Source organism: Arachis hypogaea, chromosome 18, assembly GCF_003086295.3.
Source record: "Arachis hypogaea cultivar Tifrunner chromosome 18, arahy.Tifrunner.gnm2.J5K5, whole genome shotgun sequence".
NCBI lineage: Eukaryota > Viridiplantae > Streptophyta > Magnoliopsida > Fabales > Fabaceae > Arachis > Arachis hypogaea.
In genome coordinates, this window is record NC_092053.1 from 125,711,835 (window position 1) to 125,783,923 (window position 72,089).

The window sequence follows — 72,089 nt, forward strand, 5'->3', positions numbered from 1 at the left end:
AATTTTAAATTTTTAATGATTATTCAGAGGTTCAATCAGGAATCATAACCATTAATACTGGTCAAGTGTAGGTTGTCATTGACACAATTGGTTTTTGACAAAGTTTCGCGCTAGATGGACGAGAAAGAAGAACATATATAGTCACTAGCAAAACTAGCCTATTGACACAGTTGAAAAGAATCATTTGTGTTGCGTATGGGCTTAGGCCCTGCGAATTATTTTGTATTTCAATTTATTCAAATTATTAATTTGTTGGAAAATAGTACCTACAAAATATTTTTTCAAATGCAACAAAAGTATTTAGCGGTAAAATATATATTTTTAAAAAGACTTTAATATTAAATTTTGATAAATTAAAAAAAAATTAATAAGATATTTTTAGTTTTAATATTTGATGATTTTATATTAAATAAATATGTTTTGCCTATGAAGTACGGACACTTGCTGAATTGTCGTGTCTGCGTGTCGGACACATTTTGGACACGACATTTACCGACACTCGTCCGACACGGCTGTATCCAATCTTGTCTTAATAAAAAATAAAAAATTCTTCTCCGAACACACTTGGACACACCTAAATACCATCACGTGTCAGCGTGTCCACTCTTATTCTTAATATATATTTTTGAAATAAATTTAGATATAGTATATATTATTATTTATTAAAATAAAAAGATATTTTAAATACTTGATATAATTAAAGTAAGATATTAAAAATTATTAAAAAATTAATTTATATTTTAATATCAATAAAATATTAAAATATCATTACGATTTATCTAAAAAAATACTTTATATTTTATATGTATGCGTGTCCCTGTGTCTTATAAAATTTTAAAATGTGCGTGTCGGCGTGTCTCGTGTCGTGTCATGTCCCGTGTGCGTGCGTGATAGTGTTTTGCATTTTTATGTAAATGACTAAAAATATTTTTAAAGATAAAATTTTGGCTTCAATTTTTGTGTTTATTTTGTAAATAGTTATTTAAATAATTCTACAAAATTTTATATTAAATATACAAATAACTTACTAAATATAAACATTATTTGTCATTTAGAATAACTAATTTTTTTAGTATTATTGTTATATTTTAAAGTATTTTTATCATTATAAAACACTTTTGGTGATTTACTCTCGAGTTAAATAAATATTCATACGAAAAGAAAATTAAAAATTGTAAAAGAATTCAACATACTTATCCTTTAAAGAATCCTTTTGAAAAGTAATAATTTGAAACGAGCCAATTGTGATTTTCGAAACTATGGCGGATTATTAAACATTTAAACTTTAGTCTACGGCTGTGCCTGTGTGAACGTGACACCAATTATTAAAAAAAAAAAGACTTTGGAATAAATGAAAGTCTTTCTTGAAAACTTTGACGGATCGGAGGAACACCTTTTCCCCATCTTCTTAGACTGCGACTTCATCAATATAAGGAAATTTCCCCGTCACATGTGAAAACTTTCTGAACCAAAATCATGGTGTAATAACTCACTTCTATTCAAAATTAATTTTACAAAATCAAATCCATTCAAATTTCAGTTTAACAAAACACCAATTTAAACACATACTAAATCATTAATATTCTTTTGTTGTGTATAGTAATGGCAAATCATGGCGTAGCATCCTTTGACTACACGTATGATGTTTTTCTGAGCTTTCGACGCGGAGTCCACCGCGCGTTCATTGATCATCTCTATAAAGCTTTGGACTGCATAGATATCAAAACCTTCAAAGACGACGACAAGGAAGAATCGACGACGGAAGAGGAAGAAACCAATCCGGATCTTATCGAGAAAATCGAAAGATCCAGAATATCAGTGATTGTGCTGTGTAAAGACTTTCCATTTTCCACAAGGTGCCTCGATGAAGTTGCGAAGATCATGGAGTGTTATGACAAAAAAACGATGCAGGTTGTGGGACTTTTCTATGACGGCGTGATAGCTGCAAATGTACGTTGGCAGAAGGAAGATACGGCATATGGCAAAGCCATTACTCAACATAAAGAGAGATTGCGATTGGGAGAAGAATCGGACAAGATCAAAACATGGCGGTCTGCTTTGTCTAGAGTATGCGACCTCATTGCATTAAATTGCGACAAAAAGTAAGTTTAATTTGCTTCTACCTTTCACCCGAAACCAACTAGTCAACTACCAATGGCTTTACTTCTTGTTAATTTATCAAAAATGTATGGGAGACTATACAAATTACTCTAAGTTTTTCTTATGTTTATTAATTACTGATGAAATAGTTGAATAATATTAGATGTAATAATTATAAATTATAAGCCAATCAACTCTAACTCAAAGGGTATAATTTTCCTATTTTTATTTAGAAGGTTTGGGTTCAAATCTAATTCCTAACTTAAAAAAAAAATTATGAATAATAAATACTATATATATGAAATTATAAATGCTAAATTAAATAAAGTGATTCTAGGTTATTATTTTTGCAATATTATTGGTCAATTTATTATCCTATTAATAATGTTTGTTTTGGTTAATTAAATGGATCAAATAAATTTTCGTAAATAAAAAACGTCACTTAAATTTGTGTTTATAATGTGAGTCAAAGTTTTCGAATTGGTGGAAAACTTTTTATTAAAAGACTATATACTAAATGATTGTGATTCTTAATTCATTTGCCTAACTAATTATTCTCTTAATACTTAAAAGAGTAAAGTGTTTAAATTTATATGTTAATTTAAAAAAAAAATACAAAATTCAAAACTTCTTTAATTTAAAAATTTGGAGGATAATTTAGGACTTGTAATTATTTTTCATATATTATTATGAAATTGCAGGTATGAAACTGAACTTATCAGTATGATTGTTAAAGGCGTCTCTGCTAGATTGCCTCCTTTGCGTTTACAAATGAAAGACGTAGTTGGATTAGATTCTCGTTTTGAGGAGGTGAAATCGCATCTAGATATAGGCAACAATGATGCGGTTCAAATGGTAGCAATTTGTGGACCTCCTGGCATAGGCAAAACCACATTTGCTGCGTATATTTATAACAACGTGATTAACAACCAATATATTGCTGCAAGTTTTATATCCAACATCAGAGATAAGCCAAAAGTGGAAGATCTCCAGTCGACGTTGTTGTCTGAGATGGGCGAGAATCGAGAGAGCAGGAAGGGCGATACAGATGGTGGAGGCAGAGAAATCAAACGCAAACTTAGTGTTAAAAAGGTTCTTTTAGTGTTGGATGGTGTTGATAAAATAGAACAGTTGAAATCCCTGGCTGGGGGGTGTGATTGGTTTGGTCCTGGCAGTAAAATTATTATAACAACAAGGGATGCAACTTTGTTGAATAGACATCGTGTTAAAATTAAGAGATATCAAATGACAGAGCTAAGTGATGATGACTCTCGCAAACTCTTTTGTTGGTATGCCTTCGATGATAGCGAACCGGCACAAAACTTTGCAAATCTTGTTCCTCAAGCACTAAGTATTGCAAAGGGTATTCCTTTGGCCTTAAAAAAACTGGGCTCTAGATTGAAGGACCGTAGCTTAGACGAATGGGAAATGGAATTGGACAGATATAACAAGGTTCCAGAAGCTTTCGAATTTCTGCTCAAATCTTTCGGAAACTGAACTACTTTTAGCCTTTTTTTTTTCCTTCCTAAATTTGTTTGTTTGGTTGAGAGTACATTTTTAGACTTATTGGTGTTTTTTTGTGTGGATGAGATTGTTCTTTGGTGTTTACTGCGTGAATTTTTTTTTGATGTCGTGGAACTAAAAGCAAGAAAAAAGAAGAAAGAGAAAAGACGCAAAGAAAATAGGGCAGGGATACAATCAGAGGCAATCCCATTGCATCTGCAATTCGATTGGCGTCCCGCTGAATTAGGGAGAACCGAATTACCGAAGTATTCTTCAGCCTCAAATAAAAAATCTTCTTAACTAAATCCCTCTCCTCATGCTCATCTGGGATTTTATAGTAGTTCACAAAATAAAATGCATCTGTTGACTGTTGAGTCAGTCTCACACTCAATGACCGTCATTCTCTGCTGATATGCCATGTGAAGATGATTGCATATGGAGCAAACGAATCTTACTCTAAGTTATTTTACAATTATTTATTTATTTTTGAATTAGAAAAGACAGTAAGACACAAAGTGGATTACTAAGGTAGGATATAAAATCACAAAGTATTAGTACCCTTATGATATGTATAGTAAACAAATTTTATGCGTTTCATTAATTAAAATTAATTGATTCTAGAGTTAAATTTTTTAATTTAAAACTTGAAAATAAAATTTTAATATTTATTTTAATAATTTTATATAATTAAAAAATAAATATAAAATAAAAATAAAAATTAAATAATTATATAATAATATTTAATTAAATATTTTAAATTATATATATTAATAAAAAATAGAATATATAATTACATAATATATTAAAAAAACATAATATATAACACTTCTAATAGTAACTGTTCCAATGGTTACTTGAAATTGGGTTGTTTTTGGGTCTAGACTCACGTCCAACTTGTATTGGTGTCGAGGTACCGCCGTCCGAGTTTCTCTGGAGGAGGTGGGGGGTGATACCTGCAAGAAACTTCAATTCTTAAGTTAGCAAGGGTTTTAAGCAGGTTTTAGTAGATTGAGATTTGAATATACTTGAGAATGTCATTATATTTATAGTAGAATAGATAACCACCTTTTAGAGTAGTCCCACCTTTGAGGGTAGATAACCGTTCCTTTTTGTTAGGGAGTTGTTGAGATCTCCCTTCTAGATTAGTAAGAGATATCTTAGAAGTTAGTTACTTATTTAAATAAGTGTGACTGAACTCATGTCACTGTCTTCGACCTCTATGAGGTCGGGTAGGGGTAGATCGGAACGATGTCTGTAGATTGGGTTTTATTCATTTTGGGCCTAACTAAATTGTGGGCCAGTACATGAACAGTGCCCTTTGCTCGAGGTCAAGCTTTACAAAGTCGAGCTTGAGCAATTAGATGACCAAGTCGAAATGTTGAGCTGTGGAGAAGTTGTTTAGTAGTTTGGAGGTCTGAAGCCAAGAAAGTCGGTCGACTTAACATGATTTAGATTATGTAGCGTTTTCATAACGTTACTTCATAACCATTTGTGTGCTATCATTTTGTTGTAGTGTAGTTGTTACTTTATCGTTTTGTAATATGATATTACAAGTTGTTTTTATGTTTGCTCTCTTTATACGACTTGTTTTTCGCCAAATCTTTTTTCTAGAACTAATTTGTACAACTCGTTCTATACCGAGTTATTTTGAAGATTGTAGATTTATTGCACGACTTTGTTTTTGGTACAAATCACTTATTTTGAGACATGATTATTTCTTAATCAGATTTTATGCAACGCGCTTAGTTCGAGTTGTTTTGCAGCTTAATGACTTGTTTTAATACAAATCATTTTTGAAACTTATAGTTTTGATTTTGTATGACTTATTTTGATACAAACTGTTTATTTCAAAACTCGTAATTATTTCTGAGTATAACCTCGTCTAGCTCGTTTAATATGAGTAGTTTTAAGGTTTTATGATTTGTTTCATTTCAAATCGTTTAATTAAAACGTGACTATTTCTTGATCTGATTTCATACAACTCGTTTAAATCCAAACTGTTTTTAGGACTTCATAACTTGTGTTAAGTACAACTTGTTTACTAGTATTAGATCATCTTTATAGCCATCAGATTTCGTTGCTTTATCAATTGTGCCCCTTCTCGAGGTCAAATTTTATGAAGTCAGCCTCAAGCAATCAAGCGGAATGTCACGGTCGAAAATGAACCATGACCGGTGCTCAGGAAAATAATCCCCAAGCAAGCCTAACCGACTCAAATATAAGTTGAATAAAAAAAATTACAAATATTTAAAATAAATTTACAGTTTCTAAAATGAATCATTACATATTTAAAAAAAAATAAATATGATTGCATCCTACCTGTGACATATGGAGCAGATAACGTCTAAGAACTCAACAAAGAACAGATACCCATTGCAGATCATTACTCTTGAATCGAAAGGCTCACATAATTAAATATTTACTCCTGAAAAATATTTTTAGAAAAATAGGGTGAGTTTTGCAACTCAGTGACTAGACAATACATCTATAATCGACATAAGACCATATAAATACTATTATCAAAGTAATTTTAATTAGAAAATAATAGTTGATAACAATAAGTGAATCAATAAGGGAGTTCTCATATAGAAATCAAATCAAAAGTTCACACCTGGGCGGCTCCACCTCTATGGGTAGCCATTTCCTCTTGTGTGTCCTAACAGAATAACAGATCTAACATGTAGCCTACACGTTAGGCTAGCAACACCCCTGCTAGCTAGAGTCTGAGTTAGATGCATCTAAGTTAACGTCATAACCGCCGTTAACTATGGTTTTCTAATACGAGCCTCCCAAACCAATTCAAAATATATAATTTCAAATACAACAAATCTTTGATATTTCTAATATATAAGATATCAAATCAAATCAAATCAGATAATTCTTTCTCATCAGAAATCTTTTCCAATCACACTTTCTCAATAAAAAAAATTTCAAATATATTTCACAATTTTAAAATAAGTGAGTACCAATAAATACTTTAATGTTTCAAAAAAAGATATTCAGCAAAATCAAACATTTTGGAATAATGTAAAACTTCTTCAAAAATATATATGGTCTCATGTAGAGTTCTTAAAGTATAAACTTTACAAAAACGAATTATTCAATTCTAATATGTTAGAAACAAGAGACTAAATTGGAGAAAGTGTTTTGTGTATTATTCAGGTTATGAAAAGTTCAATATACAAGGGGTATTTATAGGTGCTAAATGAATCAAAGTAATAAAGGCATAAAATCCTACAATTAATATACAGATATGCTATATGAATATAAACGATACTAATTGATCTAAATTGATTCTAATGATTCTCTAACATCCCCCCTCAAACTCAAGTGGGAGCTAAGGACACCAGCTTGAGTTTGGATAACAAAGTCCGGAAACGAGTCGGGTAATGAGCTTTTGTAAAGATATCAGCAGTTTGATCCAGTGTTTCAACAGCAATGAGACGAACAGCATCAATGAGGATACGTTGCCGAACAAAGTGACAGTCAATTTCAATGTGTTTGGTGCGTTCATGAAACACATCATTATGCACAATCTGAATAGCACTGCAGTTATCACAAAAGACATCAGTAGGAGACGACTGAGGAGCACCCAGATCTTCGAGAAGCCAACGAACCGAGATAACCTCAGCAGTGGCGTTAGCGAAGGCTCAATATTCAGCTTCTGTGCTTGAGCGAGTAGTGAACGTTTGCTTCTTAGCACGCCAAGAAATGAGAGCGTCGCCAAGAAACAAACAGTAACCAGTAGTAGAATGACGATCAGTGGGATCACCAGCCCAATCAGCATCGGAGTAAGCCTGAAGAGACAAAGAGGAATGGGCAGAAAAATAAAGGCCATGAAATAGAGTGCCTTTGATGTAGCGAAGAATGCGAAGAACTGCCGCATAGTGAGTAGTACAAGGAGCTGACAAGAACTGGCTAAGTACATGAACCGGATAGGCGATGTCTAGTCGGGTGACAGTCAAGTAGACCAGACCTCCAACTAACTGTCGATAGAGAGTTGAGTTATCCAAAATAGTGCCATCCATAGGGGTAAATCGAACATTAGGCTCAAGAGGAGTAGACTCAGTGCGACTATCTATAATCCCAGCGCGAGCAAGAAGATCTGAAGCATACTTAGCCTGAGAAAGATAGATGCCATCACCGATGGAGATGACCTCGAGACCAAGAAAATAGCTGAGAGAACCAAGATCTTTCATCTCAAAGGTACGGTAAAGTGAGGCCTTGAGATCAGAGATACCATCAACATCATCTCTAGTAATGATCATGTCATCAACATACAAAAGTAGAAGAACAACTCCACGTTTGCTTTTACGAATGAAGAGGGCATTCTCATGAGGGATAGAAGTGAAATCAAGACTGCATATGGTAGTGCTGAACTTGTCAAACCATTCACGAGGAGCTTGCTAAAGTCCATAAAGTGCCTTGCGAAGGAGACAAACCTTACTAGAAGGACAAGGATATCCCGGAGGTGGTTTCATATAGACTTTCTTTTTCAAATCCCCATTAAGAAATGCATTCTTCACATCCATCTGACTGAGAGACCATTTTTTAACCGCGACAATGGCAAGAAGAGCTCTAATAGATGTAAGACGAGCGACATGAGCAAAAGTCTCTTCATAATCAATACCATACTCTTGCGTACAACCTTGAGCAACCAAGCGGGCCTTATAACGGTCAATAGAACCATCAGAGTGAGTCTTGATCTTGTATACCCATCTACTGCCCACAACTTTCTGATCAGAAAAAGGATCAACCAAATCCCAAGTGTGTGCTTTTTCAAGTGCCTGTATTTCTTTCTGCATTGCTTGTTGTCAATTTGGGTTTGTGGAGGCTTCTCTGAATGACTTAGGTTCATGTTGATGAATGATAGTAGAAAAACAATGATAATCAAGAAGATGAGGAGGTAGATTCCTTACCCTAGAAGAACGAGCGGGAGGAGGAGGCATGACGGTAGGAGCAGAATCATCGTCCGGTCTGGAATCATCGGGAGATGGAGAAGGCGGAAGAACAGGAGGCTGTGGAGGGTCACTCGAGATAGAATCTGTAGAATCATCACTAGGGAAAAGATCAACATTGGGGTTAGTAAACAAAGGTGACTGAGTAGTAGGAATGGACTCAAAGGATGAGAACCGAGAAAACATGTGATGCTCTCAGAAGACAACATGACGAGATATACGAATACATTTAGAGAGAGGATCCCAACAACGATAACCCTTGTGTTCAGTGCCATAACCAAGAAAACAACACATAAGAGCCCGAGGTTCAAGTTTACTATGTTTATGAGGCTGAAGAAGAACAAAACATACACAACCGAAAACTCGAAGAGAATTATAATCTGGGGAGGTATGATAAAGACGCTCAAAGGGAGTAACATTACCAAGAACAGAAGAATGAAGTCTATTGATAACATGAACAGCAGTAAGAACAGCTTCACCCCAAGCACGCTCAGGACACGAAGAAGAAAGGAGCATTGCACGAACGGAGTCAAGAATGTGATGGTGTTTGCGTTCAGCTCTACCATTTTGCTGAGACGTACCAGGACAAGAAAACTTAAACAAAGTACCCTGTTCTGCAAGAAAGGTTAAGAGTTTTGAATCACGGTATTCCATAGCATTATCACGTCGGAAAATCTTAATGACTTTGGAAAACTGAGTTTTAATCATAGTAACAAAGTTGATATAGATCTGAGGTAACTCATGGCGATTAGTCATCAAATAAACCCAAGTAAAACAGGAGTAATCATCAATGAAAACGACAAAGTATCGAGCTCCACCCATGGAGGCAGTGGGAGCGGGGCCCCAAACATTAGAGTGAATGAGATCAAAAGGAGAGCAAGCAAGAGATGAATTATTGTGAAAAGATAAAGCAGGTTGTTTGGCAGTTTGGCAAGAAATGCAATCAAAAGATTCGTTTGGAACCTGACCTAAAACACCCTGAGACACAAGAGGACGTAGTTTTCCTAAGGAGGTGTGGGCAAGACGTTGATGCCATAAGTGAAGGGTAGAGGGAGAAGAAGCAGCACAGAGATTTGGTACAGGAGGAATATGAAGATTCTTGAGTTCAAACAACCTTCCGACCTTACGTCCAGTCCCGATGATTTGTCCCATTCGAGGATCCTGTACATGACAACCAGAAACGGAAAAAGTGACTTCAAAACCCAGATCAACAAGTTGACCAACAGAAATAAGATTAAAGTTTAATTTGGGAATATAAAAAGTATCAGGAAGATTAAGAGTTGACTGGGATATAGAATCCTTGTGTGTTGCGTGCAGGAGGGAGCCATTTGCAGTATTGACAGAAGGTCCATTTGTAGTGGTAGACAGGGATGAAAAAATATTACGCAACAGAGACATGTAATTAAAGCAACCCGAGTCAAAGTACCATTTAGAATTACCTGGAAGGGTCGAAAAAGCAGCAGGGGTATTACCAGAAACGGAGAGAAGACGCTGAAGAAGAGATGCAATATCAGATAGAGAGACAGGAGATGGGTTGAGTGGATCAGGACGTGGTGGGCGAGTGGGGCAGGCAGTAATTAAATGTCCCGAGAGCCTGCAGTAACGGCAGAACAGCTATGCACAATGGTAGCTAATGTGACCCTTTTTGTGGCATGTGCGACATTCAATAGAAGGACAGTCGGAGAAGAGGTGCCCGGAGCGGTTACAGTTTCGACAAAAAGTACCCTGCCTATCTGTGGCAGCAAAAACAGCTGATGTTTCCATAATAGTAGACACACAAATTAAGGAGAGGAGAGAAAAACTGCAATTTCAGAGCAGAAAATGAGAAATCCGAGGCCGGAATCGGAAAGAGCTCACCAAAAAACCTTAGAAAAGGTCCCACTGTCTGCCACGTCAGATGCCACGTCAACAGCAATGACACGTGGTACGGAGTGATTGGGGACGCAAGACACGTCAGCGGTTGATTGGGCGCGAGGTGGAACGCGGGTTGAAAATCAGGTCGGGTCGGGCGCGCGGGTCGATCACGGTCCGTCTCCCTTCTGGCTGACATGTGGCACGTTGCTGAGCCGTTGATCTAGGTCGCTGATCCAACGGCGACGGATGCTTCTGGAAGGAGAACGCCTGCAACCAGACAGGCAACTTTGAGTGGCGTATGGCGGCGCGTCTGGCGGCGTCTGGTGGCGATGTCAGCGGCGTTGGAAAGCGGACGAAGAGAATATCACAATGATGCCGAAGGTGACGAACAAAGCGTCAGAAACAGATCGAAAAATGAGAGCAAAGAGGCACGGGTGGAATCTGGAAGGAAGATCAACCTTTAAAGGTTCTTGATGGCCTAAAGGAAAATCATAATTAGGTCCAAAATAAAATAAAATAAATATAAAATAAATCTTTAAAGGTTCTTGATGGCCTAAAAAAAGAGAGGTTGAATTTAGGACCTTTCTTTAATTGTGATTAATTAATCTTCAAATCAGTAATATAAATATTGCTTCTGTTTAGTCTGCGAGATTAATTATGCAGGAGACAATTTTATTTTGTCTCATAAAGTTCGATAACAGAAACAGAACAGGAAAGAAGAAGATGACACAGCCATATATCCTGGTTTAGTTACCTTGTGCCATGTAACCTATATCCAGTTTGTGGTAGAAATTTCACTATCTTTTCAAATGTTACAAACACCAATTTCCAAGGATTCAACCTAATCCCATTAGGGACAAATCAAACTTCTACCTAAGTTTGACTTGGCTATGTTTACTCCCTAGACTCACAACACACTAAGTGCTCACCCAACTTAGTAAATAATTTATCTCAAATACAAGATACAAAACAGAAATACAATCAAAAGAAAAATGAAATAAATCTTGGCTTTTCTCTTCAAATACTTCTCTTTGCCTTTTTTTTCTCTTTTACTTTTTTAATGCCTCACATATATGCCTTTTACCTTACATATATGCCTTTTAGGCTATGTCTGTTAAGAATACTGAAAATAAGTCAAAGCAAACATGTCCACACCGAATGGGATCCACAAATTTTGCAATAGTGCGCAAGCAGCTGGTAACAACTTATTTTTTTGTGATTTCTTCTTTATATCCATGTTATATTGTCTAGTTAGTATGTTTCCTGTAAATTTTTCTCTTCATACTCTAGCGTGACTCTAAAGAGAACAATGAAGATCCATCAAGGGTTGAAGTTTTCGCAGCAACTCGCACCAGTAAAAATGGAAAAAAAAAATTTATGCTAAAACACAAACAACAATTGTGAGTTGTTTTGTATTTGTATTTGGATTTGTACAATATAAATGCTAGATAGATTTGTATTTATATTAAGTTAATGTGACTTTGTAATTTTTTTGTTGTTGTTACTTTTGGTAGAATGAACTTCAAAGCCGCATAGAGGCAGGAGAAAATTATGAGGATGCATTTGTAGCAGTGCTAGGAAAGGACCAACCAGATCGAGTTCGTTGTTATAGGACTTCAGTTACAAGAAGCTCTCTTAGAAAGGATGAGAAGATTCGCCAAGTGAAGGTTGAATACAATGATTAGATCTTATCATTAGAAAAGAAGATGGACGGTGTTTGTGGTCTATTAAAGGTGATGTTGCACCAACTTAATCCTGGAATGAGTGACGAAGAGGTAGCAGCCTTAGTACAAGCAGCCCAAAATTCTCCTTTGGATGCCTCAAGTAGTATTATTGTCCTAACCTCGTATTATTGTCACTCCTCCGAAGGAACTCACATTCTACCAACTGATGATGTAAGTAACTATCCCAACCTCGTATGATTGTCATTCCCTTGATTTAGATTATAGAATTTTATTTTTCATGTTGAATTTATGTTTCTGGCTGAATATGTACTGTTGATTTATGTTTAGCTATGAGTGGATGATTATAAAAATGTTGTGTCTTGCACCAGGCTGTTAAAGGTAGCTGATTTGAATTGCTACAACAACACTTGAGTTATTATAAAGACTACACAACCCATAAGTTGATAACTTCCACGTGATCATGTGATATTGTATGTATATTGAAGGAAGACCACCGCTTTTGTCTAGTTGAAGCTTGTGTTAATTGTTTGATTTGATCATTAGAAATTGGAAATAGAAAAAAGTGAAAAGCTACCAACTGTGATTTTGAAGCTTCTTCGTATATTGTCTTGTGGCTAGGCAATTACTATATATTACAATTTCACTTTTTCTGGACTTAAGAAACTAACACTAATATTTACTCGAGCTTCAGCCTGATCTTTAGAGTGACATATGCTCTAGTTCTACAGTCTTCATTTTTTTTAAGAGGATGACATGCATGGCTAACAATATGCTAATATGGATGTTACTCATTGATGGCCTTGGCAAGTTTCTATGCTTTATCTTCTCATCTATTTGTTGATGTGGTTTTCTATGCTTTATCTTCTCAGCTATTTGTTGGCCTTGGCATGTTTTCCACCTTATTTCTATTTCTTTCAATTTTCGTAGATAAATAGAATGAAATAAGTATATGTGTTCAATTCAATTTATTGCAGGAGTTGACCTTCTATTTTTCTTAGTTTCTATTCAAATAAAGTATCTGTTGAATTAGGATATAGGTATGTTATCAATGGTGCTAGATAAAAAAGTGCCAAGGGGAGCATATATGGTTGTGACCTTGTATAGGGACTATTTCTTTTGTATTTGATATGTGTTTTTTGTTCTAATGGCTGAATATGTAATATTGCGGGACCTAATTAAAGTTGTCTTGCCATTTTCATGTTTAATTAATTTGGATTTGGAATTGGATTTGTTGGACATAATTGAAGTCGCCTTTATAACATGCACTAACACAAGATTATTTAAAATTCTGCAGGGCAGTGATAAAAACAATGAAGCTTATAATGGATGATCACACTACTCATGAAATTTGATATTTTGTAACTAAGTATATAAAAGAGGTAGATATGTGACACTTGTTGGAATTGAAATTCTTATTTACTTGTTATGACTTTACTTTTTGGTACTTTGTCATCAAAGCCTACTTTTGTGGTGACAAGTTTTATATGTATGTCTTTTTTTTATGGAAAAGTTTATATATTTGTTGGATTAGTTCAATATAAATAATTTTATTTTGGTCAATGATTTTAAAATTATATATTTTGCACGAAATATTAAGAAGATTAATGAAAAAAAAATTATGACCAAACTTATGGGCACGCTTAAAAAGGGTGGCTATATCTTAATTTTGGGCTCAACAAGCACGCTTAATAAGCGTGGCCATAACTTGGCAACCGGCACGCTTTAAAAGCGTACACATATCCTCATCTATTGGCACGTTTTCTAAGCGTAGCCGTATCTTTTCGTATTTATAAATAGCCACACTTTTGGAGCATAGCCATATGTTTATCCTATTGGCACGTTTAAAAAGTGTAGCCATATCTTCTCCTATCGGCACGCTTTTAAAGAGTACCTAAAGTAAACATTCTGGGACGTTTTAAAAGCATGGCGATATGTGCACTTTTTGGTACGCTTTTTAAGCATACCTATAGGTTAAGACCTATGGCCACGCTTTTTAAGCGTGGCAAGAGATGAAAGCGTGCCAACAAAAAAGCGTGCCGATAGATCCACAAAAGCGTGGCGATAGAGCAACCGGCACGCTGGCAGATGTGACCCTTTCAAAAGCATGCCGATAGCTCAAAAAGCGTGGCGAAAAGCTATCGGCACGCTTTTTTGCACTTTTTGGCACGCTTTTAAAGCGTGGCAGAAAGCTTATTTTCTTGTAGTATATGTGAAGCTCTTTATTTTTGTAGAATATTCTTTTGATGTAGAAACACTGTCCAAAACGTTGAACTAGAACAGTAGAGAAGCTCTCAATAAAACTCAAATATTTTATTCACTCTCCTTTCCAAATTGAAGTTAATTTCTCCTTTTTGTATTGAGTACTGTTTCTACAGCTAGGGCTTATTTTTCAAAGTCAGCTCCTTGAATATTGAACCAGTTGAAGTCCCCCTTTCTTTTTCTTCAATCAGACCCGAAAATCAGGGATTAGATATCAAAGTTAAACACAATAGAGGAGAGATGAGCAGCAGCAACTTGCTTCCTTAATGAGTTTGCCAAATTCAAATCCTTAATCTTATGCTTTAGTCCCAAGTTTTATTATTATCCATTGATTTATAAAAGAAGAAAGTAAACTCTATTTTCCTTTTGTTACCAAAATTGCATGTGCAGAAAAAAATAGGATTCACCAAGAAATTGACTTGTATGTTAATAGAAAATCTCATTGTAAACCCCGTTAAATTAGTAAATAATTAGTCAATAGATAAGTCTTTAATAAAGAAGACTAGAAATATGAATATTATATTAAATTAGGATAGAACTCATCAAAACGAGAATTTTGACACTAATTTCGAAGAAAACGGACCAAGATTGGACCGAACGGACATAACCGATTGAACCGGATCCAAACTGGGCCCGTGGGCCCAACTGGCTCATCTCATTTAAGTGAGCACAATCCTTTCTTTTCCCCATTTCAGCAAAATGCTGAAAGCCATCAGCAGGGGAGAAGAAGGAAGAAACCCCAACGCTACGGCAAAATTCAAGTCGCCGTAACTCCTCCGTTCGAGCTCCGATCACCGCACCGTTTATGTAATAGCCCAGACCACCCGCTAGCACGATATTGTCTGCTTTGGCACACAAGGCCTCACGGTTTTGCCTTTGACGATAGGGATGATGGCCAAAGCCCCCACACTTACTCGTCAAAACGCGTCATGCTAGGGAGAGGTATCCACACCCTTATAAGGCATGCTTCGTTCCCCTCCCCAACCGATGTGGGCCTTACAATCCACCCCCCTAAGGGAGTCCAGCGCCCTCGCTGGCACATCGATCTGGGTTCTGGCTCTGATACCATCTGTAACAGCCCAGACCACCCGCTAGCACGATATTGTCCGCTTTGGCACACAAGGCCTCACGGTTTTGCCTTTGACGATAGGGATGATGGCCAAAGCCCCCCACACTCACTCGTCAAAATGCGTCATGCTAGGGAGAGGTATCCACACCCTTATAAGGCATGCTTCGTTCCCCCTCCCCAACCGATGTGGGCCTTACAGTTTACGGCCACGCGACCACCGCGTCGAGTTCTATGTTTCTACTGGAACAATTTCATAGGTAGCCTGCTATTTCACCTCAGCCTCTTCTTCCCCAATTTTTGGAAAATTAAGTGGAGATATTGAATTTCTTTACTCTTTGATGTTTTAGGATCCAATTAGCTTGAGAAAAACGTTTACTCTTGCTTATGTGAAGCTTGGGTAATGTGAGGATACCATAATTCTATTTTAATTTTACTGAATTTGAGTTTTGGATATTAAATTGGGTATATATGTGTTTTGAATGTGTATTTGGTTGTGAATAAATAATTGGAGCTTAAAATTGTGAATATTAGAACTTGGAGGAAGCCGAGCCTAGTGTTTATTAGATTTCGAGGGGCTGTGTTTGTTTTAATTAAATTGCCTTGATCGTTACGTGGGAATCGACCAAGGTATGGTTTAGGTTTCTTGCATTTAATATATAATGTTCTGTGAAAACTTAGGCTAGATGACCATAGGATAGGTTGGAACGAATGTGTATATGATTATTGCTTAGCATCTTGTAAATTAGTTAGTTTGGTTTGGTGTAAGTGTGAATTGAATAGCTTGTTGATTATGGATTTGAGAATGTAAGTTTATAGTTGATGATGCTTGATGAATTAGTGGTGATTTGGTGAATTTGTTGATGATTTGAAACATGATTATTGTGGTCATTGTCATGGTAATAAGGAAAGGTATATGGTGTTGAAGTGGAAGGTTTGAAAGTGTTTAAAATGAAACTTTGAATTGAAAATGAGTTTTGGAAGAGAATTGCAAAATTTTGGTTTTGTGCCGAACTTCGGCGGGCTATAACTTGGTTTCTGAAACCCCAGATTGATTTTAACTTGTTTTAAATGAAAATTGAATTCGTGAAGTTTATGCCGTTCGAAGAACGGAAGAAAAAATGTTTTAAAATGATTGAGTTATGCCCGTCGAAAGTTTGGATGTGGAATATGTAACTTTGCTGCTAATTTACCATGGATTTGTAGCTTTCTAGTTGATCTGTCAATTTTTTTTTTAAAGAAACGTACGTCCACGCGTACGCATGGGATAAAATTTTGGCTGCGCGAGCGCGAGGAACCCTACGCGTACGCGTGATGGACCAATAAGCATGTTCACGCGTATGCGTGACAAGAGGATGCACGCGCGAGTTGCAATTCTTACACTTCCACGCGTACGCGTGGCACCTATTTCAGCAAACATGATTTTTAACATTTTAAACTGTATTTCAAACATCTAAATCTCTATTTTCATTCCTTTAGTCATAAATAATAGTGTTAAACCTGATAATCAGATGAAGTTAGGAAATGGGAATAACTTGGAGATGAAGTAAAGCTGAAAAGTGATGATTTGATTATGAAATATTATGAATAATCATGTATGATACTTGGCTGGATAATTAAATGAATGATCATGTATGATACTTGGCTTGAATGATTAAATGATCTGAGATACGAGATTTCCTGGGTAAAGTACCGTGGCTTGCCACCATGTGTACCAGGTTGAAAACTTGATACTCTGTTGACCCTATGACGTAAGGGTGACCGAGCACTTATAAATTCCTGGGAATGTTAACCCCCATTGAGCAATATTTATTATTTGAGAAAAAGCTATGCATAGACTCTTTGGGATGCATGTCGAGGGACAGTCTAAGGTTTTCGGACTTGTCGGGTTGGCTGGATAACCGACAGATGAGCTTCATCAGCCATAGGACAAGCGTGCATCATATGTATACTACTTGAATTACTTGTTTGTGCATTAACTGGGTGTGCCTATGTGTACTTGCCATGCTAAATGTATATTTGTTACCTACAGTATTTGTAACCTTCTTGTGCTTGCCTTTATATGTTTATTTGTCTGTGAAATGCTGACGGAGATGGAGGTATGGAGGAATGGCAGAATGAGACTTAGATTTAAGGTTAAGTTAGGTTAGGCTTAGATACTCTTAGAAAACCACCTCTTATGACTTCTTTTTAATACTTTAAGCTCTATAATCTGAGTGTCGGTATTCTAGGATTGCCTCTGGCATTTCCAGGACCTTATATATTATGTGTGCGGCACCTTTACCATACTGAAAACCTCCGGTTCTCATTCCATACTATGTTGTTATTTTTCAGATGCAGGTCAAGAGGCATCTCGTTAGGCGTTTGGGCTCCTGAAGTGAAGTGGTTACTAGGTTATTTTGTTGTACAGAGATGTATATATATGTACTTAGCTTTCTCTCCGCATAACACATTCTTTTTTATTCTCCTAGAGGTTTATGGAGAGGCAGGATTTTGTTTATGTACATTTGGGTTTTGGATATGTATGTATATATATATATCTGTGTGTGTGTGTGTTCTCCAGCCAGTCTTGACTTCGCAGGCTGAGTTAGGAGTTTGTTACTTTGTATCTTTGACTCTCTGTTCCTGTTTTGGGTTACTTTACACTTAACAACTATAGCTTTCTTAGCACGCAAGTTAACTCGTTTCTTGAGCGTTGCGCTTTTATTTTGCGATTTTTATTTCCTCTATTCTTCAAGGCTCCTAGTATATTATAATCTTTCTGCTATTACATGTACACATTTTATTTTAGAGGTCGTAATACCACACCACCTCTGTTTTACGACTTAAGCGTAAAGCTCAGTGTGGTAGGGTGTTACAATCATACCTTTTTCTTCTTATTTATCTTAACTTAAGCAAGTTACTTTCGGCTCCTATTTGATTTGATATAGTTTCCAAAATTTGCTTTCCTTTCTTCTGATTTGGGGCTTAATAAAAAAGTGAAGCACCTCTTTTCTTCTTTCATTGATTTACCCAAATTATGCATCAGCAGAAGCTTATTACCTTTTGTTTTTCATGATGCTAATGAATTCGGTTATGGTTGGAGATAGGTTTGATCCACTAGTCAGGAGCCTTGATGATTTTGTCCAAATAGCAACACAATGGGCTGATTGCTCTTTTTGTTTGGACTTCACCAATGAAGAGTGACTTGAATTTGCAATACTAAATAATTCATCAAGGGCACTTTTGGACTATCAACCCAACTAAAATCATGTCTGTGATACCAAAAATATTATTATTGTTTACTAGATTTAACAGTCTTAAAATAAATACTAATAAAGTGATGTCTAAATGATTAAACTTGACTAACGAGAGTTTTCAATGTAATTTGTAAATAGTAAGGTGTTTGGCTTTCTATAATCGTTAACCATTGTCTTGGTCAATTCTTGATGCATCTCCTGAACAAATGATTTAGCCATATTTGCAAAATTTTCTTTTATTCTCTTAGTTGTTACTCTTATAATTGGACCAATTGACATATGACAGTTTTCAGTTTGTCCCACAGAGCTCGTATCAAACCAAGTTATAACTCATTTTATTTTCTAAGCTTATCCTGGATCGACGGACAAAGCTTGGGACTGTGATCTGTTACACTATAACTCAATTTTTATTATACATGATGAGTCATAACTTGGTTTTATTTGTCATAATTTTAAGTTTGTAACGGACGATCTTAATAATAATTATTTTCGACTTAATGACCAACCGTCATAATATCAATTTTATTCATCAATTCTATGCCTATAAAAAGACACTTATTTTTATATCTCAAGGAGAAGATGATATGATAAGCTTTATAAATTCTATTTCATATCTAACATTCTATATTTATAGAATTATTATATGGGTCATTCTAGTATGACTATGCTACGGTGACTACGATAGCTATGATGTTTCAAAAATGTTGTTAAAATTAAAATAAACACTTTTTTTATTATTAAATAACGCTTTTTAAAAAGTGTTACTTAAAAAAGTGTTATCAAAGTATAAAAAGGTGTGAGTTTAATTTTAATAATACTTGCATAGTCATTATAGCCACCGTATATAGTCATAATAGAATTCATTTTATTATATGCCTCTTAAACATTTTTGACTTCAGTATTAGAATATCTTTTGTAAGTACTCATTTTTTGTATTTTTTGCGAAAGTATAACTTTTTTGGAAAAAAAGAGACAAACTTAATTTTCTCTAAAATAAAAAATACTTTGGAACTATTACCAACCCGAACAAAAATAATTGATTTTTCACCAAACAATTGATTTCTTTATTATTAGTTGTTATATAAATAATTAAAACCTTTTTTTTATCTAATAATTGATTTCGTAGTCTTAAGAATCGTTTTCTAACTTGGAGAATCAATTCTTTAAGCTTACAAAATTTATTCCCATTTTGTAATCAAAAGAGAATCACTTCTTTCACTAATGAGCACTTGTTTAGACGTCATTTTTAAAAAAAAAAAATTTTTAAATGATATGTTTTTAAAGACTAAAACCCCAAAGTGGTCCCTGAGATTGGGCGAGTTACCCATACTTATCCTTGACTTTCAAAATTCCCTAACAGCATCCCTGACATTCAGCTCCGAGACCCATAGTTGCCCTGCAACCCTTTCTGGCACCAAGTCAGCAAATGGAGGGATGATCTGGCACCTCCAATGCCACGCTGGAGCCAGCAACGGATAGCTGATGTGGCAAATCTGAATTTTGTACCCAATTTGATCCCTGGTCCCATTAAAACCCTAAAAGCTAAGAATCGTTATTATAACTAGTATCTCTTCTTCTCTCCTTCAGGAACCATTTGGTAATAAGCTATTTCCCTTGGTTGTGGCACATTTGGTGGCTGTCTGGCAGGGAGTTTGCGATCATAAATTTTCAATAGTGTTACCGGGAGGTTTTGAACATCCTGCTTGCAGACATCGCAAGTCCTGTTGCCCTTAATACTAAACCACTTTGCTGCACAGTCTTGATGAGCAAGTGCAAGATCACCTTTACAATTGCATTCCATCTTAAGAGTATTTTCTCCTTCCCCGAGCTCTGCCAAACAAATCCTACAAACTGCTTCTTCCTCTGGAATATCTGCTGTAGTATCCTCAATAGCTAGAAAGGGGAGAGTTAGTAAGCAATTGACATGGAAGGGCTATAAAAGGCTATAGTCTGAAATACCTAGGAATCCTAACTTAAAGACAATCTGCAATTGACAAACTTGATGATTGAAAATAGAAATGAATAAGTTAACTTCAATGTAAAGTTTATTTAATTTGCTAGCCTTTAATTTCGAGAGTTAGTCAGCAATTGACATGGAAGGGCTATAAAAGGCTATAGTCTCTAAGATTGTCTATGAGAGACGCACTAAAGATTATATCACCTAGAAGCCACCAAATTTCTTTCATCTATAATGTCTATTAAACGATGCAAAGCGTTACCAATATCATGTTATATATGGTTAAGTGCCAAATATTTAATAGTTCTTGAAAGTCAGAACTCATAACTGAATATTTCAGATTGTGATTCTTGATCAAGAAATGTAAAATGGGAACCTACAAGAAATTATGTGCTCTACGTATATTTCAAGCAATTACTAATCTCCATGACTGAAGAATCACCAGTTGAAGTTCCATCAACAGTTGCAAGATGCCGCCTGGCTGAAATGATACGAATCAAGACCCTAGACTGAGTGCACCTTAATTTGCTGGCTTTGGCATCAACTGGAACCGAAAGTGATCGAGTTATATGCTGCTTGACAACCATTGTCTATACAAGAATGGAAATATTCATCAATGCAGCATAGTTTAAAATCATATACCAGTTTAACATACAAAATGTAAAAAATTTTAGCAAGCGTTGTATGAAAACAATTGCCTTGATTGAAGAAAAGAGACATACATTTAAATCAGAAGCACATCCCAGATGTTTGCCATGTACACTTTCTTGACCCAAAGATGCGATTGGAGTAACCGGTAATGAGTGGGCAACCTTTGACAATGGAGAGAATGAACCTTTACCATTAAGAGAGAGGGTCCTTAAAGTAGGTGGATGTGGAAGGACCATCCATCTTTGCGAAAGAAGATAATGCGGCATCTAATGACCATGGGGGTATTTGCAGAGAGGGGAGTGCAGGCCGTCTGGAGTGAGGAATCAAGGAAGCATTGTCACCTTTTTCATTTGCATTTGCAGCACATGTCTACAGTAAGTAACACAATGCAATGCTACATCAAACAATTGCAAACTGACAAAAGCAGCGGCAGCTTATAGTTTTTAGTATTGAGTGATTACAGTTTTAGAGGAAACTGAAATTTAGCCAAGTTACATTCATATTATGGTAGCAGCAGCTAGCAATCAGGAAACAGAGAAATGGCAGATCGAAATGGAAGGCATGTGATCTGTATGTGTTATTACCTGGAGCTGGAGGCGATGAAGAGGATGATCTGAGAAGGAATCAGCAGCAGCAGTTTGAAGCTCAGGCGATGAAGAAGATGATCTTAGCTTTTAGGGTTTTAATGGGACCAGGGAGCAGATTGGGTACAAAATTCAGATTTGCCACGTCAGCTAGCCGTTGCTGGCTCCAGCGTGGCATTGGAGGTGCCAGATCATCCCTCCGTTTGCTGACTTGGCGCCGGAAAGGGTTGCAGGGCAACTATGGGTCCCGGAGCTGAATGTCAGGGATGTTGTTAGGGAATTTTGAAAGTCAAGGACAAGTATGGGTAACTCGCCCAATCTCAAGGACCACTTTGGGGTTTTAGTCGTTTTTAAAAGATATTTTACAAAAGTAAAAGTAATTTTATATTTAGATATTTCATATAAAAAAATATCTTTTTATTTATTATTTATGTTTGGGTAAAATAAGATAAAAGTATTTTTTTTATTTATTATGTAGAAAACTTTTTTTTAGAAAAAAAATCTTTTAAAAAAAATGTAAATTGTAACTTCTAAAAAAATGTTTTTTTTTTATTTTTCTAGTACTTTTAATTTTATTATTAAAAATTTGTCAAATATACTAAAAAAATCTTTTTTATTAAAAAAAGATATTTTTTATCGATTTAATGATGTCCAAATAAACACTAAATATACAATCGATTCTTTCCTTTACTTTTGACATTCTCTATGTTTTAAAAACGTTTAGACCAGTATTTTTCAAAACTTTTGTTTATGAATCAATTTTCAATACATTTTTGTGAAATCTTATACTTAAAAAAAGTATTCTAACACTTATATGAGAGATACTTAAGTTATAATTCTTAAAAGAATTAACTGAGTCTTATATACTAAACTCTTTATGATATTACTAGACTTTGACATTTTTGTTTCCTTTATTGTATGATCCTCAAATTTCTGTTATTGTTGTTTATCAAAATACCTCTAGATAGTATTTGGTGGAGAGGTAGAAATAAAAAGATTGAGACAGAAAGACTGAGACTAAGAGACAAAGATTGAAATATTATTAAAATTTTAGACTCCATCTCTAAAAATTTTAGTTCCTTGTGTCCTTACTTTTTGGAGATACTGAAATACTGAAATTTTGGGGATAGAGATAGAAATTTTAGTACTCATCTTTTAACTAACAAACATAATATTGAGTCTCAGTTTCTCTATATTTATCTCAATACTTCAAAACAAACGCTACCTAAAATATTTGAGTTTATGCATACACATATATTTACAGAAAGAAAATCCAAAAAATAAACAAATAAAGAGAAGAGACCAAAATGATTAAAAGAAAGAGAAGAGACCAAGTTCATACTTGATACACGTCTTCACGAGGTCCATTACATTGATGGAAAAACATTAAAATCCACAAATGAGCATAACCAAAATAAATAGGAGAAACTATAGGGAGCCAATTATCTAAGCGTACAATGTGTATAATGAAGGTTTAAAAAGTATTAGAGATATGATTATTAGTGTTACATTATCCTGTCAGATTACGTTTTTGGGATGTGTTGTTTCAGGATATGGTATTAGAGTTCTTTTATTCATAAACCAAAGATTTAGCCCATTGTACACATTGTACGCTTAGACCATTGGCTCCCTAGCACTACTCAATAAATAGTTATAAAAGAAACTCAACATGCAAACAACACACAACATACACACTTATAACCAGCGAATAAGACAACAACAGCTGATATAAGTATAAAAATAATGCTCCAAAACAGAAATACTCATAAATACACCAACCTGTGAAGCTTGAACATCATCTCGCTTCTGCACTGAGCCACTGAGCTTAGTTCTCCACCCTTATTTTCCCGTAAGATGTCTTCTCGAAGCGAGGTTCGGACTCTACGGATCCAAACATATTTGTTCCTGATGCTCTCATCATTTCATATAGCAACAATTCAAACCCTCCCCATTGCGACATCCCTCTCATTTCCGCATTTTCTTTTCCTCTGATAAGCATGAATTCTGCTGTATATTCTTCAGAAATGAGATCATCAGCATCGTCAGTTAAGATAATACATGCCTTCATCTTCCCATATGACGTATTGAAGCGCATAGCATCTTCCTCTATCTGGCTTAATAATTCTTCCAACACAGGATCATTATTTTCTTCTTCTGACGATTCCCCTTGGCCCGTAGAGGTTGAAGCTTCCTCTCTAGCATGGCATTTCAACACAACAGCGGTTGCCTTCTCTTTTATCGTTGTTCTGCCGGGATTCCAAAATCCCCATGCTAGTTGCGTTGTCTTCCTCAAAATTGCTTTGGCGGTTATCTCTTCATGCTTTATGTGCAGCCTTCCCCAATAACGACGGCACGGAGGTTTTCCAGAACGCGGTTGCTCTAAAACGATTGCCATATCAATATCCATCCTCTCTTGGCCCTTTTCCTTCAACAATTCCATGCGTGCCCTCATCAGTTCTTCTACAAATCGCCGTGCTTCTCGTATTTCATTAGAGTATGCATCAGCAATATGTCTAGGCACATCATCCTTTATCAGGTCCATCACCCTCGAAACATTCCAATTAGATTCTTCATGTTCCTGCTTTAAGCTTGCACCATAGGCCGAAGATTCCGGCCTTGTTGTTTCAGCCTTACCAGTCCTCAACGATCTCAGCAATGCCGATGTAAAAGAGGGAACTTCTGTTAACTCCACAAGAGGCAAATAGTCACCAAGTAATTCTCTTGGATTCAAATTTTCTGCCACTTGTCTCATCATACTTTCCTGGGGTTCATGCGGACTTCTTTTTGGAACCAAGTCGGATAACGGAGATTTGGGATTGGGATTCGGATTGGGATTCTTGAATTGAATATCAACCGAGTTTGTGTCTTGCTTATACACATACACACCCCAATGGCTGAGAGTTAATGGTGATTCGCATTGAACCTGAATGGCTTTCCAACCATCGTCTCCAACTCCAAGATACGCATCAAGACCATGCCACTCTTCGTCACTGAACAAAGCTCGTAGATCAAAAAGTAGCACGTGATCTTCCCCAACACTGAAATACTTGGAATCCTTCGGAAATATTTGTTTGCCACCTATGAACAAGTGAAGGCGAACAATGGCGGACATGGATGAACCAATTTGAGGGAAGAAACCCAGGATGTCAGTCCTTGTCTCAGCAACACTGTTTCTCACAGTGGATCTCCCAAACATGAATGCTAAAGCAACAACAGGGAATTTTCCGCGAGCCCAAAACAGAGGAATACCTTCACTGGAATCGCAGTCAAACAAATTGGGAATCTCCTTTTTTGGCATCACAATTTGAATTCTTTCGGTCTCTAGTAAGACCTGTGATATCAGAAGACAAATATAACCAGTAATCAGTCTAAAAGGAACTGCACATTGAAAAATTCATCTGAATAGGTTATGGGGAGTGGAAAGATACCTTAGACCACAGTTCGGTTGAGGACTCTGAAGTTAAGGATAAGCAATATCTTGCATCTACTTTTTGAATGCTTGATGGCAGTTCTGGAATTGTCTTAAGATTCTTACAATAACTCACATCAAGACATTTTATGTGCAAAGATCGTTGGATGCAATTTGGGAGGGATACAAAATCATTGTGTGATACATTGACGTCTTCCAACTTTTGAAGAACCTGAATAGTTGGATGAAGATCTTCATCTGATAGATTGGCACCAGTGAAGTTCAGTCTCTTTATATTTGGGCAGTCATCTAATGTGGAATGGCTCTCTTTGAACCTCTTAAATGATCTTCTAAGATGATAACATCCCTCAACGGTTAATGTGAAAAGTTTCGGCAACTTGAAGAAGCTACTTGGTAGATCTTTGAGTCCTCTGCATATTGAAATGTCTATATGCTCAAGCCCTATAAGATTACCAATGGAATCTGGGAACTCTTTGATAGCAGTATTTGCCAAGTAAATCTTTAAGGGCTTATCCATCTTTTGCATGACATCTGGGAAGTTCTGAAGTTTCTTACAAAAGTAAAATGAAAGCACTTCGAGAGATGGCAAATACATTCTTGGCACAAAACTACGAAGCACCCTGCATTCTGAGGCACTTAAGTACACAAGATTTGGCAGAAACCCAACAGATTCATCAAACTTTACCAACTTATGGCATCTGTCTAGTGTGAAGACTCTCAAGCTTTTTGCTCCAGACACATTGGGAATTAGTGTAATGGACTGACACTGGGAGAGATTGATAAATGTCAAATCCTCAAATATCTGCAATGAAAGATGAATAAATTGATCATCAGCATGTTCAATAATACTAAGTTTTATTCAATGCTTGCTTTAACAAAGAATTAAAAAAAGACCCACTTTTATGTTACTAATTCCTTGACAAGTGCCTTGGTGTGCAAATTAGAGAGGTGTGTACCTGAAATGACTTTTCCAATTTAAGAGCACTGTGAGGTAGCTTGAGGTCAACAATTCTGTTGGGATGAAAATCAAGTGGGAATGACTCTGATGGATATCCTTTCCACTCCAATAGTCGCAAACTATTTGGAAGACAACTTGGCGCTGTTGAAAATATTGTATTCCGAACAATTAGAATTCTAAGGTTCTCCATCTTGTCAAAAGCAGTAGTAATCCAATGATCTACTTCTTCATGGGTAGCGGGGTGAAGCATTATTCCCTCAATTGAACTACTCCCCTGTAAAACACATGCAGAGAATTAGCAACAATTACTCAAGTATTATAACATCTGTAGGTGTAAAAAATAGGGGGTTGATTGAATTTCTTACTGTGTCATCTTTGAGAACCTGAAGAATGTCTTTATGAGACCATAATCTACTATGTTCACCAGGGTTTGTTGGTGAGTCACTCATTACAATCTCCTTGCCCATGTCTTGCACTAGATCATGCATTTCCAAGCAACCATTTTGATTTACAGTGACGAGACATTTACTAATGAAAACTCGAACAACTGGGTAGAAGTCGCAAGCTTTCAACACCCTTTTAACATACTCCCATTTCTCTCCTTTGAAGAAACAAGCAATGTCCAAGAAAGTTTTCTGGTCAAGTTCATACAAGCTATCGTAGCTTCTTTCAAGAACTCCTTGAATACTTGGATCAATTCTATACTTTTGCAGTTCCTCTTCCCAGCTATCCACACTTGTAAAACCCCCTAAATGGGAGCCTATTACTTCTAAAGCCAGTGGAAAGCCCTTTGCATAACTTATTGCATTTCTTGAAACATTTTCAAAGTTCTCTGCAGGCTCTTTGCTGTTAAAAGCATGCCAAGAAAAGAGTTCCAAGGAATCATCATCATTTAGCTCCTCCATCTTGTATTTCTTGGTGACAACATCACCCATCACATGCTTGTCTATCACATCAGTATCCCTTGTTGTTATAATGATTCTGCTGCCTGAACCAAACCAATCATGCCCTCCAGCCAGTGATTCCAGTTGCGTTATTGAATTAACATCATCAAGAACTAGAAGTACTCTTTTGTGGCGAAGCCTTCGTTTGATTTCAGATCCTCCCTTAAATTCACTTCCAAACTCAGTTATTGTCTCCTCACCCATGTCATCTAAAAGTGTCTTTTGCAGACTTTCTAAACTTTCACGACTTTCAGATTTTTCTCTGACATTGGCTAGAAAACATGAAGCTTCGAACTGCCGCTTGATCTTGTCGAATAGACATTTGGCCAATGTGGTTTTGCCTATTCCACCAGGCCCATAAATTCCCAACATGCAAACATTTTCATTAGATTCAATATCTAGCCGTGATTTTACTTCTTCACAGCGAGTATCCAATCCAACTACATGATCAGTTGGTTCAGGCAACGGTAATCTTCCAGCGGTGTCTCTAACAATAACCTTGATAAACTCCGGTTCATGCCTGCACAAACATGATGTTTTTTCATACTTTATTTACTTATAGCAATATTGCACCATATATATATATATATATATATGATAAATTCTACCCAATTCCCTCTCTTGACAAGGATTTATTATCTTTTATAACATGTTTCACGATTATGGGAGAAATTTGATTGAATCATCATAGTTAATATTAGAAGTAGTGTCTAACTTGATTCTTAAAATTTTCAGTGGGCATCAATTTTTTTTGAAGAGAGGAGCCCAACACAATTAGGTGAAATAACAAAAAGTACAAAAGAACTAATAAACAAATAGAAAAACAGAGAAATAAAAACAAAAATCAATTCAAGATTATTTTTGGCATTGCTATTAACAACCATTAGGATCAATTTTATTTCACTCATAGTAACTGTGCGAGACTTATTAATAAATTAAATCTCTAACTATTGTAAACGATCAAATTGATCCCTCAAATTAAAAAACATAAATTCATATTCATCCTGAGCTGACATTTAAATTTAAATTGTATTGATGTATATTATTAAGATCTAGTTGGGTAAACAGTTTAATTAAATTTTTTTAAAAAAAATAGTTTAAACAATAAATGATTATATTAGCCAGAGTTATAGCTCAAATGGTATAGACTTCCCATACTCAATTAAGAGGTCGCGGGTTCGAGTCACATATCTTTCCAAATTTTCTCAAATGGCATAGTCTCCCCATACTCAATTAAGAGGTTGCGGGTTCGAGTCTCCTATCTTTGGTAAAAAAAAAATAAATGATTATATTAAAAGTAACTTATAAATAAATTAGTTTGTGTTTGGATTTTTAGATGTAAAAGTGCTTATTTTATAGAAATATAGTAAAAAATAGTAGTATTATGAGAGAAGTCATTTTTTTAACTTCTTTATAAACTCCTAAATAGTTTTTTAGGAAGCCACAATTTAGTTTTAAAAATTACACAAAACATTAATATTACTATTTTTCATAAGTTAAAAATTTAAAAAAATTATTTTTAAAATTCCCAAATAGACCCTAAGTGTTAATTTAACATTCCAACTATATATTAACGGGAATAAAATTTGAATCTGGCCCAAATTAATGTCTAAAATTAATTTAGAATACTCTATTTTTAAACAAAAACTGACACAAGGTTAATTACAATTACAAGCCACCACCTGGATTGAGCGTAGTATCTATGAGTCTTAAGTGCTGCTGTAGAGTATAGATATTATCAATATCTCAAAATATATTAATTATTAAAAATAACATCGCTGATATTTTATCAAATGATCTTCCCTACAAAAAAATATGACCGATGAGTTTCGTTTTTAAAAAATGGAAAAAACTACTAGCAATAATTAGTTAATATAATATTACTAATGAATTTTAAAGTATCAATAATGATAATCTGTTAAATTACACATGAAATTTGTACTCTATTTATTATCCACAAAAATAATTCCCTCTCAAGTTTGTTCAGAACAGAAATTTAATCATAGTTGTGCTGTTTTATATATATATATATATATATATATATATATATATATATGGGATAAAAAATTAATTGACTTATATATATGTATATATATTCATTATCTACTTTTATTAAAATATTATAATTTAATTAATAATTATCATTTTAATTATTTTATTTAATTATTACATAAAATAAATATATTTTTTGGTGGCTACATAAAATAAATATATAAAATAACAAAAATTACCCTTAGAGTTAGTAATAAGTAATAACAACAATTTTTTTGGTAGATTAGTAACAACAATTATCAAATATATAAGCAATCCACCAAAAAAAAAAGTAAGCAATAAGTAAAATCTTAAACATAAACTTTTAATAGGAACTAGGTATGAAGATATATCTACAAGGTTTCAAAAAATGAAGTGCACTATAACTAACATCGCAATAAAATTAATAAAGATATTATCTGAAAAAAACGTAATTAAATGTTAGTGAATATTCAAATTCATTTGGTGTTAAAGACACTGATATACTGATGATGGAGTAATTCTCCACGTACGAGTGATTTTTCATACAAGTCATACAAGTCATTTATATTCACGCTGTTTCATGTTTTTTTTTGTGCCTCTTTTTCTTCTTCTTCTTTTTCCGTGCTTCCTCTTCCTCTTCTTCTTTTTCTTCTTTTTCTTCTTTCTCCGTGTCTCTTTTTCTTCTCTTCCTCCCTCTTTTTTTATTGAAATTTCTTCTCCTCTTTTCGTTTTCTCTTTCTCCTTCATCAAAATCACCAGAAAAAACGAATAAACATTATTCAAGGTACGTTTCTTGCTTTCTCTTTCTCCTTCTTCTTCTTGCTGCACGTTCTTCTTCCTCTTCCTGTTCTTCTTCTTCATTTACGTGCTTTTTTCTTTGTTTTCTTTCTTCGTTATTCTCGATTTCTATTGTTTTTTGACGTTAAGCTCTGAAATCGTTTTTGAAGAAGAAGAAGCAGCAGAAGATGAGGAAAAAAAAGAGAGAGTGTTCTGAATTATGCATAAGCTGTACTTCAACGAATTTTGGGTGTATTTCTGTAATCCTTTGGGTGTATTTCTTAAATCCTTTGGGTGTATTTATGTAATCATTTGGTTTATTTCTGTAACTGTTTGGGTGTATTTCTGTAATCCTTTGGATGTATTTCTGTAATCGTTTGGGTGTATTTTTGTAATCGTTCGGGTGTATTTCTGAAGTTCCATCATCTTCAAAACAATTTCAAAACTTGATTTCAGAAACCATGAAAATCGAAAAAAACAGAAGGAGATCGAAGGCAAAGAGATAACGCTTTTTCATACAAATCATACAAGTTATTTATATTCACGCCTTCTTCTTCTTCTTCGTAAAAAGGAAACGAAGATAAAACACACGAAGATGTTCAGTAACGCGCGTGTTAGGCCCAACTTGTAAGACTTGTAAACAAAAATGACTTGTATGTATAGCACTCCTCGTACTGATATATATAAAATTTTCGGTCTTGAAAACAAATTTGTTTTTTATTTTTCTATATTTTTGAAAATAGAGACAAATATATTTGTCTGTCTACTCTTTTCCTCTTACACACAAAATTCAATTGCAATCTTAAGCATTGGTGATATTTAATCTCGTAGTTTATGTAAAGTGTAAACTATTAAAATAGTACTCAAAAAATTAATATCGTAGATAAAAAATAATTTTAAAAAATACAAATAATAAATAAATGTTTAAAAAATTAAAAAATGTGACAAAATAATTAAATATTAAATATATATTTTAAAAAAAATAAATATTAAATTTTAATATAATTTTTTTTGTAAGCATTTTAGAAGAATAAAAATTTTTTATTTTTAAAATTTAGTAATTTTATATTAAGTGAATTTTATTAAAAAAATTTTTACGGTAAATGACCAAAATTTAAAAAAAAAATTTAGAGATCAAATTTTACTTTAATTATTTGTTTGCACCTTTTAAATAGTTATTCAAATATGGTTACGAAAATTTGGATCAAAATTAATAAAGCATTTGTTAAATATAAAATTTTTTTTTGTCATATTTTAAATTAGGACTTATTTGTTGTTTGTATTTTTAAAATTTAGTTTTGTTAACGGTATAAACTTTTGAATAACATTTTAATAGTTCAAGAATAAGTATTATTTTAGTTCCTAAAAAATCAATTATCACTTTATATTGTATTTTTTTATATTATAATTAATAAATTGAAAGATAAAACTAATATGCAATAATTTAACTTATAGAGCAAATAAATTTCTGCACCTATTTTAAAGAAAAAATGAATGTAATGATAATGAACTTACAAGTCCTCCGTGCAGCGCATCCATCCTAGCTTTTCCACTTTGGACAAAGCTAATCGCCATGCTTTGACTTTCTCAGGGTCTTCTCTGCTCTCATGTTTAGCCATGGCTGTTTCATAGGAACCCTTCTGATCCCACACATTTGAAGGATTCACTCTGTAAATAATTGGCAGAACCTGCTTCCCTTGCTTTTCGTGACAGTCAATGATCTTGACTAGTTCACGAAGGCACCATGTCGAAGATGCGTAGTTCTCACACAGCACCACTACTGCCATTTCGCAATTTTCGATTGCCTTCATGAGAATAGGTTCCAGTTCATCCCCTACCCTCAGATTTTCATTATCTCTGAACGTGTCGATTCCATTTCGCCGCAAAGCACCATAGAGATGATCCGAGAATCGGTAGCGCGTCCCTCCTCTAAAACTCAGGAATACATCATTTGCCGCCATCACAAATTCACACTAGTTTGGTAATGAGTTTGAGGAAGCTAACGTTATTAGGTTTTGCAATGGCAAAGCAAATGTTTGCTTAGTTATATATTACTTGGTATTGGAATGAAACTTCGTACTACAATACCACCGAGTCTTCCAACAATTATTTAAAAAGACTTAACTAGGAAATGAAAGTCACCGGTTATTCATTGTTCTTCTTTTCTTATTAATAGTTCGTAGTATATCACATGACACTTTTCAGACAGCTAAACCTACTATAGACTAGTTTAATAATCCACCAACCACCATGCCGCTAGTGGAACAAAATACAGAAAAATTTTCAAGTGTGCGGTACACTTTTTAGAAAAACTTTAACTCAGAAAAAATATACATAATACATATAATTAAGATTAACAATTAAAAATTACTGAAATATTGATGTATTGATATACTTAAAAGGTTTTCAACAATATATATATATATATATATATATATGGATTTAGATTTTTAAAATTTTGAATTTTACTTTAAAGAGTAAAATATGATCTATCACTATTTATTTTATAGGTGAAATTAAAAAAAATATAAAAAAAATATTCAATGATAAAAGATCTTATTTTATCCTCTAAAATAAAAGATCTTATTTTATTTTTTACATATAATTAAAATTAATAATTAAAAATTACTGAAATATTGATGTACTGATATACTTAAAAGTTTCTAACAAAAAAAATATATATATATATATATATATATATATATATATATATATATATATATAATCACTGTCTTTATCAAATGACAATTATGTCTTTTGAAGATATTCTTTTAATTAAAATATATTAGGTTCATTGGACGGAGCGGGTGTTTTTACTTCGGGGAATAATAGGACAAATAGGTTTATGGAAAATTTTTTAAGAGACATATAAACACATAAAAAACAACTACCTAAAGACTTGAAAGTTGAAACCTATGTAGTACCATAATTACTACCATACTACCACACTTGGGGGAGCAAAAAGGAAACAGGCTGGCCAGTTTATTTAAGCACAAGGATTAAGGTGGAAATTTTTGTAGAGTTATTTTTATTAGGTGAAATTGATAATTAAAAATTATTAAATAATTTAATATATTTAATTAAATTGTCATTTTTTTTATTAAAGATATGAGATTCAAACTCGCAACCTTTTAATTGAGTATGAAGAGACTATGCCATATGAGTTATTATTTATTGACAATTTGTCATTTACTAATTTTTAATTATCAACTTTATATAAAGATAAATATACGTGAATTTCTATTGAGAATGAAGGCTTTCACCTCCATCATTATTTAGTCTCTTGCTTTATACATTTTATTCCCCTCTTTATCCCTTGATGAATCTTTTCTCTTTGCATAAACTCACGTAACCTTGGCCGATTCCAAGCCAGCCCATTTTCCTGCATAAACATAAACTTATAAACATTATTGAATAAAATTATAATTTTTTGTTGTTGAAGATAATTCTTATATCATAGATGTGAATAGCTCTTAATAGGAATTAACTGACCGATTTTTGAGTAAAAAATTATACACTTCCCTAGATATACAAGAGTTAAATAGCTTTCCTCTTGGCCAGAAATTCCATCACTATTCTTAATATAACTAATTCACTGAGCATTTGGGTACGCTTAATCTGGTTGAGGGTTAAGTCAAAACCACATTGAATTTTCGCATCAGTCTTCACTGAATCTGCGGATTTCAATGAGTTCAACTGGCTTGTGATTGAGTTGCTCGGGGCTTGCCTCATGACCCCTTATTCAATCAACTAAGATCACGAGTCAATGAGCTCAGGTCATTGAGCCTAGAGGTCTAAATTGGTGAAACTTGGTTGATTGAGCTCAAGCAAATTGTAATAAGCTTGGAGTGAGCCAAGCTTGAATCATGAAAAAAGAATCGCTTTCTATTATGCCAAACTGAGGTAGTCCTGCTCAGTCAAACCTGTCTGCAGTTTATGTTCACTTTAAGCATTACAATTTATTTTCCTTTATTTTTATTCCCTTTATTAATTGTCATGGGTGTAATTTTCAACATACCACAATTTGGTTCTGTAAAGTGATTCTTTAGTGCAACTAGGTTTCGATAATTAGTTTTAGACTCGTAGTGGCTTTAGTATTCCGTTTTGCGTCCTTTATTATAACCTTGCTATCTGGTTCTTTGAAGCATGAGCTTGACTTCAATTTGAAAAAGTTGTTAATATGAAGTTACAGTTATATATGATGGTTTCAGTGGCTAAGAGAAGGGGGTTGAATCTTAGCCCCCTTTTTATCTTGGTAACACTTGCTGAGCTTTGAGTAGACTTTTCTATTTTTATCTCGTCCCTAGCCATGAGACTTTTTACTTTTGTCTCGTCACTTGGCACGAGCTATTTTTGGTTTTAGCTCCTGTGCAGTAGAAAACAGAAATGGTAAAGTAGAGAGAGAAGATTACACCCAGATATATCCTGGTTCAGCTGCTAAGTGCCATGCAGCCTACATCCAGTTTCCATCACAACAATGATGGAATTTCACTATAATCAATCTGATTACAAACTGTAAAGTGCTAACCCAACTTACAAGGGGATTCCTACAGAATCATGAAATACAACATAGATGAACAAAGGAACTCTAAGGACATCTATGGCTTTTTCTTTTAATTTTGCACTCTCTGCCTTTTTCCGCTCTATGGCTTTTTCATACAAACCTCACTGTTTGTCTTTTTCCATGAGACTCAAGACATGACAAAATTAAACAGAAAAATACAAAACTGAATACATTGAAGGAGAAGAAAATCTGTAAGCTTAGGTAGCTCTGAGAATCCTGTGCCTTGCACTCTCACTGCTTACTTCTAACTCCTTGAATCAAACAGTGGTTGTTCACCCTTTTTATAGAAGGGGGAAGCTTCCACAATTGAAATAAAAACCAAGCTTAACTTCTTTTCCTTCACACATAACCGGTTCGGCCAGAGAAAGAGAAGAGGTAACCCATGTAAAACCCAACATGCAAATACCTTTTCCTTGGTCATCATCCTACATCAATCCGAGCGCTCCATCATTGGCTTGCTGTCCAAGATGAAATTCTGGCCCTTGATGCTTCATGATGATGATTGCTTCATCTGCTCCAATCTCTGCCTCTTCCATCACGTAGCCACCCTAGCTACCTTCTGTGGTGGTTGAGCAGAATCAGAGACAAGCTATCCCTCCAAGGATCTTCATCTTGCTGGTCGAATCTTCTTCTTCCTTTTTGAGCATGAAGAGCTCGAGAATACCTCACCAAATCTAACCATATTTGGTGAAAATCTCAGCCACAGCATACTTTTATTTTGGTATGTTTTCTTGCCATCATTGTGATGGTCTTGTAGAGTGTTCTTCCTTCACTTCGGTAGCTCCATCTTGCTTTCGTGGTTTCTTGGGTAATGACCGAAGTAGAGAAAGAGATGAGAGAGAAGAAAGTATGAAGAAAAGCAATTGAGTGTATCTGAGTAAATTAATTAAAGTGAATTACTTTTACTTTCCTTAGGTGGAGTAGCGTGTAGCAATGCTAATCCCATCATGTTAACTTGTCAAATTCTCTCTCATAGTTCCCATGCAATAAATGGCAATTGAATGAATTTTGGAATCCATCACATGTTTGAATTCTTGGATCCGTTGGAAGCAATTTTGCTTTCTTTCTTCATTGGTTTCGGATCATGCATGAAGAACTTTCATCAAATATAAAATTGGGCTTTAGTTACAACAACATTTAATCTGGCCCAATAATAACATTTGCTTTCCTGATAAAACTTTTTTCAGATCATGCATTGAGCAAATAGAAAAGCATATTTAACTTGGACTTGTAACCATAATAGATTAATTTGACCCAAGTAACATAATGATTAACTCAGCCATATTCATCATATATTTTTGTATCAAACCAAAGGCTGAATATTTTTGATGTAATTGGGCTTGCATCAGAATTTTTTGTTTTCGGCCCAATTAAAACCTGCATTTCAAAATTATTAATTAATATATGTTAAATGAGAATCAAATTAATAATTTTGTTAATCAAATATTTTAATAATGTTTGTTCATCATCAAAATTAAATTTGAATTTTCCAAACTCATCAATCTCCCCCTTGATGACAAACATTATTAAAATTGAAATGGAAAGAAATTAAAAGATTGAGTAAAGAATACTCCCTTTGAATTTGAATTTCTCCCCTTTCAAATTGTCACATGGCTCCCCCTTAATATATGCCATTTTTTCCAAGGGAAGTACTAATCTGTAACAGTTTAATCAAGCTTCAAGTAACAATGTTATTTAGCATTTTTATTACATGATGCTAAATGCTTGATTTATGAGCAGATTTGAATGATATACAAAACTCATTTGTTATCAATAATTTGATTGTCTGCTCAAACACACCATAATCAAACAAAATCTGTTTTTGGCAGAAGACTTGCTGTTCAAAAATATTTTCCAATAAATCAGAGCACACTTGGTAGGAAAAGTATTTTAATTTTTCAAAACACAGCAATTTTTAACATTAAGAACTAAAGGAACTGCCAAAAATAAATCCAACATAAATCAATTTATCAAGGTAAATAAAATGTATTATAAGCACAGTAATCATATTTTACCAAGATAATTCAGAATCTTCAAAATGACATGCATATTCATCAACAACCAGACATTCATACAATCAAATGTATTGCCAAACATATATCATAACCAAATGCCAAATGCATTTCCAGCAGCAGTAAACTTAGTGAAACAAATGCAATATTAATCATGCATCTATTTAATAAGGGTGATTATGAATTTTCAACTGAAAATTTCATCTCCTGTTTCGGTTTCAATTTCCCCTGTTCCAGTTTCAATTTTGGAACCAATTTTTCCTCCCCCTTTTGTCATCAAGGGGCACCTGCAAAGAAAGGTATTGATAGCATAACAAAATATCCATAACAAAGTAACAAGAGTGTATCAAAGTGTCATAGAGCAGTGAGTATCAAGTCATGCTCTACAAAAAAAATTGAGCCTAATGGAGCCAATATCAAATAAAAGTAAAGAAACAATCATCAATCATCAGAAAGATTGAACTCTGAACCGGAATCATCTTCGTTATCCCCTGTCCCCATCTCATCCTCAAAGCTTTGAATCATGAAGCCAACCCTTTCGTGACATTTCTTCCAGGCCTTTTCATTTTCATATGCCAATTTCCGGGCAGCCTTGTGAGATTTAAACATCAACTTTGACATGTTGCGAAATTCATTGAGAACCTCCCTGATTGATGCAGTCACATTGGAGGATTCAGGGGGCCAACTCTCAAGATCGCTGAGAGACGGTTCGGATGGAATGGAGCGCTTACTTTTCTTACCCGAAACTTCTCATCCTTTAATCATTGAAACCTTGTTCTCAACACTTTCATTAGATAAATCAACCTTAAAATACTCAAAGATACATGTGAGGAACATTTCATAAGGAAGATTAGCCTTTTTAGTACTCTTAACTGCTTCCCACATATGACGTATCATAATATAAGCAAATGAAATTGGAGAAGAAGTAATAAGAGCAAAGAGAATAATGAAGTCAGAAACTGTTACTCTATGGTGAGAACCACTTTGTGGAGTGAGGATGTGAGTGATGATACGGTGCAATAGAGAGTTCTCAGGGCCGAGTGCTTTATGGGTTGGGATTAATCCATCTAATCCAGAAAGATTTGCACAGATGTGTTGCAAGACAGTTTGTTGTGCAACTCCAACTTGGTCATCCCACTTATCAATCATGTAGACCTTTGGTCCTTCATCTTCATACCCAAGAGCAGCGCCTATGGTTTGAGGATTGAGAGTCATGTAAACACGCTTGACGTAAGAATGGATTGAGCCATCAATCAACCGCATGTTTGCATAGAATTTCCGGACCAGCCCCGGGTAAACAAGTTTTTTATTGTGAACCAATGGGGTCCATTTCAGCGCATCGAACAGAGAAGAGAAGTTGATTCCTTTGGTGGCCAGATTTTCAAGATTTACCAAGTATGAGGGGCAGAGATGACGTTTCAACAAAACATCTTTGTGAAATTCGTAGAAAGCACATGAGTAGAACCGAGAGGGATCAAAATGTGAGTGAACTTTGTGAAACTTGTTCTTGAATTCGAGTGACTCCAAATTTGCAGGCTCTCTAGTATCATGTAACACAAAGCTTTTTTGCTTCTTCTGAGAGCTTTTTGTATGTGGAGTAGATCTTTTCGGTGGTGATGGAGGGAGCGAGGTATGTGATTCTTCTTCATCTTCTTCAACGCTGGGTTGCTTGTTCTTTCCAGTCTTGCCTCTTCCTGAGGTTTTCTGAGCAACGACCTTTCGGCGCATGGTTTCGGTCCTTTTGGAGGGGGGTGTTTGAGTAGAAGAGGATGTAGAGTGAAGATGGATATGGGTGTGAGTTGGAGGTGATGAAAAAGGTGGATTTTTTGGAATGGGAGTTCGGCCACTTCTTCTAAGTGCCGTTTTCTTTTCATGGTGAAAAAAATGGGGAAGGAAGATGAAATGGTGACCGAAGGTGTGGTGAGTGGAGGGAGGTTAGAGAGCATTAAATGTTGATTGGAAAGAGATGATGGGGAAGTTAATGACCATTATGGCACGGTTATTAACCAAAGGAAGTTTCAAAAACTGAAAAGGGAGTTTCCTTGAATCAAGGGATTAGTTGGAAGGAAAGATTTGATTTGACAACACGCTTCTTCTTCTTCCAACAAGATTTGATAAGACAACCAAGAGATTTTGTGAATTTATTTAAAAAATGAGGAACTAACAAAACTGTCAAGGTGGGTTCAAAAATTATTAGGTGGGGCCCATAGAAATTGAAATCTGCGTTGCCTCCCCCTTGATCATAGCTCTGCCTTCATCCGCATTTTTATCTCGTCCAAACCTACGAGACAAAACTGAACAGAATCAACTTTTCACAAATTATCAATGAAACTTAAATCAAACATTTTCAAACTTTTCCTTAAGGTGCAGAATCTGTCTTCACAGAGGGGTTTTGTAAAAATATCAGCAATTTGGTCTTCAGATTTTACAAATTGAATATCAATAGTACCCTTTTGCACATGTTCTCTAATAAAATGATATTTTATCTCAATGTGCTTGGTTCTTGAGTGCAAAACAGGATTTTTTGAAATGTTTATGGCACTCATATTATCACAAAATAAGGGTATACTATTGATCTTTAATTTATAATCTTCTAATTGTGTTTTTAACCAAATTAATTGAGAGCAACATGCAGATGCGGAAATGTATTCTGCTTCAGCTGTGGATAAAGCCACTGTGGCTTGTTTCTTGCTTGACCACATGTTGAGTGAGCTTCCAAGGAAGCAACACATGCTGGATGTGCTTCGTCTATCCACTCTATCTCCCGCATAATCTGCATCACAAAACCCTACTGCACAAAAGTCATAAGATTTAGGATACCATAACCCATAATTACAAGTTCCCTTAATGTATCTAATGATGCGTTTAACAGCCGTAAGATGGGATTCTTTTGGGTGAGATTGAAACTTTGAACATACACCCACACTTTGAACAATATCTCGTCTAGAGGAGGTAAGGTACATGAGTGAACCTATCATTCCTCTATACCTTGTTTCATCCACATCTTGGCCATCATCATCCTTTTCAAGTTTTGTGTTAGGATGCATTGGTGTACCCATTGATTTAGAATTTTCTAGGCCAAACTTTTTGATAAGTTCTTTTGCATACTTTTCTTGGTGAATAAAAGTACCACTAGGAGTTTGTTTAATTTGGAGGCCAAGAAAGAAAGTTAGCTCTCCCATTAAACTCATCTCAAACTCACTAGTCATGAGTTTTCCAAACTCTTCACACAAGGAAACATTGGCCGATCCAAATACAATGTCATCAACATAAACTTGAACAAGGAGTATATCATCATTAGATGTTTTAATAAATAAAGTAGTGTCGGTGGTACCCCTTTGAAATTGATTTTCCAACAAGAAGGCACTAAGCCTTTCATACCAAGCTCTTGGAGCTTGTCTAAGACCATAAAGAGCCTTAGTTAGTTTGAAAACATGATTTGGAAACTCATTATCCTCAAAACCGGGGGGTTGAGCCACATACACTTCTCTATCAATAAAGCCATTAAGAAAAGCACATTTAACATCCATTTAAAATATTTTGAAACCCTTATGGGCAGCATAGGCAAGAAGCAATCTAATTGCTTCCATTCTAGCTACCGGAGCAAAAGACTCATCAAAATCTATACCCTCTTCTTGATCGTAACCTTGGGCCACTAATCTAGCCTTGTTACGAACAAATTGTCCATCCTCACCAAGTTTATTTTTAAAGACCCACTTAGTACCCGTTACCTTCTTACTATCCGGATGAGGTACTAGTGTCCAAAGCTCATTCTTGTCAAATTGAGCAAGCTCCTCTTGCATGGCCTTGACCCAAGATGGATCTTCAAGAGCCTGTTTGACATTGTTGGGCTCCATTTGTGACAAGAGAGCAAAGTTGTTAGGTTCGGTTTGCCTTTTGGTGGAAGATCTTGTTGTTACACCTTGAGAGGGGTCACCAATGATGAAGTCATGAGGATAACCCCTCATAGACTTCCATTCTCTAGGCTTTCGGACAGGTGTTGAGCTTTGATGAACTTCTGGTGGTCTCACTGTTTCAGTTTCTTGTGCCTACTCAGGAGACAAAATGGAAATGTCTCCTCCAATCTGACGAGACAAAACTGGGCTGACAGATTCCTCATGTTGAACAGATGTGGGATTTTCTTTGCTTGTTCCAGCTTCTTCACCATCTGAATCATTATCTATCACAGTACTGGGAATTAAGTTAGAATCACAAAAAGTAACATGTATGGATTCCTCTATAGTTCTATACTCTTTGAGATAAACTCTATAGGCCTTGCTTGTGGTGGAATATCCAACAAACATTCCTTCATAGGATTTTACAAGAAGAACATCATTTATGTAAGATAAAAAATTTTTACCAACTTTCCCAACAGCCACTATTTTTCCTTTTGCATCATCACCAAAAGTGACAAGTCCTCCATCATACTCATCAAGCTTTATGAAGAAGGTTGCCTTTCCGGTCATATGCCTAGAACATCCGCTGTCCATATACCACATATTCTCCTTCCTTTTGGATGCTAGGCATACCTGATCTATGTGATCTGCCATAAGACATGGTTGTGACTTGGTCTCGGTTTCTTCATCATCATCATCTGAGTCATTCTCCAAGTCTTCCCATGAAGCCATCAGTTCCTTCTTCTTTCCTCTTTTCGGCTTCTCCTCCTTCTTTAACTTGGGACAATCAGATTTGAAATACCCCATTTCCTTGCAGTTGTAACAGGTTACTTTGCTAAGGTCTTTTTTTACTTTCCTTGAGCTGCTGCCTTTGCCTTTGAGCTTCATCATTTTCCTGAATTTTTTGGCAAATAACACAAATTCATGTTCAGAGGAGTTATCACTGGATTCATCATCCAGAGGGTTAGTCATAGAAGAAAAAGTAATTCCTTTCTTTTTTGAATCTTTTTTCAAATAGGTGTTTTCAAAAGCAAGAAGATTTCCTCTCAAGTCATCACAAGTCATGGAGTCTAAGCTACTGCCCTCAGAGATAATTAAAGCTTTTGTTTCCCACTCTTTTGTGAGACATCTCAGCACTCTCCTCACAAGCACAGAATCAAGATATGTAATTCCTAGAGCATCTAAGCCAACAATGATGATGTTGAATCGTTCAAACAGCTCATCAATAGACTCTCCTTCCTTCATTGCAAACATTTCATACTTTCTGTTCAACATATCTGTCCGAGTCTTCTTTACAATGGTGGTTCCTTCATGAGTGATTTGCAATTTGTCCCAGATTTCCTTTGCCGTTGTGCATTGTGATACCCGTCGGTACTCCTCGAAGCTGATAGCACAGTTGAGCAGGTTTATTGCCTTGGCATTTAACTCCAACTTCTTCCTATCTTCCTCGGCCCAGCTTGCTTCTGGTTTGAGAGTGACTATTCCTTCAGCACTTGTGTTAGTTGGAAATTGAGGGCCTTCCAAGATGATCTTCCAAAGTCTGTAGTCTACTGCTTGCACAAAGATCTTCATTCTCTCTTTCCAATAGGTATAGTTTTTCCCATTGAAAAGAGGCGGTCTGTTGCTTGACTGTCCTTCTGTAAGATTGTAGGACACCAGATTAGAGCCACTGCTTTCTGCCATTTGGATCTTTTCTCCAAGTTGCAAAGCTTGATCTCTTTGAAACCAGGCTCTGATACCAATTGATGGTTTCAGTGGCTAAGAGAAGGGGGGTTGAATCTTAGCCCCCTTTTTGTCTTGGTAACACTTGCTGAGCTTTGAGGAGACTTTTCTGTTTTTATCTCGTCCCTAGCCACGAGACCTTTTACTTTTGTCTCGTCACTTGGCACGAGCTATTTTTGGTTTTAGCTCCTGTGCAGTAGAAAACAGAAATGGCAAAGTAGAGAGAGAAGATTACACCCAGATATATCATGGTTCAGCTGCTAAGTGCCATGCAGCCTACATCCAGTCTCAATCACAACAATGATGGAACTTCACTATAATCAATCTGATTACAAATTGTAAAGTGCTAATCTAACTTACAAGGGGATTCCCACAGAATCATGAAATATAACATAGATGAACAAAGGAACTCTAAGGACATCTATGGCTTTTTCTTTTAATTTTGCACTCTCTGCCTTTTTCCGCTCTATGGCTTTTTCATACAAACCTCACTGTTTGCCTTTTTCCATGAGACTCAAGACATGACAAAATTAAACAGAAAAATACAAAACTGAATACATTGAACGAGAAGAAAATCTGTAAGCTTAGGTAGCTCTGAGAATCCTGTGTCTTGCACTCTCACTGCTTACTTCTAACTCCTTGAATCAAACCGTGGTTGTTCACCCTTTTTATAGAAGGGGGAAGCTTCCACAATTGAAACAAAAACCAAGCTTAACTTCTTTTCCTTCACACATAACCGGTTCGGCTAGAGAAAGAGAAGAGGTAACCCATATAAAACCCAACATGCAAATACCTTTAGTCCTTCCTTGGTCATCATCCTACATCAATCCAAGCACTCCATCATTGGCTTGCTCTACAAGATGAAATTCTGGCCCTTGATGCTTCATGATGATGATGGCTTCATCTGCTCCAATCTCTACCTCTTCCATCACGTAGCCACCCTAGCTACCTTTTATAGTGGTTGAGCAGAATCAGAGACAAGCCATCCCTCCAAGGATCTTCACCTTGCTGGCCGAATCTTCTTCTTCCTTTTTGAGCATGAAGAGCTCGAGAATACCTCACCAAATCTAACCATATTTGGTGAAAATCTCAGCCACAGCATACTTTTATTTTGGTATGTTTTCTTGCCATCATTGTGATGGTCTTGTAGAGTGTTCTTCCTTCACTTCGGTAGCTCCATCTTGCTTTCATGGTTTCTTGGGTAATGACCGAAGCAGAGAAAGAGATGAGAGAGAAGAAAGTATGAAGAAAAGCAATTGAGTGTATCTGAGTAAATTAATTAAAGTGAATTGCTTTTACTTCCCTTAGGTGGAGTAGCGTGTAGCAATGCTAATCCCCATCCTGTCAACTTGTCAAATTCTTTCTCATAGTTCCCATGCAATAAATGGCAATTGAATGAATTTTGGAATCCATCACATGTTTGAATTCTTGGATCCGTTGGAAGCAATTTTGCTTTCTTTCTTCATTGGTTTCGGATCATGCATGAGAAACTTTCATCAAATATAAAATTGGGATTTAGTTGCAACAACATTTAATCTGGCCCAATAATAACATTTGCTTTCCTGATAAAACTTTTTTCGGATCATGCATTGAGCAAATAGGAAAGCATGTTTAACTTGGACTTGTAACCATAATGGATTAATTTGACCCAAGTAACATAATGATTAACTCAGCCATATTCATCATATATTTTTGTATCAAACCAAAGGCTGAATATTTTTTATGTAATTGGGCTTGCATCAGAATTTTTTGTTTTCGGCCCAATTAAAACTTGCATTTCAAAATTATTAATTAATATATGTTAAATGAAAATCAAATTAATAATTTTGTTAATTAAATATTTTAATAATGTTTGTTCATCATCAAAATTAAATTTGAGTTTTCCAAACTCATCAATATATAATCCACATCGCTGTTTTTCAGTAAGTAGAATATTTGGGTTTTAACCATACCCTTGTTTTCTTCTGAAACAGGTTTGCCACTTCTGTTTAAATCTGTATCCAATCTTCGAAACACTTATTAAATATAATCTAATATTGTTCCTTGGTTTTCCTTTCTTTTCTCAGTGAAGATGCCGATAAACTCCGGATACATACCGTCTCTGATCATGGCAGTATGGATGCACTTGAGAAGATGATTGATTCTGGTGATGTTTCAGATGCAGAAGATTCCGGTGATGTCTAATTTGATGATTCCTCTTGATACAAAACATGTTAGTGTTCTGAGTTCCAAAAGGTTAAAGAATGACCTGGTTGATGCAAATTGTAAAATAGCATCCTCCACCATCCCAAAATGGAAGAGTTTTCATTTATTCTACTAAATTAGCACTTTCAAGATCCCGTGAATCACTTTGGGCTTCGTATTTTTGAGCGTTAAGTACGATTTTGATCCTAAGGTACGGATTGAAAATTTTGTTTGTCTTTAATATTCTTTTGTTTACAAAATCATCTCCAAAATTTAACTTAATTTTAAAATCATTCTTTTTACCAAAATTTTAATTTTTATTACCAAATTATTCCTAATTAAAAAAATATATATATATAAAAAAGAGTTAAAGGGTTGGAGAACAGAGAAAAGGAATCATGCTAGGGGATGGATTTTTCAGGGAAGAAGAGGGAGAAGGGAAGGTGGGGAAGAGAATCCGTCGTCGTTTAGTCACTGGTACTTGTCGTGGCTCCTCGTTCGATTGCTGGATCTCGCTGCTGCACGAGGGTGGACATCGCTCACCGCTTGCCGTTTCTGCTTCTCCTCCTCGCTCGCTTGCCGGTCGTCGCTGCTCCTCGCTGGTCACCGGTCGCCGTTGCTCCTCGTCCTCCTCGTCGGTTATTATTGTTCTTTTATTGTTGTTGTTCTTCTGCTTCTAGTTGCTTTTGTTATTGTTGTTCAAGAGGACAGGATTGGACCAATGAAATCTAGCAACAAATCCCTCTAATTAATTTTTCAGGGACAAATCCCTCGAAGAGTCTTGCTGCTTCTACTTTTTATGTTCTTTGATTTCATTGTTCTTCTGATTTTGATTTATTTTGCTTCTAATTGTTCTTCTGTTTTTATTTTATTCTGATTCTATTTATGCTTCTGTTTTATTCTGATTCTGTTTATGTTTCTGATTACATTGATTTTGCTTCAGATTTTATTATTGTTACTGCTGGTGGTATTGTTGTTTTTGTACTTTTGGTTGTTGTTGTTTCATTGTTGCTTCTGCTTCTGCTTCTGGTTGATTTTGAGAAAGAAGGGAAAGAAAAAGAGTATTTTAGTCCGAATGACTATTTTCAAATCAAGTTAAACCTTAGAGACGAATTTGAATATAAAAAAAGTTAGGGACGAAACAAAATTTTAACCCCTACCTTATAGATCAAAATCGTACTAACCTTATTTTTTATATAACTTGTAGATCAGTTTTTAGGATTGATGTTTTTGTATGGAAGAACGAAATAAAATGAAATCATTTGAGATGCGTTTGAACATGGATGTAGTATAATATGGTACTTTTGTGGAGTTAAACCCCAAAATGGTCCTGAGATTGGCGTCGTGCACTAAAATCGTCCCTGAGATTCCAATTGCACTAATTACGTCTCTAAGATTGACAAAAATGCACCACGTTAGTCCCTGACCAATTTTCTATTAACAACGTGACGACATGGCATGATGACGTGGGCTGTTAGTGACACGGGTCACTCTATGATTTGGCCACGTGTAATGGTATGATGATGTGTTGACTAGTAACATGTGGCATGCTGACATGGATGGTTGTACCACGTGTCATAGTACTATTTGGCCACGTGTCTGTTTGTGTCACGTGTCGCAACAGTATTCGTCCACGTGTCATCCATTAGGTCATTATTATAGATGCACCAAATTAGTCCTGACTCATTTTAGTCTCTGAAATTGAATGTCGTATACCAAATTAGTCCCTTCACCAATTTTTTCTCCCTTTTTTCAATAAATTCAAAATTCTCAATATCTTTGAATCCATTAATTTCAATTTTATTTTTTCATATGTTATTTAAATACAAGTGCTTTTATAAAATATTTTTTTTCTTGCGAGTACCCCTAACCGCCGTCTTGGAGTTGACGTGAAGATATTTCAAGCGCCTCCACTACCATCTCCGACCTCTTTCGTCTAGACTGAAGAGGTCGGAGATAGTAGTGAGGATGCTTGAAGTGCCTTCAGTCTAGCCCATTTACACACAACGAAAACGTGTATTTCATAAGAACAAAAAAATTGTGTATTTTAATTCTTAATTTCTTGTTAAAAACACATTTTTTAATGAAAAATATGTCTAATCAATTATATAATTCTTTTTTTATAATAACATACTTATGTATTACAAAATTATATAATTAAAATTAAAATCTTAAAAATTTTGGTAAAAGCACTTGTATTAAACGATATGTGAAAAAATAAAATTGAAATTAGTGCATCCAATATATTGAAAATTTTAAATATTTAAAAAAATGAGAAAAAATTGGTGAAGGGACTAATTTGATGCACGGCATTCAATTTCAGGGACTAAAAATCTAAAATGAGTCACTTAACGCAAAGTAAGAGACTAATTTGGTGCATCGACAATGATAACATAATGGATGACACGTGGACGAATACTGTTGCGACACGTGGCACAAACAAACATGTGGCCAAATAGTACTATGACACATGGCACAACCATCCGTGTCAGTATGTCACGTGTCAACATATCATCATACTATTACACGTGGTCAAATCATGGAGTGACCCGTGTCACTAACAGCCCACGTCATCATGCCATGTCATCACGTCGTTAACGAAAAATTGGTCAAGGACTAACGTTGTGCATTTTTGTCAATCTCAGAGACGTAATTAGTGTAATTGAAATCTCAGAGACAATTTTAGTGTATGATGCCAATTTCAGAGACCATTTTAGAGTTTAACTCTACTTTTGTGTCAACATTAGATTGATCAAATTTGATGTCTCCACTTTCTGTTATATATTACGGAATAATTTATTTATTTATTGTTAGTTTTTTTTAAATAAAAAAACAAAATATATACCAACTATTTAATATTTATTATAAAATAAAAGGATTTCATATTACATGGTAACTTATTACGTATTGTTAAATGTTTTATTATTAAACAGAAGTTGTTACATTATCCAATTTCATAATTGTATAAACAGTTAAAAAGTTTATTATATTAGGAAAAAATGTATAAAATAAATTAATGATTTTGATGGATGATATTTTATATTATTAAACCGTATTAAAGATTTGAAAGATAGAATTCTAGTGCCAATGGAAGAGGGAAGAACCGAAGGAGGGTAGAGAGATCTAAAATGCTCAAAGTCCCAGTGAAGATTACATTTCCAAATACACCAACTTATTAAGACCATCCAAAGTACCTCGTACCAAATTACCAAAAGAAGTACCTTAGACAAAAGAAAATAAAATATAAAACAACACAATCCAAGATAAAAAAGAAATTAGAAGAAAATAGCATGACAATAAGAGTAAATAAAAAAACAAAAATAGACAAAAAAGACGGTAAAAGAACCAAAATAGTACACCAAAATGTATAAGAACAGCACCGCACAAAAAACAAAAAAGTATAATAAAAAGACCGTAAGAGAAAATAAAAAAATAAGAAAAAAGACCTTCTAAAGGACTCTGGAAGCTGGGTCCGCCGCAGCTTATGTTGCATTCGATTATTATCATGATGACTGTTTTGATCTTCGTCTGTCACTCTTATTGTCCCATAAAGCGTCTTCTTGGTTCTATCTCCAGGAGTCGTCACGGGCTTCATCCAACGAGACTGTGATCCTCGCATTCTTGATTTGAACATGTCACATAATGCGAATTCTAACCTTCCCCATTCTGACATGACTTCATTTTCCATATTTTCATGTGCTCTCATATACGTTGCTTCCAGCAGATATTCATCCGAAATTGCTAGTAGTTCATTAGTATAAGTAATAGATGCCTTCAATTTACCATATGATTTATTACATTCCATGGCATCTTTCTCTATCTGCCTCAATAATTCTTCCAATACAGGATCATCAATGGATTCTTCCTTCTGCGACGATTTCCCCCATATGGATGGAATCTGACATTTCAATAGAACAATGGGAATTATCCTTTTATTGTTATTTATTAAAAAATATGTGTAATATATATTGACTTACAAAAAATAAACAATATTTTAATTATATCATTTTTAATAAAAGACACGATAAAATTCGACACTTACCAAAATATTGTTGTTTGAATAATTTTCTTAAAAAAGGCATGACTTAAAGCCAATGATGCAGTTGACTTGAAACAAATTTTTATTGTAAATAGAAACTAAAATATTAGTAACGCATTTTAGTTATGTATTTAGATTATTTCCATATGTCATATGTTCTCCCGAAAAATTATAACAAAAAAAAAATACCTATGTCTTTAAATAATTCAACATTAATTTGTATCTTTTTATTATCTTTTTGAATTGACAATTTTAAGAAAAATTTTAACTAAAATTAAAAACAAATAAATACATTTATTGTAATATAAAAATAAAAGTAACTATTGAATTTTTTTTAACTAATTAATTATTAAGATTATTTTTTTTATGATCATACCAATTCAAAATTTAAATTATCTTTTTCTTTTGTATAATTATGCCAACATAATATTTAACATATATATAATCATGTGTTTCAAAAACTAATGAATTCAATTTAAAAAACTATAAAATATTAAATAAACATAAAAAATGAAAAATATAGTCATCGTAATTAACAACTAATTTTATAAGTTTATAATCATTAGTTTGTGGCATAAATTGAAATATAATAATAAAACATATATAAAATAAACATGAAGTGTATTCGTATTGCCTTCCTAAGAATATCTTAGAAAATAAATTTTAATTTTACTAACATGGGATAAAGAAAATTAAAATATCAATAATATTCCTATCACAAAATTGAGATATGATGTATATATTTAAATTAGGAATTCAATCTTAAATTGAGAGCAAATGTAACACCCTCACTATCAGAAGTCACGTTTCCGGCTGCGCTACTCTGATAGCAAGAGGTATTACGACTACTTTACATACTAACTATTAAAATAAGAGCCTGTGACTCGACACTGTATCGCTGATTTCTTTGAAAATCGAAAATAAATACTTTATCTTAAGAAAAATGCAAGCAGGCATAGATTCATATACAAGACTCCTTACATAATATCTCATAATATAATATACATATAGAACATACAACTCCTATCCCTCTTACAAACTTGTAATAACAAAGACGAGGGAAGAAAATAATCTAATTAACACAACAGCATATAAACCAAACTCAGTATAACTCTTCTTTATGCCTCTTCATCTGGTTCCTGAAAAGGTAAAGCTGTAGGGGGGTGAGAACCTAACCACACGGTCTCACCACGAAGTTTCAAAGTTGTCATAAGAAGATATCTAATAAGAAATCTGCTTTCAAGCTTAGTGATTATCATTGCCTTATGAATATTTTAAAAAAACAATAGGCAATCATTCAAAACCTTTTCGATGAAACAAAGTTTAATCTTTCAGAAATCCAAAATCTTCCTTTTCCTATAAGAAAATCTCAATCAGAAATCAACCACGCAACCAAACAACACAATCATTAATTCAGCACCAAAGTTCATTCTCAAATGTAGCACGCCAGGACAAACACAGACAAGACATACAAGGAAAGCACAAGTAGATAGCAGTTACAGCAAATAGTTCAAGTAGCAGTTAAGAACAGTTTAACAATTAGGCAAACCCAAACAAGTTCAAACTCAAGCAAAGCATACAAATGCATATGATGCATGCCTGTCCTATGGCTGATGAGGCTCATCTGTCGGTTATCCAGCCAACCCGACAAGTCTGAATTGTACTTAGACTGTCCCCCGACGTGCATCCCCAAGAGTCTATGTATAGCTTTTTCTCAAATAATCAATATTGCTCAATGGGGGTAACATTCCCGGGAATTTATATAGTGCCCGGTCACACTTACATCGTAGGGTCAACAGAGTATCGAGTTTTCAACCTGGTACACGTGGTGGCAAGCCACGGCACTTAATCCAGGGAACCTCGTATCTCAGATATCATCATTCATAAGCCATTTCATTCTCATAATCAGTATATAATCATTTATCAAGCCATGGCATTCACCTTCATGTAACATTCTCAATCCATATATCAACATTCTCAACATCCTTAACATCATCATCATTTACCAATCCATGTCTCATTTTCAAATTCATTCAAAAATCATATTTCAAAGAAAATCTTTATCATCCTTCTCTCCATTCCGCTCATTGACAACCCCAATTCAAAACATATTTCTTTCTTTGATAAATAAATTAACCTTAAGACATGTAATGTTTAAAACCAAATCTTTTCAGATAATACTTAAAGTGGAACTTCCAATTTTATAAAATTTCGGCAGCATCTCCTCTAAAACTCGGATACTGCCACCCTTTTCGGGTCCCATCCAAACATTTCTCAAATCTTTTTTCAACCATTTCCAAATCTCAAACATTTTCCAGAGTTGAGCCGGTTCCGATACCAAATTATTTTTAAATCAAACCAATTCCAATAGTAAAACTCTTTTTAAAATCAAATCAGCTCAAATAGTAATCCATTTATAAAATCAGACCAGGCCCCAGAATCGATTCATTTATTTTACTAAGTAAACTCCAAAACCAAGAAAAAATCCACTTTTCATAATAATCAAGCAAATACCATTTCAAACCGGTTTTTATCAACAACCATACATCACTCACGCAATCAAGCATCCAATAATCCAGTCCAACAAACCATCACATCCACAAGACAAATATAATCACATAAATATATCTTTTTGCATCAATATCTATTTATCACAACTCTGAATTATAAAATGAATTTTAAGAAAACCCCTACCTCAGTTAGCTGAGTCCACGTAACTAATCGTGATAATTTCCTTTTCTTTCAATTCATGGCGACAATGATAACAATAACCCCCACGGGAACAGCAACAGCCCCGACGCCTCTTACAACAGCCGTGTTAATATAAATTGCAATTACAGTGACTGAAACAGTTTCAAGAAACCCAAGACAAAGGACATGTATCAAAAATCGAATCAGAACAAGCATGACAAAGATAGTAAAACATGTAAATGGCCTAGAATTGAAAAAGATATCCGACCAGAATCATTAGGAATAGCTCTGGTGTTGGCTCTCAGCAGCAGAAGAACAGAAATCAGACCTAGACACCCGTCCTAGCAGCATTAGCCTCACTCCATGTGATTAAGGCAACGGAGATGCCAACAATAATCAGAATAGTGGCACAAACTAGGAGCATAACAGATTTTGAAAGGTTCTAAAATGTAAACTCTTACCGTAATGAAGGAATAATGACTGAACCAAACTGCAGAAAGTTTGGCGGTGGTTCAGGCGGCGGCAGAAACGAGATGGCGATGGACTTTCTGCGGCGGCAGAGAAACTCGCAGTGACCCCTGACACAGACAACCTCAGCAACCACTCTAACGGTGAAAATCGACTTAATAGACAAAGAAGCTGAAGCAAGGTTTAGAGTTTACCAAGCAGACCTAGACATCAGCGGCGGTTTTTGGTGGCAGCGGGGATCCCCAAGCAATTCTGACGGCCACAGCACTGTTTCTAGCGACCACAGTCGCGGCGGCGCAACTCAGAACGGCGAATAGCGGCGGCGACGTCTTGACTCAGCGGCGGCGCAGGAAACAATGGTGCTGGTTGCGGCAGAGCGCGGCGGCTCTTCTCTTCCTCCCATCGTCGGCGGCGACCGTGGCCCCTCCTGGGTGCTTCCCTCAGTCACGCGTTTTCCCCCCTCCAATCGAATTGGCGACGGCGAGGCAGCAGCAGCAACGGCGCCTCCTCTCCCTCGCATGGGTTGCTCTCTCGCACCACCAGATCTGGTCTCTCTTTTCAACTCGGTTCGGCGGCGGTCGGGGCTCAACGTCGAAGGCAAAAAGGCGAGGACAACGGCGGCGCCAGAGACCCCGCGAAGACGGCAACAGACGCGCGCCAATGGCGGCTTCTTCTCCTCTCCTTCCTCAGCTTTCTCTCTTTTTTCCCTCCTGGTGGCGACACAACGGGGCGGCGGCAGTGACGCCCGCCGGCGTCGTCTTCCTTCTCCCCTTCACCTCTTCCGCGGATCCCTCTTCATCCTTTCTCCCTTTCCATTTTTTTTCTTTTTGGTCTTCTGAAGCTGTGGGTTGGGTTATTTTGGGAAAAGGGTATAGCGGTTAAGGCTAGGAAAATTAGGGTCAGGGTTGCCTTTTGGGGATTTAGGGTTTTATGATAAAATTGGAGATTTTTGAGTTAATCTGAAATCTAATTAAATCTCTAAAATTACTCTAAAATATTATTTATTATATCAAAATACTAATTGATTTGAAATCAAATACTCTAATTGAGATTATAAGGTAATATAATTAATTTTCTTTATTTATAAAAATATTAGTATTAAATTTCGAAAGCTCAATTATTTAAACCAAATCATATAAAATTCTTATTATTTTACATTTGCTAAATTTTATTATCTAAATATAGAAAATAATTTGATAATTATAAAATCAGATAAAACCTTAAGTTACTTTAAACTCAATTAATCAAAATTTGCTTTAATTTATTTTTAATGAAATAATTTCTGAGGTTAAGGTACTTAATGAATAAATAAATCAAAATTAGCTCTTAATATGATTTTTTCTAAAATTTCTGGGTCTTACAGCAAAAGTGGAACATATGAAAAATAAAGTCAAAATCTCTAAATTCGAGCAGAATAAACATTTCAGAAATCAAACATTTTTCACAGAGTTATGGTAAAATTAAAAAAAAGTGTCAATATAAAAAGTTAAAACAAAAAATATACTATTTTGTCACTTAGGCTAAATTAACTAATTTGGCCAACATGTACCTAAGAAAATCCGTCTAAAAGACAGTTAACAAAGGATCAGTTACAAATTGTTTCATAGAGAAATTGCATAAGAATTCAAGCATGCACATGCATTCATCTAAATCCTATAAAATATTCACTTGCCAAAAGCAATTAGATGAAGCAATAGCCTAAAATGTGGAATAAGATTTTAACATCATAAAGGAGCTACTTCACTTTATTGAATTTCAAAGAAATAATTGAACTACAAACATAAAAGACTACACAATTAATTTGCCTAGCGGCTAATGATATTGTGTCCACACTCCACACCCTAACATTTTATTAATTACATGAGAAATAAGTCCAATACAAATGCACAAAGCATTCCATACAGAAAATAAAAACATCTTAATCCACACATCTTCTACATCACAACTCAAAATATAAAATGCTTACATGGACACAACTAAAATATATAATGCCCTATTAGTCCTAATCAGTAGCTCTAGTTAACTGGCATGGGCAGTCATCTCATTTAACACGCAGACTCATCCCCAGAGCCATGAGACTCATCAAATTCCAACATCAAGGATCTTCTCAACCTCTTCCAAGGGAAGATGCTTCTCTTTCCTCCACAGAGCATTGGTTTAAGATCAACCACATACTCCTAATTTTAAAAAAATGTATGAAAATTGAAACCAAATTATAGAGATAATTACAGATAGCCGTAGTCAAAAGAATCCAAAAATAAAAGTCAATACCCTTTCAGAAAAATAATTTAACATTACTCACCTCCTAACTTTCATCAACTTCATCACATGAATTTTTAGAATGATCTAATTCATTTAACTTGTCTCTCACAGCATGAATAGACTTTCTGTTGAGAGGACACTATTATAGCACATAAGAATAGTTTGAATTTGAACGGGCTCAAAAAAAGGGACAAAATGGAATAAAATAGCGAAACTGCTATAAATCCTATACCCTAACCTAATATTAGGAGAGAAATACAGCAAATATAAATAGAACAACTGCTCACATCGAAGAATGAGAAGGACAGACTTGGAACCCTATATCCTAACCTAATATTAGGAGAAAAATACAGCAAAAAAGTGTGAAAAATAACACGTAAATCAACACGGCTCCCTCTAAACCCTAACCTAATGCATAGATAAAGAGAGAGAAGAGAGAGAAGAGGAAGAGAACAAAAACAACACGATGTCAATATAACGATAAAAGCAAGAATCAAAACAAAAAAGCCTATGCATAAATCTAGGGGATGACAGGCTTAGGTAATGAGCACACCTTTTTGCTATGCATAAATCTAGGGGATGACAGACTTAGGTAATGAGCACACCTTTTTGTTTAAATATCATGATTTTAGTAGGCTTTCTATATAATTAGATTTTCAATAAAAAAATATATCATATTCCAACGAAGATACACACAAGCTAATTATTTATTTAACTAAATTTTCAAGAGATAGGGCATCAATAAACTTAGAAAATTATGCTAAAAGGAAAGCAATAAAATATACAATCAAGAAATTAAGAGATAAACAAAAGAGAGTAACAAATAAGGATAAACTACTTACTAATTTTATTCCAACAATGAGGGAAACAAAATATGTATTTATAAAGTAACTAATCAAGAATATAAAAAACTAAAAATAAATTTATTAACTTATTTTTTACTCACGTATGAGCTTTCATATATTAGAAAAAATAAAGATTATAAACCCACTTAAAAGAACACAAAAATAATTTTATAAAAATAAGCAAGTAGTTGTATTGAAAAAATGTTTATGATACCTATAAAATCAACATGGGCATCATATAGAAATAACAACCCCTATTATTTACCCCTTACAGAAACAGAAAACAAAAACATGAAAGATTCAATCAAGGAATAAAGAAATAAACAAAAGAGAGTAACATACAAGGATAACCTTCTTACTAATTTGATTTTAAAAAATACGACAACGAAATATAGAATATTCCACTTTTTTAACACAGGAGCTTTTTGAAATTAAATGCATAAAAATGTATCACTTGTAAAAATGTTTCAAAAATTCTCTAAAAATAAACATTAAAAAACACACAAAAAAACATAATCAGCGTTAATTAGAATTAAAAAAAAAAGGAAAGAAAACTATATTTGACTCTTAATTCCTTTGTGTACAAAATTTCAAAAGAAGAAAAATGGCAAAAGTGTTGATGATAATTGTAAAATCAATATAGACCTCATACAAATAACAATCCTCATTAGAAGAAAAAAAAATAAAAAGGCAAAAATCTAAACCTGACTATAAATTCTTTTCAATACAAAAAATCAGAAAAAAAATGTTCATGATACTTATAAAACCAACATGGAGCTCATATATTAACAATCCCGAGCATTTACTCCCACAGAAACAGTAAACAAGAAAATGGATCATTCAATCAAGAAATAAAAAAATAAACAAAAGAGAGTAAAGCCAACACAAAAAAAACAAAGAAATAACCCTAAAGAGAGAAGATATCAAATAAAAGCCAGCATGTTATAAAATTCACAACAGTAGTGTTAATTATACAAATAATTACTAAGTTAAAAAAACAAAATTTTAGTTAAAAGAAAAAAATAAAAAGGCAAAAATATAAATCTAAGTATGAATTCCTTTCACTGCAAAAATCAGAAAAAAAAAATGTTTATGATACTTATAAAATCAACATGGAACTCATATTAATAACAATTCCGAGTATTTATCCCGTAGAAACAGAAAACAAAAAAATAGATCATTCAATAAAGAAATGAAAAAGTAAACAAAACAGAATAAGGCCCACAAAAAATAATACAGAAATAACCCTAAAGATACATAAGATATCAAATAAAGGCCAAGATATTAGTCCTCTCCTGTGTATGCATGAATTCTGTACAAAATGACTAATTTATGATTTTAAAATTCTGAAAAACAGCTTATGCTTTCTTAGTTTTTAAACCTTGGTAATTTTTTTAATTAAAAGAATCAAAGCAAGATGCATCATGCACAATAAAGCACAAGACAACCAGCAAGATGCATTTAGAATTAGCATGCTATAGCGAAAAAAAAAAAGTAAAAACTGAAGAATGATTTACCCTTTCGGACTAAACGAAGAAACCACTCAGTTGCCTCTTTGGTTTATTAGGATCTTTTGACACTTTTCACTTCCCATCTTTTTCATTGCCTTTGAAGACACTCATTCTTTTCTTAGTCCCAGCAAACCTGACAACACACAAACATCATCAAATAGCACGAGACACCCAAATATAAATATTTAACGCCTTAAATTTCATATAAAAATAAGTAAGTAGTAGTATAACTTACTTGCCCAAAAAGCCTTTTCTCCCAAACCAAGAGCTGCTCCACAATTAAAGAACAGGCGAGTCAGGAAAAAAAGTATATAATAGTATCCAAGTAAAATTTAAGTGGTGTACAATTATGTATATAAGCGTATGTCAGTTACCACATTCACAACAGCAGCGCTTATTATACTAATCAAATATGGTTACTAACCTACGACACGTAGCGTTAATCAGAATTTAAAAAAAAATAAAAAAAACTAAAATTGACTATCAATTCGTGTGTGCAAAATTTCAGAAAAAGAAAAATGAAATCAAATGTTCATGATATTTGTCAAATCAACATGGATCTCAAATTCTTACTAATTTTATACAGATGAAATCTGGTTACTAACAACAAATAATTTTAATATGAAAAAAAATAAGAAAGGCACAAAGCAAAATTTCACTCTCAAATCTTTTCTGTCCAAAATTTCAGAACAAAAATAAAAAAAATATTTATGATACCTATAAAATTAGCATGGACATCATGTAGAAATAACAACCCGATTATTTACCCCAATAGAAATAAAAAACTAAAAAAAAAAAATAAAAGATTCAATCAAGAGAGAAAGAACTAAACAAAAGAGAGGAAGGCCCACAAAATATAACAAAGAAATAACCATAAAGAAATAGAAGATATCAAATAAAAGCCAACATATTAGTCCTCCCCTTTATATGCATGAATTTTGTATAAAATGAATAATTTGTGATTTTAAAATTTTGAAAGACAGCATATCCTTTCCTAGTTTATAAACTTTAGTAATTTTTTAAATTAAAAGAAGTCTTATAGTTGTGAAACAACTTTAGATTTTTTTCACCACCATTGCATTTTTAAATGAAATTCATTGACCCTATCAGATCCACTTTCACAAACATTTTTACTGCATTACTTGGAGAAGAAGCAGGAAAGGAAATAATGGGAGATTCATGTAAAAATGTTTAACAAATTAAGCTCCAAAGCTACATTCACAAACCTGAGAATAAGTAAGTTGGCAATCCTATCAATTTGCTCCCCGTATGCCGCTGTATTTATTCACTCATCTCTAACTGAATTATTCTGCCTACTAAAAATATATACAAACAATTTCAAGTGATGAAGTAGTTACCACAAGTCCACAATAGAATACTTGCCAACCAATAAAAAATAACAGTCAAGATACATAGTATAAGGAGAAAATGAAATGAAAAGCTCTCGAGACAGATAACAATACAGTGAAGATGCTTGGTATAAAAAAATCATTCACATAGAATCATGTATAATTAAATAAAGAAATAAAGAAGTCGGAAAAAAAAATAAAAGCTCCAAATAATACACCAAGACTGAGAACAAAGAACAAAAAAACATCTGAGATCTTGGAATGGAAAGAATATAAAATTAAAAAATTTGGAAGCTCATCATATAATTGGAGATATTTTAGTATTTTCAGCTCCACAAATAACCTCCAAAAGACAAATGAAAAATCAAAACGAACAAAATAAAATTTCAGTTCTTTAACTCAATTGTAATAACATCCCTTGGCTTAAAGGCATTCATGGTATGTATTTGGTTAGGAATTGGCTTTAATTTGAAAGCATGTCATGTGACTAAATAAGTACTACCCAATTCAAACAACTAAATGGTATGTGATAAACACAGAACAAAATTTATTTATTCGAACAACTAAATAATGTACCTTACCTTCTCCCCATAAATTTCATATTTTGCCTATTTGGTAATGGCATGTGATAAATACGTAACATAACTTATATTAGTACACTCAGTAAGAATACCATATACCGTTTTATGGTGTTTAATGAGATGAGAAAAAATCTAGAAATCTCTTTTTTCCCAAATCAATGGACATTTTCTGATCAAATGAGTAGTACATTGACATAATTACAATACAAAGTAGTAACATGAATTGATCCCTTATGCAATGCTAAATATCTATCAACCAATTATATAAATCAACATTCTAAATCCTAGTAACAACATATGATGACATCTAAAAAGAATGGTTTCAATCTCGTACCCTTTGAGTGACAACAAAAGGAAATTAGAAAAACAAACTTAATATCCAACAATTCTTATTATAAGCCTACTATTTTTCTCATTCAGTAAACTTCTTTTGTTTTCTTCACCGCAGGAATGGATACATTGTCTAAACCAAAGAAAATATTTAAATGGCATAATTTCAGCATAATAATCACATTTAATTTTCATTAGCTCCACAATAGCTTAAAGGACTTAATCTATTATAATCTTATTGGCCTATTTAAAAAAAAAAAAAGAGAAAAACCAAGACCTCCTAAAAAGTGAGAGAGTATTTTAAACAGGTTCCAAATAAAAATCGTGATGCACGCCTATATATAAATAATAAGGCACAAAGGTGAAAAATAAAATGAAAAATAACAAAAAACAAAGTAATATGAATGAAGAGTCATATTTAGCACTGGCACCGCCGCCACTGCAAAACCAGAGCGGACCATCAAAAGCAAATCGTCATCCATCACGCCTATCACTCATAACACGTCAGAATAGAGGGAAACAAAATATGCATTGATAAAATAAGTACCCAAGAAGATAAAAATCAAAAGATCAGAGAAACAACAGAATAAAATAAAGGAACCCAGTGGTTGAAATTACACCATACAGATTTTTAAAGAATTTTTCACTGTTTTAACACAATAGTTTTTCAAAATTGAATGCATAAAAAGGCATAATTCAACATTTAGAAATATAAGAGATAAATAGCTACAATCTGAAGTAAATGGTAAAAAAAAAAAAAGACAAAACAGCAACACTTGTTAATTATTTAGTTCAACACCCAAGAAAACAGAAGGGAAAAAAAAGATTCAGACAAGGAAAAAAGAAATAAATAAAAGAGAGAAACAAATAACTATAAGTTTCTTACTAATTTTATTTCATAAGAGAGGCAAACAAAATATGTATTTAGAAAGTAAATAATCAAGAAGATAAAATACCATAAAATCAGAAAACCAGAAAAAAAAAACAATAAACCAGTGAATACAATTGCACCCTCTAAATACATTAACTTATTTTTACACACCTATAAACTTTCACATATCATAAAAAGGTAAAATTTATAAACCCACACAACAGAAAACAAAAAAATAATTTATATAAAAAATAAGCAAGTAGTGGTCTTAACGTAACTTACCCAAAAGTATTTTATCTCTGAACCCAAAAACTGCTGCACAATTGAAGAACATGTAACTGACAAAAAAAAAAGGCAACAAAACCAAATTTGCCTCTCAATTCCTTTGTGTCCAAATCTTTGGGGGGATGAAATAAAATGTTAATGATACCTGCAAATTCAACATGGACCCCACAAGAACACTAAATAGTTTTATAAGAAACAAACCAGCTCTTTTCAATGAGATAAAAATTAGAATAAAGAAATGAAGGAAGTAGGTAAAGAAGGGTTACTTCGCGACTTTTTGAAGGCTGATGTAGGCTTCGAGCACATTGGATTGCGTTATTCACAGGATTTTGGATTTCTCTGAAACACAAAATAGAGAAAATACATCATAAAAAAGGGAAGGAATATCATAGCAACTTGCAACAATCCAGATGGAAATCAAGACACAATTTTTCACACTTCAACCAGGAAAGCAAAAACAGATCGAAATAACACGAAAGAAAAATGAATATTTTTGTCTTAAATTAATAATTAATCTTAAATAATTAAAGAGTTATCTTTATCTAACCAAAGTAATTAAGTACCTAAAATTAGCTAATTACCATACAATCAAATTAAATATCAATGAAACCCGTTAAACCTTAAAACCCAATGATAGAACAGCACAAGCAATACTAAATTAGTGTTTTGCATCATCCTAATTAAGACACTTGTTTCCTTTTTATTCTAGGAAGATCAGATGCAAATAAAAAATGACAAAAATATGGCCCCATAAAAAGGGATAGTTAAGAATGAAGGTGAAATATATCAAACTTACACCGGGGACAAGAACAGGAAGGCAGAAATTATGTTTCCTAAGCAAGACAAAAGAAAGTAATTAAGATCAATGATGATATAGTAGATACAATTGAAGTAACTAATTAATTAGAGTACGTGAGCGAGACCTAAGATGCCGACAACAGTTCGAGCGATTTCTCCTGAGCATGCATATTGATTAAAAGTTTTCAATATACAAACTCTAAAATCACAATGAAACCATCTCATCAAAGCATTATATGGTTAAGCCGCAAACAAAAAGTAAACTGCTCCATGTTCATCTAGTTCTTATCAATTCTTTTAAATTATGGAATATATATTTTTCAAGTTTATTGAATGATAGAAAAATGTCAGCAATTGAGATTTTAATCAAAAGAAATGCATTAGACTTAAAAGAATGTTAAAATCCAGTAAAAGCCTTGGTGAGAATTGCATACACCTTACTCAAATCACTACCAACCCATCAAATATAAAATCTAAAAAAATTCATAAAAACAGAAGCGCTTTTGTCCAATTAATAGATACTGAGAAACAAATATTAATATTCTACGGTAGATGCAATACCTTTAAAGAGTAATAAGTTTCAAGAAACCAATTTACAAATATAGTAAACTTTTTTCTCAATAAAATTTACTTGAATGAAGTCATAACATATAAACATATGAAGACAAAAGAATTATTTTATAGAAGATCATACAAACTGTCTGATTTACCTAATTCCATTGGCAACAATGAAAGAGTCTATAGTTTTCCCAAATCTATGAAAAGTTACCACTCCCCAATGTACTTCCTTTGCCTACTTCACCACCTCAATGATCTCTATAACAATTCCAACTTGGTTGATCTACATTACAATGGGGTATATAAAATGCATGAGCTTTAGAAGTGAATATTACGATATGTACTTTTGGTCACCATAGCAATTATCACTATCATAAGACTGGTATTGCATGTATCTCAGTCTCTATAGACTTGATAAAAATAAGGTCAATGGAGAATAAAAAAAGAAAAAAAAAACAACAAAGGTCAATCTGTTTGAGCTTTGTTTTCTTTCTTAATTTCATGTTCTAATCTCCTTTTAATATATATTTTTTTAAGTCACAAACTTATAGGAGGATCAGAAATTGCATCAAAGATTATATGTAAATTTAACAAAACAATAAGTTCATACTTGCACTTCTATGTCGTGATTTTTAACGGCAATGGAAGAACAGAAAGAAAAAGTAGCAAAAAATCAATTAAAAAATGAACTTATCAACAGAGGTAGTAGCTATTACCATGAAATTGAAGTTTGAATGAATGAAAGCGTTGCAGCCGCAGTGGTTTGTTCATTGCTTATCTAGACATTGGGTTCTTCACTTCTTCCTACAATCTTACAGCGTACATCATAGCAAAGAGTAACTTCTGGATTCTGTCTAATTGGCTGTTTTTGGACTTTGCTCTGTATTTATAATTATTGTAAAAATTAAATTAAATTTATGCACGTTTAAAGATAGACAAAAACAAAATGCATAAGTAAATACTATAGAAATCCATGGCAAAGGAAGAACAACATAAAAAATAGAAAAATAACAATTAAAAAAATTAATTTATCAAAAATAGCTCATGCAACAGTTTTTTAATATGGGTAAAAAACTTATAAACTCTATCTTCTAATGTATTGCATAAAGAAGCAACTTTTTTCAAACTCTGGATATCCAAACATCTCTATTAACGAAATATGATTAATTTTATGAAGAAAAAGTGAGAACAATTTTGAACTAAACAAAAGAACCCATCAAAGTCCATTTAAATCACTTACCTTAAGAAGAAGAGCATTACATGCATACTCTAGTACTGCTCTCTCAATGCATTTTGCATTAGACATCAAGAGATCATCTCCAACTAACTGCACAATATTGTAATGAGTAAAAACCATTCAAATAAGATTTCTTATGAATAACATCTCATTGGTAACATGTTTAGTATATTTCTAAAACTCTAAAAATATGAATAAAGTTCTTTATAATTTTACTCGTTTTCTGAATTTCTAATAATGAAATCCTAATAGTGTCCTGCTCACAAATACAACAATTGTAAAAAACTTCTAATTTGTATGCTTATTCAATATGACTATATTTTTTGAATTTCTTTTACCATGTGCAGGAAGTTGAAGATCACGGCCAAAAGATACCACTGGTATTTTTCTAAGAGATGAAGATTCCTGCAAAAAATCAGAACAAAAACCTTTAAACAAAAATTTCTTAAGTCCGTATGTTGGTTCCAGCTCAAATAATTGACCACAGAAAATTTTCAAATATTTCCAAACCTAAATCATTTTCTTCAAATCAAATCCAGCTGATATAAAAGTATGGCCTTTGTTTATTTGTTTTGAGTTAAAAAATATATATGGAAACAGCAACGGAAACGAATTACTTTTACAGACTCATCGTTCTCAACTTCCTTCCTCATCATGGATATACCTATCTGACGACATGTAAAAGAATAACATAATGCTTTTGCAGTATTTTTCTTTTGACTAAATTAAAAATTTAAATTAATCTATCAAAGGCATAAAAAATCTTTATGAGTACCTAACAAACTTGTTTTCATAATGGTATTACCTAGTCTTTAGGCAATCTGTATAATAATATATAATTCCAATATCCACCCCCCAATTTACAAACAGGAATGTCAAGAACAGCAGGATTTGAAACATTGAGCTAGGGGTGCACATGGGCCGGGTGAAGTCGGGTTTGATGTGACCCAGACCCGACCCGAAATATACACCGGGTCTATTTATTAGACCCGAACCCAGCCCTAGACCCGATGAAACCAATACACTTTCGGGCCACAATTATACCAGGTGAAAACCGGATAAAAACCGGGCCGTTAACATTACATTACGTTGATACCTTCTTATAAGCTAGCATGTAAAAAAATTCAAATTTTCAAGACTCCAACTATTAGTTAACATGGTAAAATTCACTTAGAAAAATATAACAAGAACCAACCCTTCTTCAAAATTAAAGCATAACCACAATCAATACTAATATTGTCTAATAATACCAAATATTTAAATCAATACAAATAACACAATCTTATGTATTAGTCTAAAGTCTTATGCATTCTAAATATAAAACATTAATTTATAGTCTTATAATGACTAATAACACAAAATATTAAGGTTTACAATACTTAAATTCCACATAAGAATAGTCATGATCTATCACTAATAACACAAAATATTAATTGTGTATGATGACCGGGCCACCGGGCCGATTTCGGGTGACCCAAACTATGGCCCGGACCCGACCCGAAACAATGACCGGGTCTATTTTTGAGACCCGTACCCGACCCTAGACCCGATGAAATCACACCAAATTAGTTCCTAAAGTATTCAGGACCGGGCCGGGCCTTCGGACCGGGCCGGGTCTGTGCACCCCTACATTGAGCAACTGCAAAACACGATCATAGATCAAGTTATGGTAAGATTAGGATTGTATGATAAAAGATAAGCTCAACTTATTTGCAAAAGTCACTTGATATACTGGAGGAATGATCAAATATAAAAATCTAAACTTAAAAAATCTCCAAGATATGTAAAATAAATGAACTCTTAAGGGATAATATCAAAATACTTATACAAACAGTAAGAACACACAACTTAGACAACATAATAGAACATATACATAAGAAAGGTGGGGAGAAAGGAAAAGGGGTACGAATTCTTTTCTCCCCTGTTTTCTTATATCGTTGTCGGCTTTATAATGTACCATGGCAAGAAAAGATTTTGAGGAGCCTCCTAATAAGCTTCCTACCTATGAGTGTTGATAACCTTATCTTATATTAGACCAAGAATACAACCAATCATTTCAATTAGAAACCACAAAGAAAGATCTAAATTGAAGCTCATAGCAGCGTAGACAACAACCCAAAATATAGACACATATGAATGAAGAATAAGTTATCAGATTTAGAGTTGAAGTCTAAATTGACCAAATAAAAAGAAGCCACTGTAAGTTTGTTAATAAAGCCAAATTTAAATTTGCATTTTGTAAATAAAGCCAGAATATTATTTGAAAAAATAGAATCTAGAATATCACTAATTATCTGATCTAACCTAACTAACAATACTTGAATATAGTAAAATTAGGCTAAATTCTTTGCAAGCTTTCAGCATAAATTTGTAACAAAACCTATAAAGTAATAGAAGCACTTAAAAAAAATACAGAAAACATAGTGAACAGAAGCTCCACAATAAATGCTCACATAAAACAGAAATGACTGAAAGCAAGAATGTAACAAAGCAGTTAAGGACTGAAAGGAGCTGTAACAACAGAGCAGTAAAAGAATCGAAAGCTAGTCATTCATCCCTCTTACACTAAATTAACAAATTTTTTAAACTACAACTTGAGGTGTATGCAAGCCTTTCAATTAGAACCCTGCAAGAGTCTTCAAATTTGAGTTTAATAGTTGAACATTTAAAATTCTAACTTATATTTAAGCTAAAAATCTAACCTAAAAGGAGAGTATGAGACATAGTCAAGACCAATTTGAGCAAAGAATGCAATAGAAGATGGCTTCCACCATCACTACAAGAAAAAGCAATATTTGTAACAAAAAAAATTGTTACAAAAAATCAAAATTTTGAAACAAAAGGATTTTGTAACAAAAAAAGGGGTCGTTGCAGTATGTCCCGTTACAAAAAGTTTTTGTAATAAAAAATGGAATTGTTACAATTCAAAGTAATATTTTGTAACAAATTTTTCTGATACAAAAAACTAAAAGTCATTACAAAAGTGATAACAAATTTTGATCTTCAAAATATTTTTCGTAACAATTTAAACTTTTGTGTCATAATATTTTGTTACAAAATACTACTTACTTTTGTAACATTTTTTATTCTTAGTTACAAAAATAGAAAATTTATTTTAAAATATTTAATTAAATAATTGATATATCAATTAATTTTCTAAACACGCTAACTTAACATTTATATAATATATAATCATATAGATAATTAGAATATCTTACATGTCATTAAGATTCTTTTACAATAAAATAAGTTCTACAAATTCAACTAAACACAACTTTTTCCTAACATAAAGTTGTATCATATCGGATTTATAATTCTTGATTCTTCTAGCATATTTCAGTCAATATAAAGTCTAGCATGTTGGCATCAATTTTGTACCCCTGCAAATATGAGCAATGAAAACCAAAATTAAAAAATCACATATAACACTATCTTCATCAGAGTAAAAATAAAATTAGAACTTACAAGTTAAAATTAACTAATTCTTTAAGAATCTATTCTCAAAGGTTAAAACTAGTCAATCAAGAATGCAAATTATCAAAAATTGACAATTCAATATATAAACTCGGCCTAATTAATCATAATTCAATTCATTAAATTTACTTAAGTATCAATTGTCTAAAAATCACTACAAAGCACAATTTCCACCAAAGTCCTCATAACAAATATACTTGACTTTTGGAAATAGTTTGGAAATAGAAAAGTATAGCAAGAATGGAAAAATAAAACCGAATAACAACTTGACAGCTAAGCCACACTATCTTGAACTTTTTGACAGCTAAGCCACACTAATCCAGAGATCTCTTTTTCCACCTAATTTACTTTTATATGATTTTTTTTAAAAACCGGCTACTGATTTAGTACACTTCAGAAAAACAGCAAGCAGTAACCAATTTAAAAAAATCATATAAAATCCATCTTTTGTTGGATTCTCCTAAATTTTAGTGTGGTTGAACTAGAATTACCCATATTTCACCCAGTTCAAGTCCCAGAGAATTTTCACTTCTCTAGAAAAAGTTATGCATCTTGAAATATGATTTTGTTTTAAGGAAAGGATGCTGTCACAACAGTGAACATCCCTGCTTCCAGAAATCACAACTTTCTCTACAAAACTCGAATTATCCTGAAATTTGGACATAAAATACTAGACATCCTAATATTTCACCTCTTTTTTTGTTTCACCTCAAAAGAGTTTCAGAGTATTGAGATATGTGGTTTTGAAATTGCTGTCCAGAATTTGGACAGTAATATTTCTGCAGAAAATGACCATTTTCTAAAAATCATATCTCCCAAACCACACATCGAAAAATTCTAAAATTTTAGAGAAAAAATATAGACATATCAAATTATTATAGAAAAATAATTTCACCCATTTTAAGTGACTAGATTTCTCCCAGTTTTGTTCACAAAATGCTGTCCGAAACTGTATAATTCTGCAACATGTAACCTTGGGTTTTGAGAGGTCAAAAATTGATTCCTAGCTTTTCATTCACTCTAACCTTGCATTCTAACTTTTTTTATCTATTGTGACTTGTTAAAAAGATTAAATTAGCCTAAAGTGCTCAGGATTAACAAATCACCATTTTTGGTTAGTTTTCACATTTAAGCATACTCATATGAAATCAACAAGTTCTGCATTACTCAACACAATCCAGCCACAAATCACTCAAACAATTCACATATATTATCATCAATTTACTGCATCATATATACCAAATAGTCCAACATCATCTCAAATAATCATTAGCATGTATCATCAATTAATTCAATAATGAAACTTGGCTTTTAGCCTTTCAACAAATTCTACACTCTAACAAACAGAATTTTCAGCATCACCATCATTTAATAAATCAAACACAGCATCATTCAATCAATTTAAACAAAAAAAGTTTTCTAAAGTTGCAATAATCAATATTCTATACACGCATCCTCATCACAGAAACTATACACGCATCCTTAATAAGAAATTCTAATCAAAATTCATAAATTTCAATAATCAAAATTTTATAATCAGTACAATTTAACAATTCATAGTATTTTTTTCTTTGAAAATCTCTTTGCAGGAATAATCACATTTTGTTTTACATGTATCTTCTTCTTGCTATCAATTCAGCTACATAACTTGGATGCAGATGGCTTTAAATATTAGTATTTACACAGCATCTCATCAATTTTAATTCCATATATATAATAAATTAATATATCATTCCATCCATCAGATTAACCATCATCTAAGTCTAAAAATAAGACATGACTTAACGTTTTTTTATATACATGAAAGGGGGTTTGGATGATTGACACTAACAGGAACTCAGGAAGAACAAAATCAATCAATATTATAAAGCCTTAATCAAAACACTAACAGGAACTCAAGAAGAACAAAATCAAAACAATTCACTAACAGGAAGAGAAGAGAAGCAAATTTCAAATTTACCTAATCAGAACTTCTAATAACCAAATCCCAAATTTTAGAAGAGAAGCAATCTTAATCAGAAATTCTAAATTTCCAATAATCAGAACACTAAATCCCTAATCATAAATTCCAATAATCAAATCCCTAATCAGAAATTTTAATAACCAAATCCCTAATTAGAAATTCAAAACACATAATTTACCTGAACTGAACTTGAGCAGGGGCTAGAGAAGAGAAGAAGACCAGTGGAAGAAGTAGTCGTTGTCGCCGTCGTCCTTCAGGCCTTGAGGATCAGAGAAGCTCCGTCGCTGTTTGCAGTTATTTGCCATCTGAAAGAATGCTTCTCCTCCAGACTTCCAGCAGCAGATCCGGCAAGACACAGCTCCACCGACAGCACCAGGAAGCACGATGATGACGGCTTGGTGAGACGCGACAGCGGTGGAGCATGATGACAGCGGAGGAGCATGATGACAGCGGTGACGGCTTCGTGGTGGCATTGCCCTTCACACACGCTCTCTCTCCTCTTCGTGATTCTTCTCAGGCTACAGAACCGGCTTGATAGAAGGCAGAACAACGACTGGGCAGCGACGAACAGTAGACTCCAAGGTGGCGACAGCGCAGTGGCGCTACGGACAATCCCTCTTCCTCCCTTCTCTTCTCCTGGCGCAACTCTCTTTTCCCTCTTCCCTCTTCCGTTTCTTTCTTTCTTTCATATTTCTGTGTGTGAATGTGTGGAACAGGTGACCCCTGTGTGGCTGGGTGTATGTGCACGCTGAAGAGGGATGGGGGTTCTAGGGTTAGGTTTTCTTAAGGGTTTGTAATTTTAATTAAATTAGGGAATAGAATATTCATTAAAAATATAATTTAATCTCTTTAAATTACTTTAAAACATTAATTAAATTATCAATTTGTTAATTAATTTTTAATAAGTATTCTAATTTAAAATATAAGATGATATAATTAATTATAAAAATTAAAGTATTGAATTCTAAAATCTCAATTATTTAAATTAAATAGTATAATTTTTTTTTCTTTTACAACTACTAAGTCTTATAATTTAAATATAGAAAATTATTCAATAATTATAAAATTCAGTAAAATTTTTATTTTAATTACCAAAATTTGATTTAATTATTCTCAATGAAATAATTTTTGAAAATAAAATCGCTAATAAATAAATAAATTTGGAATCAACTCAGAATAGGATTTTTCAAAAGTTCTGAATCTTACATAAATAATTTTTTGAAAATAAAACCATGAATAACTATAATAAATCACAATACAAATAATTTATTATTTATTTTCTAACAATCGCAGATTTTACCGGCTTAATGATGAGTGTTAGGTTAAGATGGGTTTAGGACTAGTAGAGAGAGAAAAAAAACTAGAGCTCTATATTTTATACTTAAGGGAGTTTTTCAAAATTTTATTTAAAAGGATGAGGATGGCAAACAACAAAATAAAAAATAAAGGTGAGGGTTAGAATTAAAATTTTTATTTTTTATATTTATTTTTATTTTTAAATTTTAATTATTTTTATTTATGTTTAATAATTAATTTTTTTAATTTAAAAATTTAATTTTTAATCAACATTTAAGATTTAATTATTAGTAAAATTATATATTAATTTTATAAAAAAATATAAAATAATATATACCATTTTTAAAAATAAATCATTTAATCTTTAATTCTTTTATAAAAAAATAATTCTTTTAATTATCTTAGAGATTTTAATCATTTAATCATTTAATCATTTAATTCTTTTAATTATCTTAGAGATTTTAACATTTTAAAATAATTTTTTTACTTACAAAATTTTTTGTATTTTATGACAAACAAATAACTTGTTACAAACAATATTGAATTTTGTGACAAATTAATTTTTTGTTACAAAATAATTGGAGTTTTTGAAATAAATGGACATTTTGTTACAAAATATTTTAAACTTTTGCAACAACTTCATCTTTTGTTAAAAAATATTTTAAAATTTTGCAACAAAACAATGGTTCATTACAAAAGCCAATATAATTTGTAACAAAAAAAATCAAGTCGTTACAAAATATCAAAACATTATTATTATGTAAGAGTTACTAATTTTTGTTACAAAAGAATAATTTTTTATAACAATTTTAAATTTGTTACAAAGTTTTTGTTATAAATGTTCAATTTTCTTGTAGTGCATGCTCTCCACATATTCCAACCTGATAAACCAACTCAATGCACTGAAACATATCAAAAAATGAATTCAATGAGATAAAAATTAGAATAAAGAAATGAAGGAAATAGGTAACAAAGGGTTACTTCGCAACTTTTCGGAGGCGGGTGTAGGCTTCGAGCACATTGGAAAAAGGAAAGGAATATTTTTTCCATATAACCAACTAATCAAGATGCCAAATGTAACATCCCAACTTTTTGAATCAAATCATTATTTAATAACTAATTAATTAATTAAAATGGTAATGATTTAAGATTTGAATTTAAAATTTAAACATATAAAAGCACTAGTGGTAGTAAATCTCTAACCGACAGTAAATAACCTTTTAAAACATAGTCATAACTAATTCTACATTTATTAGATTTGAATGATATTTTGTTATATGAAAAGATAAGAATACTAGCTCTATTCCTTAATTTCAGTATAAAATTAAATTCAAATTAAATTAGATAGATAAATCGGTTACGAGTTCAGAGTAGAAAATCGCACTCTTATCAGCCAGCCTGATATACTAACAGTATTTTGAGAATATGTCAAGCTGTGGTTATCCGATTTACTTTGTTTAAGATTCGTTTTAAAGCTAATTCAATTCTCTATAAATTTGTCTCTAATAGATAATTCCAAATTCTAAACGTAGAAAAAGTTATAGGTCTCACAAAGTGACGATCTAGATTGAAGATTTAAATGCCTCCTAACATAATCTGCACATACCTGAGAGCTATTTGATCCTTCCTTTCTCATTCTATTCCCTTTTTCTATACAAAATATTCTAGTATACACAAAGTATAGCCATGAAACAAGTCTCTCTTCACTAACAAACCGTATCTATTTGCATCATCGGAATACCTAGCGGAACTTCACTCGAGGTAGAAGATTTTATACTAATTCTTATATGTCATATCTTAAATGTTTTTGAATATAGATGTTAGCATTGCATGTCATGATATAATCTTTATTTCCTTCATACGCATTATGCATTATAATAACAATCTTATGTGCATTAAAGAACTGAGGGAATGATCCTTCGGTAAGGGAAGGTGACCCCTAAAGACAAGATAATCGAGATGATCCTTCAGTAAGGGAAGGTGATCGGCAAAAATTTGGGAACCTTCGGTAAGGGAAGGAAACTCCCATCAATTTCATATAATAAGATATATTTGTTGATATAACTCTTTTCTTGTGTATGTCTAAATAACCTTGATTGTAAATTGAACTGAGGGAATGATCCTTCGGTAAGGGAAGGTGACCCCCAAAGACAAGATATCGATATGATCCTTCGGTAAGGGAAGATGATCGATCGAGATGATCCTTCGGTAAGGGAAGGTGATCGCCAAAACGTTTGGGATAAGAACCTTCGGTAAGGGAAGGGGACTCCCACTTTTTATACCCGTTTGAGCTCAATACCTTCCATAAAAGCTACGAGAAAAAGTAATGAAAAGTGCAATGAAAAGTGTGATCATGATTGTTTTTTTTTTATCTTTTTTTTTATTTATGATTATGTTTATTATTGCATTCAAAGATCCTTCTTTTTCCAAAGTTCTTTTTTGTATGATGTATGATATTGTTTAAGATCTTTATTTTATTCAGATCTATTCTGTATGTTACTATTCTTCTCTTATTTATTATTTATTTCGTCTTGTTTTATGGCCTATGAGAACATCATACCAAGGTTTATGAGTTACCTTCATATGTTTTAACTCTATAGGCATTTTACTTGCATTACACATGTCATAACATAAGTAAACGAGAAGCATCTAAAAGTTACACCACTCTGACTAATCAAGACTTTTGAAAATAATAATTGAACAACATTGTATCATCACTATTTTTATTTTAAAACTCGGAGTGGCTGGGGATGGAAACGATGACACCATATAGATAAACTACTAAGAAACTTTTGTTTCTCACCCCTCTCTCCGTACCATCTTCAGGAACGATGCAGTACGAAACAATACAGTTGAGGTGAAAAGATAGGTGCACTAGTAGGAGCAAGCTATCGAAGACGTAGATACAAAACATTAAACGTTTACCTTAAGAAGGAAGAATATGCGATTGTTTTAGCCATAGTTAAACAAAATAAGAGAATTAGGATTTCCTATGTGTTTTGTTTTATCCTTTTTGACTGATTGCAATTGTAACTATGATGTTTTCTTTTTTATTTGGTATGAGTAAAGTTTGTCATTGTGCCTTCATAGTTTAGCACACCGGTTTTTCATGTTAGTATTTTCAAATCCACTTATATTTTTCAACTAGTAACTATTCTAATAAAAACTAATTATT

The 72,089-nt window shown here is 33.5% G+C and overlaps 3 protein-coding genes across 6 annotated transcripts; 1 reads left to right on the plus strand and 2 right to left on the minus strand.

The window, feature by feature from the left end:
• Nucleotides 1-1,360: 1,360 nt before the first annotated feature.
• LOC112772873 (TMV resistance protein N) lies at nucleotides 1,361-3,708 on the plus strand. Of its 2 annotated transcripts, XM_025817880.3 has the most exons (3): nucleotides 1,380-1,479; nucleotides 1,601-2,102; nucleotides 2,802-3,708. In XM_025817880.3, the coding sequence occupies exons 2-3, from the start codon at nucleotides 1,603-1,605 to the stop codon at nucleotides 3,595-3,597; spliced, it is 1,296 nt and encodes a 431-aa protein (XP_025673665.1). In that variant the 5' UTR covers nucleotides 1,380-1,479; nucleotides 1,601-1,602; the 3' UTR covers nucleotides 3,598-3,708. The 2 variants fall into 2 exon arrangements, with proteins under 2 accessions (XP_025673666.1, XP_025673665.1); XM_025817881.3 differs by having other exon boundaries at nucleotides 1,361-2,102.
• Nucleotides 3,709-20,225: 16,517 nt separating this feature from the next.
• Nucleotides 20,226-21,538, minus strand: LOC140181470 (uncharacterized). The gene is made up of 3 exons (XM_072225070.1): nucleotides 21,344-21,538; nucleotides 21,040-21,211; nucleotides 20,226-20,557 (listed from the first exon to the last, which is right to left on the minus strand). The coding sequence occupies exons 1-3, from the start codon at nucleotides 21,536-21,538 to the stop codon at nucleotides 20,226-20,228; spliced, it is 699 nt and encodes a 232-aa protein (XP_072081171.1).
• On the minus strand, nucleotides 20,831-32,056 carry LOC112769411 (TMV resistance protein N-like). Of its 3 annotated transcripts, XR_011875955.1 has the most exons (7): nucleotides 31,494-32,056; nucleotides 26,610-27,708; nucleotides 26,243-26,518; nucleotides 25,285-26,088; nucleotides 23,636-25,187; nucleotides 21,344-21,641; nucleotides 20,831-21,211 (listed from the first exon to the last, which is right to left on the minus strand). XR_011875955.1 is itself a non-coding variant. In XM_072224283.1 (6 exons), the coding sequence occupies exons 1-5, from the start codon at nucleotides 31,937-31,939 to the stop codon at nucleotides 23,682-23,684; spliced, it is 4,131 nt and encodes a 1,376-aa protein (XP_072080384.1). In that variant the 5' UTR covers nucleotides 31,940-32,056; the 3' UTR covers nucleotides 21,973-22,109; nucleotides 23,636-23,681. The 3 variants fall into 3 exon arrangements, 2 of the variants coding, with proteins under 2 accessions (XP_072080384.1, XP_025669719.1); XM_072224283.1 differs by lacking the exons at nucleotides 20,831-21,211; nucleotides 21,344-21,641 and adding an exon at nucleotides 21,973-22,109; XM_025813934.3 differs by lacking the exons at nucleotides 20,831-21,211; nucleotides 21,344-21,641 and having other exon boundaries at nucleotides 23,168-25,187.
• Nucleotides 32,057-72,089: the final 40,033 nt, after the last annotated feature.

Excerpts from the sequence above, each read along its gene's own strand:
- LOC112769411 (XM_072224283.1), bottom strand. The coding sequence starts at position 31,939 with ATGGCGGCAAATGATGTATTCCTGAGTTTTAGAGGAGGGACGCGCTAC. Across the intron at positions 27,709-31,493 it reads ATGCGCTGCACGGAGGACTT|GCATGAACCGGAGTTTATCA; the intron begins GTAAGTTCATTA and ends ATGTTTGTGCAG. Across the intron at positions 26,519-26,609 it reads AGGTTCTCAAAGATGACACA|GGGAGTAGTTCAATTGAGGG; the intron begins GTAAGAAATTCA and ends TGTGTTTTACAG.
- LOC112772873 (XM_025817881.3), top strand. The coding sequence starts at position 1,603 with ATGGCAAATCATGGCGTAGCATCCTTTGACTACACGTATGATGTTTTT. Across the intron at positions 2,103-2,801 it reads GCATTAAATTGCGACAAAAA|GTATGAAACTGAACTTATCA; the intron begins GTAAGTTTAATT and ends ATGAAATTGCAG.
- LOC140181470 (XM_072225070.1), bottom strand. The coding sequence starts at position 21,538 with ATGCCGCATTATCTTCTTTCGCAAAGATGGATGGTCCTTCCACATCCA. Across the intron at positions 21,212-21,343 it reads GATGTGCTTCTGATTTAAAT|ACAATGGTTGTCAAGCAGCA; the intron begins GTATGTCTCTTT and ends ATTCTTGTATAG. Across the intron at positions 20,558-21,039 it reads TTCTTCAGTCATGGAGATTA|CTATTGAGGATACTACAGCA; the intron begins GTAATTGCTTGA and ends TCCCCTTTCTAG.